General features: G+C 36.3%; 3 protein-coding genes across 4 annotated transcripts; 1 reads left to right on the top strand and 2 right to left on the bottom strand.

The window, feature by feature from the left end:
• Positions 1-39,073: 39,073 nt before the first annotated feature.
• Positions 39,074-43,594, top strand: LOC114270350 (succinate dehydrogenase subunit 5, mitochondrial-like). Its single transcript, XM_028211819.2, has 4 exons — positions 39,074-39,230; positions 39,317-39,611; positions 39,710-39,895; positions 40,712-43,594. Exons 2-4 carry the CDS (start codon positions 39,414-39,416, stop codon positions 40,766-40,768), a joined length of 441 nt encoding a protein of 146 aa, XP_028067620.2. The 5' UTR covers positions 39,074-39,230; positions 39,317-39,413; the 3' UTR covers positions 40,769-43,594.
• On the bottom strand, positions 42,556-47,029 carry LOC114270334 (uncharacterized). 2 transcript variants are annotated; one of them, XM_028211800.2, is made up of 4 exons: positions 46,841-47,029; positions 45,002-45,588; positions 43,301-44,900; positions 42,556-43,193 (listed from the first exon to the last, which is right to left on the bottom strand). In XM_028211800.2, exons 2-3 carry the CDS (start codon positions 45,547-45,549, stop codon positions 44,786-44,788), a joined length of 663 nt encoding a protein of 220 aa, XP_028067601.1. In that variant the 5' UTR covers positions 45,550-45,588; positions 46,841-47,029; the 3' UTR covers positions 42,556-43,193; positions 43,301-44,785. The 2 variants fall into 2 exon arrangements, with proteins under 2 accessions (XP_028067601.1, XP_028067600.2); XM_028211799.2 differs by lacking the exons at positions 45,002-45,588; positions 46,841-47,029 and having other exon boundaries at positions 43,301-43,468.
• Positions 47,030-48,277: 1,248 nt separating this feature from the next.
• On the bottom strand, positions 48,278-56,487 carry LOC114270331 (uncharacterized). The gene is made up of 7 exons (XM_028211798.2): positions 55,881-56,487; positions 55,657-55,745; positions 55,402-55,540; positions 49,773-49,868; positions 49,455-49,577; positions 49,060-49,322; positions 48,278-48,770 (listed from the first exon to the last, which is right to left on the bottom strand). Exons 1-7 carry the CDS (start codon positions 56,044-56,046, stop codon positions 48,660-48,662), a joined length of 987 nt encoding a protein of 328 aa, XP_028067599.2. The 5' UTR covers positions 56,047-56,487; the 3' UTR covers positions 48,278-48,659.
• Between the last annotated feature and the right edge of the window lie 15,602 nt (positions 56,488-72,089).

Genomic DNA, 72,089 nt, shown 5'->3' with positions numbered 1-72,089 from the left:
ATTTCATAAGATGTTTGATTCACTTTCTTTCAAGGTATTTTATTTAAAATATAATTTGCAAAAAGTAATGCTTCCCCCCACAAGTTCTGAGGTAATCCAGAACTTATTAACATGGCATTCATCATTTCTTTTAAAGTCCTATTTTTCCTTTCAGCCATTCCATTTTGCTGAGGTAAGTAAGGAGCAGTAGTTTGATGAATTATTCCATATTCTTTACAAAAACTCACCAAAAGGTGATTCATATTCACCACCTCTATCACTTCTTAGTTTTTTGATTTTCTTACCAAGTTGATTTTCAACTTCATTCTTATATTGAATGAAAGTTTCCAAAACTTCAGTCCTTGGTTCGAATTAAATAAATATAACTATATCTAGTATAGTCATCTATAAAAGTGATAAAATATTTTTTCCCACCTCTAGTTGAGTTGATTTAAAATCACAAATGTCACTATGAATTCATTCAAGTGGTTCCATACTTCTTTCAATTGAATGAAAATGAGTTTTGAATAATTTTGCCTCAATGCAAATTTCACATTTATGATTTGAATCAATGTCAAATTTAGGTAAATATTTCATATTAATTAATCTATGCAAAGATCCGTAATTAACATGTCCAAGTCTACCATGCCATAAATTTGAAAACTCAAGCAAGTAAGAAGAATATGTATTTTTATTAATAACTGCGGGTACAACGGTCATTATATTCATCTTGAAAAGGCCATCAGACATGTAACATTTTCCTCCATACATCCCATTCTTAGTAAGTACAAATTTATCACTCTTAAACACTAGCCTAAACCCATTCTTACTCAAGAAAGATTCAGAAACAAGATTCTTGCGAATGTCCGATACATGTAGCACATTGTTGAGAGTGAGTTCCTTTCTAGATGTCATCTTAAGTACAATCTTTCCTTGTCCTTCCACTTTGGAATTTGAGGAGTTGGCCATAAAAAGTTGTTCACCGTTGTCCACTGTAGAATAAGATGTGAATATCTTTTTGTCGGCACAAATGTGGCGAGTAGCACCAGTGTCCACCCATCATTCTTTAGGATTTCCGACAAGATTTGCCTTGAAAACAACTACAGAAAAATTGATGTCACCTACACCATTGGAAATATTATCCACTTCAGTCATATGGGCTTGAGCAGGCTTCTTGCTTGTTTTTCTTTTGCTTTTGCCTTTGCTGCGACAATCTTTGGCCCGATGTCCCTCTTTGTCACAGATGCAACATTTGCTATTAAACTTGTGTTTTTAGTTCCCCCTCCTTTAGAGCCTCGTGATGAACTTTCTCCAGAAAACTTCCGTTTCTTTGCTTTTGGAGCATGTTCTACCACATTTGCCTTAGACTCCATAGGATGCTTACCAGCCCGCTTTTAAAATTGCAATTGTCCTTCTCAATCCTCAAACACACAATTAATTCTTTTAAAGACATTTCTTTACGTTTGTGTTTGAGGTAGTTCTTGAAATCCTTCCAACCTTGTGATAATTTCTCAATTAAGTCTGCAACTTTGAAGGACTCACTGAGAGACATGCATTTTGCGTGAATGTCGTGCAGAATGAGTTGGAGATCTTGAACTTGGCTGATCACAGTCTTAGAATCAACCATTACAAAGTCTAGGAATTTGCCAACCATAAATTTCTTTGAGTCGGCATCTTCTGTTTTGAACTTTTTCTCCAAAGACTCCAAAGTTCCTTTGCTGTCGTGATAGGACTGTAGATGTTGTACAATGTGTTGTCAAGTCTATTCAAGATGTAGTTCTGGCAAAGGAAATCAGCATGTTTCCAGACATCGACCGTAGTAACCACTTGCCAGTCGGTTTCATTCTTTTTCAAAATAGGAGCATTCACACGAAGAAAGTGTGCCAGGTTGAGAGTTGTAAGATAGAATAACATTTTCTGTTGCCATATTTTAAAATCAGTTCCAGAGAACTTCTCTGACTTCTCACCGTGATTTATCAGTACAGTTACAACAGGAGAGAGAGTTGGCGCAATTGCAGCCACCACACTAGTACTTGTTTGAGCATTAGTTTCAGTAGCCATGAATTCTAAATTATAATTACAATTTATACTACACAGAAAATTAATCCAAATTCAAATAATTAAATTCTGTAAAAATAAAAGAAATAAGAATGTAACTTTTATTTTTCAATTAATTTGGAAATAAAATAAAATTTTATTTAACCAAATTAATTCCACACAGAAAAATAAATTTCTGTAACACTTCAATAATTTAAAAAAAACGAATTTATTTTTAATTAATGAACACTCAGAAATTATTTAAGAAAACTAAAATTAATTTCTGACAAACTTTACAAATAAATATTCTGAATTGTTAATGACACCAGTATATTACTACTAGTTGTCAAAGAAAATAGATAGTATATTACTACTATCTGTCAAACAGTATATTACTACTATTTGTTTTCCAACAAGAATATTATTTTGTAAAATCACAGAAAATAATTTCTATAAAAAGAAGAAAGAGAAAGGGAAACAAACGAAAAATTTTGTAAACAGAATAATTCGAATCTGTCTTAAGATTGTTGGAATAATCTTCTGTGTAAATAAAAAAAATTGAAACTAAACCAAACAAAATAAAATAAATAATTTACAGAATTTATTTTATCCGAACCGAATGAATAATTAAAGACCAAGTCGAGTCTGTGACACTCTGTGCTTAAGACAAATTTGCCCCACTTCGGTGCTTACGGACTAATGACGTCTATTTCCTATGATACAATGATCTTCACAAATTTGTAACTAGAACCTTGTGTTCTATACTCTCTTTAATTTTCTCTAAAACTATAATGAAGAATAAATAATGCAAAGAAGAAAATTAGATAGCAAAAATATAAATTTTAGACTGATTTTCGGATATGGAAAAATGCTGGAACAGATTTTGTTTTATAGACCTGAACATGTGCATAATTTGAAGTGAACAGATAGGTTTTTGAACCGAACAGGTACTATTTGAATTCCAACAGATCTGTTGGATAGTTTGATCTGTTTGAACTGTACAGATTCAAATCTGTTAACTGCAGCAGTTTCTGGCAATTATAAACTGAAAAATAGTTTGAAACTGTTTAGGAAATTTGGACAGAAGTTGGTAAACAATGAACAAAAAATAAATTCAATTTTTTAATTAAATTAAATTTTTCCACAATAATTTTTGAAAAAATTTAAAATAATTTTGTCCAAAAAATTAATACAAGAACCGACTCGACCCACATCCGGCACGGCTCGGCCGGCCGGACGGAGGCGGTGGCACGCGTGTGTGGTGGTTTGGGCTAAGGTTCATTTTCCATAATTTCTCTTTTCTACAAACTTGGGGTGCCCCTTAGGGCCCAACTTAAGTATTATACTCTAGAGCTTATATACATACACAAACTCTCTTAAAGTTTCAATGTGGGACAACCTATTTCAAGGAAACCCACATTTCATTCTTTAAATGTCTAATTCCACGAACCCGAAAACGGCGTCAATTTTCCATTCACTCGTAAATGGTTTTGACGAACCATCTTCACCATGTGACTTGCCATGCGACAAAGAATATGTCACCTCTTCAGACCCACCCTAAATGACGTTTGGTGCCCACTCAATTTTGGGCTCAAAGTTAGCCCAAAATAAGCCTTCTAAAAACCAATTCGACAATGCTACGTTGAGCCACAAAATTTGAGCTACGAAACATTTTCCAAACCAATTTTTCAACAATCCAATCATTTGAATTGTTTATTCTGTAAAATTTTATGTATATTATTCATGAAAAAAAAAATATTGATATGACAATTACATTCTATTCATTTTATTATGTTTGTTTTTAAATGTCGTCTATTCTTTTAAAGATAAATGTAATAAAATAAAATTGTTATAATGATCAGATTGTCTTAATTTTTTTTATAAATGACATTATACAGAGAACTCGTACAAAATAAATAGTTCAAATCATAAAACAAATAAAAAATCATAATAAACTCCACAAATCCATCCCTCCCAATCTATCTTATATAGAACCAATAGGATGGATAGATAATTTGAAATTGATGACATGAGTTCATCATCCATACGTAAACATATATATAGATACATTGATAAAATTAGATACTAATTTTGTGAAGATTTAGCATGAGTGGTATCAATAATAAATCTTCAATCATTAACAAGCATACCATGTGATAATATAATAATGCATGTTTTTTATATGCACTTTGGTAAATTAATAAGGGGGAAAAGATGGGAAAAATGTACCTGTTGTGCATAGCAGGGTGCTGTGAGAGATTGCATGTGTCCATCTCGGATTTATTTTAATAATTTCAACGGTTAATTTTGCAAAATATCATAAGAATAGACCATATTTGTTTATTTATTTTTAAATAAAACAAATAGCAAGCCTAATTTTGATAATGAAACATTTAAATTGATCATATAATTATCAATATCCGATGAACACAATTTTTTACGTAAGTGGCATGCTCCATTAGTTGTATAAGATAAATAACTTAAATGATCAAAAATATGTCCAAAATAAGTGCACCCAATCAGAAGAGTTGGGCATCCATGATGTCTACATTGAGGGTGATTCACTTACTACTATCAATGGCATTGGGGATGGGGCTCACTTGTATTCTCCCTTTGGTCATATCTTGCAAAAAGCTTCAGAGTTGTTGTCGTCTATCTCATGTTGGCCGTCTTGGGAATAAGGTCACTCACGGCTTGGCTCGAATGGTTAGTTGTGGTGATGGGCTACTAATAAAAAATGGAGGAAGTACCTCATGCTTTATATTGGAACAATTCGTTTTGAATTCTTCAGTTGGTAGACTTTGGGTCTTCAAAACTTGGCGATGATCTTGTCTATATAGAACAGAAATTTGGTGTTTCAAGTTATGTTATTTAGTCGCTTTGCTAAAGACAATATTTGCATCCACCAAAAAAGTGTGCAGTGAGTTACAGCAAATTCGCCTCTAGGATACAATCAAACCTGATCTAAGGATTAAGTCTACCGGCGTCTGTACCGACGATAATAAATTAGAATACTCTTGATATAATCAAGAACACCAAGACACTGATAATCAAGTATGTAAAATTTGATTACCAATAAGAAAAGCAGAAACTTGTTTAAGAAACTCTTAATCGAAAACTCTAAGTCAAGAGGGAGAAAGAGAGAGAGAATTGCAGGAATGCCTTCTGGATTTTTGGATGGATTGAAATGGCTAATTTCACAGCCTATTTATAAGCCTTGATGCATCTGATCGAATGGTCATATCCCTTGATCCCATTCGATTAGATCTGACTGTTGGATCGACGATCTATGGTGCAGATCATTCTCACACCGAATAGATGTCTTGACTAATCATACCTGATCACAATCGGGTGCTATCTCATCCGTACGATCGCGCGCATCTCCAATCAACGGCTATAATCAAACCTCTTCAAATCGATACGTAACCATTCAATCGGTTGGTTGACTCATCGCCAACGGACGCCACATTACTATCACGCGGAGTTGACTGTATTCCACACCACCCATGCGACGTTGGATCCACATCATTGTCCCAACTTGTTCGATGCAAATAGAAAGGCACCCTCATAATGTTCGTGCTAAGTGCAGAGTGCAAAGTGCAAAATGCGCCATCAAATGCCACATAACTGTCACGACCCAAACCTGCCCCTATAGGTTTAGCGTCGTAACCGGCCAGTAATCCTTGGATTACCAAAGGCCTCTTAACAGGATAACATTTAATTGGGGGCTGCGGAAGCAATTATACCAAATATGAATAGTCCATAGAGTCGTGCAAATATACATGGGACAGAAATTTGAAACCTTGTGTACTATATTTATATATATGACATCGTGATGCATTAGTCTTCATCACATTTGATACAGCTGTAGCCCAAAAAAGAAGATAGCTTTTATACACAAAACAAAAGACTTACTCGTATTACAAACAAAAACATAAGGACTTTACTTATGCCACTTAGACTTGACTTGATCACACAAGGGAACCTCCTCGGAGGCACAACGATTGGCTGTCAAAACAGAAGTGCCAGATCCTCAACTTTAGGTCTGGTCACGTACCTGGTCACTTACATACATAATATAAATAGTGAGCGGAAGCCTAGTGAATAATAACAGAGTAAAGATTTTAATGAATGATGCATAGAACATATTTCAAATCTCGTAGCAAATCAGAATCATAATCAGGTTTATAGCAGAAACAGAGTCATAGTCTTATTCATATTCAATCATGTGTGGTACATCCATTAGCATAAACATGTCTTTTTGGTCAAGCATATCAAGTTCCAAAAAGGAACCTCCGGTAACGGGCAACATATCTCATACATGAGCCACGGTATTGTTTTCCTTGGACGAGGGCCTGTGCTACGGTATTATCTCCCCCGGGCGAGGGCCTCATGACCATAAGCTACAGTATTATGTCCCCTAGGCGAGGACCTCTGCTAAGGATACCACAATTACTTTTTCAAGAACCTTGGACAATCATTCATTCATATAAAACATAGCATTTCAAAAAAACTGATCATTTCTTATCATCAGAAAATAATTAAAGTCAAACACAGCTTTATAGAGTTATTACTCACAGATAACCGATGGCTCCAAGTAGACGAGTAGAGTAGGTAATTCACTTAACTTGAGGCACGTGATCTACATAACATGAAAAATACATACATTGAAACACACGCTCGAATTGCACATAACTTATTTCATTTGTCTTAAGTGTGTTTCTAGCCTTTATCCTCATTATAGTGTTTTAATCTTCGCCTAGGAATGCCTAGGATGGAATGAGGATGCAAAAATGTACTTGAAAATATTTTTTAAAACTTGCTGAAAATAGGGTCCACGCTCGAGCGTGGTTTTCCTCGCTAGAGCAAACATGCAAAATGTGAGGGTATGCTCGAGCGTAACTTCCTTCGCTCGAGCGGTCTGCAAACTTTGAAAAAAGTACTGGTTGGTTGATTTTCACGCTCGACAAATGCTCGATCCTCGCTCGAGCGCGAGACTCAGACCTTCGCTTGAGCGTGACTTTTGTCGTTCGAGCGATCTGCAACAACATATGAACTTCTGGGAGCATACATTTCATGCTCGAGCGGAGGTGCAATAACAAAGGTGGTTGCTCGAGCATACAATATTTCGCTCGAGCGGAGTGTGCAAATTCTGGAATTTCTAGATTTGTTTCCAAGGTCCAAAACTCAATCTTAAAGCATCAAAACTCGATTTTTCTGGGCCAAAACTTGAGAAAGCACTTAGAAACTCATAAAATATCATGAATTAAGGATCATTTCAAGAAATCCTGGCCCAATAGCTTGTCAATTGTGCAAAAAATTCAACTTAAAATTTATGAATATTCTATGAACATGACATGCATGAATTTCTTTGAACTTAAGCTTCTCAAAACATGATCAAATGCTACAAAACAACATAAAACTTGATGATTTCCCAAAATTAAGGTGAATCCAAAACATGCATGAGGGAATTCTTGGCAATTAAACTCAAAATATGAGAAAATATGTATGCATGCATGGTATGAGTTACAATTCTCTAATTCCAACTTAATTCTCTTGTCAATCCATTTCTCTCACTTGAATTCTTGTAAAATCTAACTCAATTACACAACTAAGAGTTTGATTCCTTACCTAGAGTCCTCAATTCCTTAAATGCTAGTGTTCTCTTTCTTAATCTCTCAAATTCCTTTCAATTCCTCTAATAGTTGCTAGCTTGGCCTCAAATTGACTCTAATCTCTCCCCCTTCTCTCGCTTTCACGGTTGGCATCAACAAACAAAAAAAATGGTGAAGAAAAGAGAGTTGAGATGTATATAGAAGCCTTATATAGGCTTGGGCAAAAGTGTAATTATTTGTTGATCAAGTTAATCAAGCAGACATTAAATTATTTTAATTTAATCGTTCCGAACCGAATTTCAATTAAACCTACCAAAAAATTCTAAAAATCCTAATTAACACATAAATCAAGTCAATTTCTAAATCGGATGCCGATGAGGCCTTTAATTCGTAATCCGAAACGGAAACATGAACAGATCTTTCTACGTTAAACAGATATAAACACATATAATGCAATGTATGATGCAAAATTTCACTTTAATTTTTTTTAAGGTATAATTAAACATGGATTAACGTTAACTATGGGTCGGGGTTGTTACAATAACCCACTGCCCATGTAACAATCTTGACCTGTGATTAGCCTATGAATCATGATTAAGGAATGCCTAATGAATAATTAAAATTAAATTTTGAATTAATTGCATGTGTATTGTATTATTTGTGTTTATATCTGTCTACTGTAGGAATATCTGTCTGTATTTTTGAATCGGTATATGAATTGAAGGCCTTATCGACATTTGATCACGAAATTGACTTAGTTTATGTGTTATTTGAAAATTTTAGAATATTATGGTAGGTTCAATTGAAATTTGATTCGGAACCAAATAATTAGAATAAAATAATACCAATGGATTAGCCTTAACTCAACTTATAGAACTAATGCTAATCAAGCCTATATAAGGCTTATATTACACTCTTTAATCATCTCATCTTTACCATTTTGAGCATCAAAAACATCAGAGAGAGAGAGAGAGAGAGAGAAGGGAAGAATTTAGCTTAACTAAGGAAACTTGCTAGAGAATTGAGGGAACTTAAGAGGATAGTTAAGGAATTGTTCAACTTTGAGAAGATTAAGCTTTTATACTTGAGAATTCAAAGCTTGAGGTAGGAATTCACTCATTTAGTTGTGTAGTTGTAGCACTTAATGCGCGAATTCAAGAGAGTTGGATAATTAATCCAAGAATTAAGCTAAGGAATAAGAGTTAGAAAGATTACCATACATGCATGCAAATTCTCTTGCATTTGGAGTTTGATTTTGAAGAATTCTCACATGCATGCATTGATCATAGCTTGGTTTTGGAAATTCATCAAGTTTCATACCATTTTTATCTTGTTTGATAATGTTTTGGAAGGTTGAAGCTAATGTCACCTCATGTATATTACGTTTTCTACATTTCAAGTTTAGTTTTGTACAATTGGCAAAACTTTTGGGTTTGATTTTGCAAAATGGTTTATAATTCATCATATACTATGAGTGTTTCAGTGTTTTACTAAGTTTTAGCCCAAAAGGATGTGTTTTGAATGTTTTAAATTGAGTTTTCGTCTTGAATCATCAATCTGGAAATTCTAGAATTTACACCATTCGCTCGAGCGATGGAGCCTATACTCGAGCAGAGAATGTGAGTTCCCAGTATTTTTGTAGAGTTTGGGAGTTAGTTTGAGCGGCAGAACCTACGCTCAAGCGACCACCCTTATTTTTGACCCTCCGCTCGAGCGACCGAAGTTATGCTCGAGTATAGAATGAGAGCTCCCAGAAATTTTACAGACTTTTGCAAACCGCTCGAGAGTAGGAAGTTGCGCTCGAGCGACTATCGAGCGGCTGTCAAGCGTAAAAATCATGTAACCAGTACTTTTGCAGACTTTGCATACTGCTCGAGCGACCGATGTTGTGCTTGAGCGGACTGCCCTATTTTTGTTAATTTGATTAAGTGTTTCAACTTACATTTTGACATCCCCATTGCATCTTAGGCATTTCTAAGCCTTAATTAAGACATACTAATGGGGATATCGATTAGAAAAACACCAAGTAGAAAAGAAATTAATTAAGTATCTTTTAAGCGTGTGTTTCAATGTGTATTCACTTTGTGTTTTTGTAGGTCACGCGCTATAGATTGTTTGATCTGATTGTTCTGACTCTTCTGCTATTGGAGCTATTTGTGAGTAACAACTCTGTAAAACAATGTTAAGATATGATCTGTTTTATGAAATGCTATTTTATGAATAGTGAATGAGTGTCTAATTTTCTGAAATGTATTTATGGTATCCTTAGTTCACATGGCCCTCGCCCGGGGGAAACAATACCGTGGCATATGTTTATATGGCTCCCACCCGGGAGAAACAATACCGTGGCATATGATCATATGGCCCTTACCCGGGGGAAACAATACCGTGGTTTATACATGGCCCTTGCTTGGGGGAAACAATACCATGGCTACTTGTGCACAAGATATAGACCTTTGGAGTCGTCGGTACCGACTATGTATATGGGTTTTAGTTCCAAGATGATATGATAGCTAATGGATGTACTACATATAACTGCTTATGATTTTTGGCCACGTATATAAATCTGAATCTATTTATGATATGAACTTTGATTTCTGAAACTGTATGGACATTAGTCGTAAACCCCTTTACTCTGTTGTTATTTACTGGGCTCCAGCTCACCGTATTATTATAGGTGACCAGGCGCGTGATCAGGCTCAGAGTTAATTGCCTGGAGTTCCGTTCTGTCAGCCAGCCACAGTGCCTCCCGAGGACGTTCCCGTTTTGTAGTGATCAAGTTTTAGTAAACCATATTAAAGATCCTTTTTGTGTTTCTTTTGTTAAGTTTTGGACAAGTTTTTTGTTTGCCTGTATGTATGAATGGTGATGTGGGTATGATGTCTTAATTATGTAAATTAAGTTTTAAATTTTCAGTCTCATGTATGTCTACACAGCTCTATGGACATCATATTTTGTTATTTGCTTCAACTAGCCCCTTAATTTGTTTAATTTGATCAGAGGCCTTTGGTAATCCCAGGATTACTGGCCGATTATGACACTAAACTTATAGGGGCGGGTTTAGGCTGTGACAGCCCACACCACACACGTGTACGTGTGCGTGTGCAGATGGTGTGAACCACCATCCTTGCGGTGTGAGTGCATGCACACTAGCATCCATTCCACAATTTCATATTCAAAGGAATATTTCATGTAGCACTTTATTAAGATAATGTTTGATAAAGATGAAAACTAAAGACTGAAAATTAAGTGTTGAAAACTGAATGCTAAATTTTTTAAGTTGAAAATCTGTTTGATAAAAATTTAAATGTTGAATTAAAAATAAGTTGTTTATTATATGTAACATAAAATTTGAAATTTATTTTTTAAATTGTATATTTTAATTTTTATATTGTGATGATTGTAATTGTAACAACCTCGACCCATGATTAACGTTAATCCATGTTTAATTATGCCTAATGAGTAATTACAGTGAAATTTTGCACCATATGTTACCTTATTTGTGTTTATTTCTATTTAACGTAGAAAGATTTGTTCATGTTTCTGTTTCGGTTTGTAAAATGAAAGCCTTATCGGCATCTGATTTAGAAATTGACTTGATTTATGTGTTATTTGGGATTTATAAAATTTTGTGGTAGGTTTAATTAAAATTCGATTTGGAATGATTAATTAGAATAAAATAATTCCAAATGATTAGTTTAAGCAAGAATTCATTAAGCTTCACTAATTAGCCTATATAAGGCCACTACCAAGCCCAAGACTCCATTTTTCCTCATTCATTTTGAGCTCAAACATGTGGAAGGAGAGAGAGAGAGAGAGAGAGAGAGAGAGAGAGAGAGAGAGAGAGAGAGAGAGAGAGAGAGAGATTGAAGCCAACATTAAAGGAGGAAGAGAATTAAGAAGGAAATAGGGGAGATTGAAGAGAATTGAGGGAGTTTAGCTCCAACACTTGCTAACTCAAGGCTTAAAGTAGGAAATTCAACTCCTTAATTATGAATTTGAATTACTTGGTGTAAGAATTCAATAAAATTTGAAGATTAAACATGAGAATCAAGCTAAAATTTGAGAATTGTAACTCCTACCATGCATGCATGCATAATTCCTTCTATTTTGAGTCTAATGGTTAAGAATTTTCACATGCATGTACTAAGTCTACCATAGTCTTGTAATTTCATCAAGTTTTCCATCAAATTACCTTAGTTGATCATGTTTTGGAAGCTATGAGTTCAAATGAATACATGCATGTCATATTTATAGCATGTTCTTACATTTCAAGTTAAATTTTTGCACAATTGACTTACTTTTGGGTCTTGATTTCACGAAATGAACTTCAAACCATGATGTTTTACAAGTTCTTAGATATTTTCCAAAATTTTGGTCCAAGAAAATGAGTTTTGAGGTATGGAATTCGAGTTTGGAGCTTGGGAGTACAATCTGAAAATTCCAGATTCTGTACTTCCGCGCGAGCGTGAGATTTTGCGCTCGAGTGGCCACCTTTGTTTTTGCATCTCCGCTCGAGCTACCAGAAGCTCACTCAAGCGTGAAATACATGCTCCCAAAGTTTCATATTTTTGCAGACCGCTCGAGTGTCAAGAGTTGAACTTGAGCAAGGACATCGAACGTGAAAATCGCATAACCAGTACTTTTCAAAATTTGCAGAATGCTTGAGCATGGGAAGTTTCGCTCGAGCGTCCCCTCACACATTGCATATCCGCTCGAGCGGGGGAAGCTACGCTCAAGCAGGGACCTTGTTTTAAGAAATTTCACCAAGTGTTTTCCAATGCATTTTAGCATCATCATTGTATCCTAAGCATTCCTAAGCCAAGATTAAGACATAGTAATTGGGATAAAATGTAGAAACACACTAAAAACGGAACGTAATGAGTTAAATATATTCCAACGTGTGTTTCAAATGTGTATTTGTTATGTGTTGATGTAGGTCACGTGCCGTAAACCGTTTGATTAGTCTGCTCTGTCTGTCTGCACCTAAAGCCATCTGTGAGTAATAACTTAGTCAAGTTGTGTTCAACTTTATTTATTTTCTGTATGATGAATTAAGATCTGTTTTCTGAAATGATATGTTCTGTACAATGAATGATTGTCCAATTTCTAATAATGAATTCGTGACATCATTAGCATCATGTGATATCTGTTAGCTGTTACTCGGTATCGGAGGTTCCATCATGGAACTTATTATGTCTGTCATCTATTACCCGCACCGGAGACTCCATCATGGGGCTCAGTATGTTAATTCTCTGTTACCCGGATCCGGAGGTTTCTGTATGGAACTTGTTACTCATAACCACCATATGTTCTGCATCTGTTCTGTATCTGTTCTGTTAGCGCTAATGGATATACAACGTATGATTAAGCATGAACTCTGATTTCTGTATATGATTGGAACAAGAATATGAATTTGTTTATGAATCTGAATTATGATTTCTGAATCTGGTATGGACATCATTCATTAAAACCCCTTACTCTATTATTATTCATTGGGCTTCCGCTCACTATTTACATTATGTATGTAGGTGATCTGGCACGTGACTAGGCTCAAAGTTGAGGACTTGGCGTCTTAGTTTTTGTCAGCCAACCTTTGTGCCTCCCGAGGAGGTTCCAGATTAAGTAGAGTTTAGTGATTGTTTTTGTAAATGTACTAGATTTTGTTTATTTTGAATTACGAGCAAGATTTTTGATAATATGTTTATGGAGTGATGTGTAAATGCTGTAACTTTTGACGCCACTCACTAGTTTATAAAAGTTTTAAATTATCTGTCCTATGTATGTTTTCACAGCTCAATGGGCTACATATATTTTGTATATTTGCTTCCGCATCCCCTACTATATGTTATTCTGTTCGGAGGCCTTTGGTAATCCAAGGATTACTGGCCGGTTATGATGCTAAACCTATAGGCACGGGTTTGGGTCGTGACAGTAATGATGATGGCGGTGGCACTAGTGGTAGCGGTGGCATGGTAGTGGTAGTGGTGGTCGTAGCGATGATAGTAGTAGTAAAATGATGGTGATGTTTCATGGCAATAATGACAATGATGATGAAGTTGATGGTAGTAGTGGTGGTGGTGGTGGCGGCTACGATGCCGTGATGGTAGTGGCAGTGGTGGTAATGGTAGCGGTGGCATGGTGATGGTGGTAGTGATAGCAATAGTGATGCTGGTGGTAGTGGTAGTAGTGGTGTTGATATGATGGTGGTGGTGGTAATGGTAGCGATGACAGTGGCATAATGGTAGTAGTAGTGGTAGTGGTAGTGGTGGCGGTGGCATGATGGTTGTGGTGGTGGTGTAGTGGTAGTGATAGCGGTGGTGGTATTAAGTTTATAATAGTGTATATCGATATTTATGTTTAATATTTATAAATTCAGTCAGAATTAAGTAAGTTTTATATGACTTAAAATTTTCTTAAATTTTAGCTTATATTTTAAAATGCACTTAAATTTTTAAATGATATCAATTATGATTATCAAACTGGCTTAATTGATTATCACTTAATCAATTCAACTTTAAGTACTAAATCATATTATCAAACATTCCTTAGGTGATGTTTGTTTTGGGGGATTGAGTGGTGGGATTGGACTATTAGTCCATTGTTTGGTTCAAAATTTTTGCACCAGACTATTAGTTCCAAATCCATTGGATTATTGTATCCCATGGAGGACGAGAGCGAGGGCGGGGGCGGTTGGGGGGGGGTGGACACAAATGGAGAGATAAGGGGGGATATGGGATTTGATGGTGAAATGATCATTTTGATCCTCTACTATTTAATTATGTATTATATTTAGTAAAATTCAATAAAATTTAAATGTCTCAATTTAAAAATAAAATAATCCTATTTAATTTTTATTGATGTTTTATTTATTTAATTTTTTTAAATAATTTTTTTATTGATGTTTTATTTTAAAATTTTGTATATATTTTATTTAATTTCATTATTTAAATTTTAATAGATGTTTTATTTAATTTCATTATTTAATTATTATTTTTTTAAAATAAATTTATTTAAAATTTTAATTAAAAAAATAACATACATTTTTATTGATATTTTATTTATTTAATTTGTTTAATTGTGTAAAAAATTAAATAAAATAAATTTTTATTTAATCTAGTCAAAAATAATTAAAATATTAAAGATATGTTTAATATTAGTATTACTTAGTAAATAATTGAAAATGGTAAAATAGTAATTTGAACATTTATTCTTCTCCATGATATCCCAAACAAACATAGGATTAATATCCTATCCAACCAAATAGTTCTTTCCTGACATTTAATCCCATGACTAAACAAACATGTGATACAAATCCAGTCCAGCCAAATAGTCCGGGAACAATGTATTCCAAGACTAACAGTCCAGTGGATTCCAATTCCCCTTTATCCAATCCGTCCAAACAAACACACTCTAAGGTCATGTTTGTTTGGGCGGACTGGATTAGGTTAAATTAGCATTCCCATGACTAATAGTTCTAGGACTATGAATCCCTTTAGATTGTGTATCATATCCTATGTTTGGATTGAGTTAGAATTATAAGGAGAGACTAATAATCTAGACTTTGACTTAGTCCTCCAATTTGTATCACACTCCCCTCTGTGAAATTAAATAGTCTATCATGTGTGGGATACCACATCCGGATGGATTATTAGTCCGTACTTCAATTGTTTAATCAAATATCGGATTAATAATTTTATTAGACCATTAATGTAATTCCAAACTCATGTCCACCCAAACAAACATGGCCTAAGTATTCTATGTTTTTCTCTCTTTCCAACATGGGACAAAATCCCCCAAACTTATTTAAAACTTTTTAAAGAAAAACAACAAAAGCTTTAAAAACACTCAAAAACTAAATTATAAATTTTGAAAATCCACCAACACTTTATTGTCTTTAGTCTTGACTGGGATTTCGTAACTTGGTTTTCAGTTTAACTAATCTAAAAATAAAAAAAATAAAAAAACTCCACTGTTCCTCTTGGAGAAAAGAAGTTCAAAAAGAATTTTAAATTGTACAAAAGTTGTGTCTAGCCTAATAATTTTGAGATTATGATTCAAGTTTTAAAACAATTATTTTGTGCATTATATCAAAAAATAGGTATGTATCTAATTTTTTATTTTCAAACACACATTAATATGTAATAATTGAAAGTTGTTACAAAAGTTGTGCGTAGATTAATGAAAATTAATAAAAGGAATAAATATATTTGATTGACAAAATAAATAGATTAATCACATGAAATTGATGGAGGCATGTCCCTATTTTAAACTGTTCAAAGTTTGTTAAAAAATTGAACATCAATCCACTTTATTTTATATATGCCAACATCAAAGTTTGTGTTTTTTAGGGGGTGGTGGGAACTGGAACACTCCAATGAGATTCTGTGTAAGAGAGCTCAATTATTGGACAAGTTGTGCAGTCTTATTTTTAACACTATATTATAGATAAGCAAACTTAGAGATAAATAAATTGTCTTTAAGTTTTGGTTACAAACACCCGCATAACTCGTCACTCACCTAAAGTATTAATTTCGGTCTTTTTTTCAAAAAAAAAAATACAAAACCTCAAGTATTAGTTAGATAGCCAAAGGATCATTTTGATTTTTGATGAACTCTGTTAAGAGAACCAATCTTTTGGTCAGTCTTGGTTTTCTTATTAACATTGAACTTTCTTCTTTTATTCTATTAGATTTAATGTATAACATGTATAGATAAAAAGGAAAAAATAAATTATGTATTGATAGATGTATTGATATGTTAAGTGTGTTTATTACAAATGGTGAGGGGCTCCTTATATAAGAGAAAATACAATCCTTACAGATAATGGACAATGATAGCTCATGATGGAAAGTGAAGCACTAGCACCTAAAGGCATCGAAAGGGAGGCTCACTATCTACTAATATATTATATACTCTAACATATTCAATTCATGAATGAAGTAACGAACATTTTATCAATTTCAACAAAAAAATATATGGAGATAACCAAAGAAAACATAGATATATACACAATGTCTATACATTTCTTGTTTTTTTTTTTTTTTAAGATTTTTTTTTTTTTTTTTAAAGATTGATAACAGCTAAAACGAAATACATCAAATAAAAAAATTTGAAGTCTCAGACAAAGCAAGATGCACTAACGAGGGAGGGACCTCCTCCATTCAAATCATGGGTTCTTCAAAATCAACCACTATTCGAGCGAGACAATGTGCCACCAAGTTGGCTTGACACTTCACATGTTGGAACACCTTTTCTTTAAAGGAGGGCGGGACCTCCTCCATAATGGAATTGGGGATCCTGTTACGCAGTTTGTGAAGCAGTAATTGTTGTGTGGTAAAATGGCTTATATCGGGACATATTTTGATAAATTGAACTGTTCAAATTTTAGAATACATCAAGTAGAATATGTCTGTAAAAAATCAAATTAATTAGATATTTTTTATCTATTCATCTACTTACATTTGTATTTATTTTAATATTTTAAATCACAATTATTATTTATTTTTATAGATACAAATGTGCGTAGATGAATGAATAAACGATATTTAATTAACTTAATTTTTTACAAACATATTCTACTTAATATATTCTAAAATATAAACGATTCGAATTATTAAAATAAGTTCAAAAAACAGTTGATGCTGCGGAGACTACGCAGTAACATCCCCAATTCCAAGTAATAAATAATATGGTCAAACCCAAGATAATAGTTTGCAGGGGAACACACAGGTCAAACAACACCTTCGAACACCGCCCATCAAAAACCAAAATCTTTGTGAACCATCTTGGAATGCGCTATGAACAATATAAGTTAGTAATTTAATAACGGCATACAAATAAAATGGCATAAATTGACACTTTTTTGAATCATAATTAAAAAGATAAAAAAAAATTATAATCAAATATAAAAAAAAGTTATAATTAAAATTTTAAAATAATTTCATAATTAAAGAAAAAAATTAATCATAATTAAAATAAATAAAGAGTAATTAAGTGTGTAAATGATATGGGACAAGTATAATAGAATTCTCCATAATTTATATATAGAATAATGTGATGGTGTTAGAACTTAAGAAAACGTTATGATGCACATTCTTCAAAAAGTGTATGCCATATATACCTCATAACTAAAAAAAATGATATAATTTTAATTTTCTGAGTCATAACTAAAATATATATATATATATATATATATATATATGATAACTAAATACGACGGCCTATTTTGAGAAGTAGGTTAAAAGTTAGCTTTTCGATTTTTTTTGAAAAAAATATATAAAAAAGTAGAGAGATGATGTGACTCAAAAAGTCGAAAAATTAAAAAGTTGGCTTTTAGCCAAATTCCCAAAATAGGCCGACATAAGGCATAATTAAAAAATTTATGAGTCAAAACTAAAATAATACCATAATTGTTGGCTTATTTTTCCTACGAAGGAAAATATCATAAATGCGAGCGTGCTAGCAAAAATTGAAAAATCCTTACAGATTAAATTTAAGCCAATTATCAAGCGATTGCGTTGACGGTTCTTTTGCCTCAATAAAGAGGACTTTAAAATTGCCAAGTGTAAAGAACAGAAAAATTAAAAGAAGAATGAGGGACGGAGAAAGATGATTGCGTGAACAATCAAAGTAATAATTACTTACCTCTACTCCTATACTTCGAAAGGAAATGCATAAAATGCTGAAAATGAATGCTTCGAAATATAAATCTATGTTAAGCTACTCCTAAGATAAGGAAAATGACAAGAAATATTGAAATCAATTGTCTTTGATTTAAGTTTTGGATCATTTACAATGTAGCCATGAATGGCTATTTATAAGCAAATATTTGTAGGAAAAAACTTCCAGAAATAACTACCCAATAACCATCTAAACTACCCACTCTTCCATCTTCATTTCCACAATGCCACATATCCCTCAATGTCTTCATAACTTCTTTTAACCTTCAATTCATGCTCCATGTTCTCCACTTTATTCTCCATCATCTTTTCACATTTCATAACTTCTCATAACCTCCAAATGAGTAGGAGGAAGGCACACGTCCTGCAATTATATAAATAATAAATAATAATAAAAATTGCAGATTTATGGTGCCAACATTACCCTCCACGGCCCTTAAAAAATGATGTTTACTTGAATTTTTGAAGGGCCAAACCAAGTACATGACTAATCTAAGCAATAAAGTGTTTCGAATAATATCAACAAAGTGCTTTGAATGATATGATAGCACCAATAAAGTGCTTTGAATGAGTATGAAATTATGGCTAAATGTTGTGAATTATATATATACACATTGAAGAGATATTATTGTAAAAAAGTTTCGAAGGATAACCACATATTTTCAAGGCAAAAACAATGATTCACCTTAGCAAACTATTACACATGCTAAATAACTAGCTTCAAAGGTGGTATAGAGGACCAAAATCATCATTCAAAGGTCAAAAGTGCCGACAAAGGACGAATGGCATCCTTGGAAATACTCGGCAAAGCTTCGAAGGTTCACAACCATCACTATTTTTTCTTCAAAGTTGTTGTTGATGCAAAATGGAGTGTTTCGACGCTTACAAAATTATGGCAAAAGGGCTTTCGAAGCAACTTTTGGCCAACATTGTGGTTATTCAAATTTTGTATGTTTTGGTTCACACATAATTAATGAAAAATATTAATTTTATGCTTTAAACCAATTATTAATTCTCCAAAGACACCAAAACTATTGTTCTTCGAACCAAATTTTGTAAACTACTAGTTACATTTTCATGTAACAAATGGCTATAAAAATGATTATCAGTAAAGCCACTAATTATCATGTCAAAAATAGGCATTATTCGATAATTAATTAATTGTCATTTTACATATATTTGAAGGGAGGTACACATTTCGAAAGTTTTCTTGTCCCACGTTACATTTCAAATGTGTTTATTGATGACAAAACCACTATTCAAAAGTCACATATGTTACTAAAGGATCAAAGTCGTCCTTCAAAAGTGCTCACGACATCTCTTCGAACCAAATCCAAAGAGTTGGATTACTATAAAATTAGTTTGGTATTGTAACTAGCCATTAATGGCTATAAAATGATATTTCAATTAATAACATACTTCGAAGTGTCTTGAGACATGCTTCGAAGGTAACCACAAAACCAAATGGTGATCGTTTTATGGATCAACTAATAACAATATTTTTGGCTCAATATATTGCAATAACGAAATATTATTTGTTAGTCATTCCATCAAAGTCAACGTTTGATGTGATCTACAAATCCAAAATGGATTTTGAACAACAAAAATCATGGTATAGTGTGACCATGAAGATTCATACTTTTTGACACTTTGAAAAATGTCAAAAATTTTGAATTCATGGACAGTGGCTTGTTCATTATTCTTGACTATGTTTGTTTTAAAAACATGACTTTTGCCGAATTGATTTTCATAATTATTTGGCAAAGTGGGTTATTTTTCCATGTTAGCCATTAATGGCTTATGAAAATCACCCATAGATATGTTATTTTCATGACTTGACTCTCCAAAAATTGGTTTTGAGAGCCCCCAAGCCATGCATGGTGTAGACGCACCCCGAGGGCTTTATGCTACAGTTCGGACTCAAATGTCACGGTTCTTAATCTAATCTCACAATGTGCGATATGAGATTGATAAATCACCAAAGAGTCCAAATCCGGCAAATCGTTTTGGAAAAATGATTTTTGTAAAGAAGTGCCAAACATGGACTGCTTTGCCAGATACAGAGTCGCCACCTAAATATTTTGTTTTGGGGGAATTTAGGAAATCCTGACTCGTTGCCTAAGGCCACGTGTCCATCATCACCAAAGTTGCCTCGACTCGGGAACTTGGGTACGATTGGGGAAAGTCATGCAATGAGCACCCTTGCTCGCCCGATCAATGATCGGCTACTACTAAACATGATATCTTGTTTTTGAAAACATATGCGTTCTTATTCCGGTTTTTAGCCAGAATTACTATGTGATGCGCACAACACACAAGTATAGACTAGATCGCCTAAGTTGGAACAAAACATCTCATGTTTGTTTAAAAATGGTTTGAAGGTGCTACTTGCAAGTAGACTAAGACGTGGAGTTGCCACCCTCAAGTGGGCATAAGAAAACATGATTTTGCCACAATTAAGTGGGCTTAAAACTCGCATTTCAATGAATTGTTCCAATTCAAGTAATCTAACCTTCACCCACAGGCATTCAGGCAGTTATATGATATAAGCAGTTAGCCTCATAGCAAGCATGCTTTCATGTTAACACTCACACTCATGCAAGATGCTAAAGTATAAAAGCTTACCTAGTACTCCGAGCCAAAACAATAGCTAGGTAGTAATCAATGCATGATCCTAACTATGTTAAGATGGCTAATGCAACACATACAAAGTGCAACTAGAAATAGGCTCGGCTATTCTAAGATGTCATGTGAAATGCAACAACTCGATACACGTATTCAAGTTGGAATTGAAATACTATGCAATTAGTATGATGCGCCGAGTCCGGTGCATGCAATACGAATGAATGTATGCAAACATGCTAGCATAAGTATGCTAATTGAAACATGACCTAAAACTAACCATTGAAAGCAGGTAAGTAAAAGGGAGAAAAACGTGGGGTTGGAAGACATTCATACACGTACGCACACTTATTACAAAATTCGCCCTCTCGACGGAGGGTCCAAATAAATAATACCAACCAAATGGTTAATCAACTATCCTAGCTAATTAATTATTACAAACCCTTAATCAATTAACAAATTAATTACAAAAGGAGGCTGCCGCAGCTCCACCTCGGAATGATTGAATGATGCATGCTCGATTGCCTCGCTCGGAAACCCGTTGCCATGCCACATGTTGCCTCTGTTTGCACTGTTTTGCTCCTTTGAAAACTGCACAAGTCCCAAGGATGTTTCTAAACCACTTCTTGAGCACCGTGGGATGTCACTGGCCAAGATATAGGACCACTGGCCATTGGAAAATGGTTATCGACCATTTGTAAGGCTCTCAGCCAGATTTTTGTAGCCGGCCGGCACTTAAGATGGCCGACCGGCCAAATATTCCTACAGAATTTTGTTTTTGCTGCAGCAGAGGACGGACAGTGCATGGCAAGGCATTTACAAGATAATGTGTGCACAACTACCCTCCCTATCATGCTATAAACTCAAGGGAGTATGGCTCTCGACCCTCGTGCCACCGATCACGTATTTCAATGCATGATGGCCAAAGGTGCCAAGTGTGCAAATCAATGTGGAATGAATGCAACAAAACATATGAATGCCTAGAACTTTATCACGCTTGATCAAGAGTGTCAGCAACCGAGGGTTGAGGCACGTTTCGTCACTTCAAGTACGAAACGTCCCTCGGCCCTCATGTTTGGTTTGACACCCCAAACCAAACACAATGCAATGCATGCAACCAAGTACAATGCAACATGGGAATGTAAGGCAATGTAACATGAACATGCCAAGTGCAAAGTGATGCAACCTAACATGAAAATAGCATGGCAATGCAACAAGTATGCAATACCACAATGCAACCTAGATATGGAAGTACACAAAGTGATAGGCATGCAACAATGACGCTAACCATAAGGATGCAACAACATGCAATGTGATAAGCATACAACAATACACAAATGCATGATCCATGGACTTACACTAAAGATGGATAGACCTCATCCGTACCAAAAATAGTAGCCAAAACACCCAAATCAAGGCACCAAAAAGAGAGACATGCATGCACGTACATGGATCCGTAAGCTAAGCAACGATGCACAATCCTCAACCATGAGCAAAATAGGATAAACATGAAAACATGACAATGCAATGAGCTCTGAAATCATGTGCAGAATGATGCCAAATCATATACACAAGTGAAGCATGGCATGCTAAGGGGCTCAATGCCCAAAGCTAGTCAAGGGGCTCTCACCACGGCCATATCAACCAAGCCCCAAAGGGCCAAAGTGACCTAAGACAGTCCTAGGGCAGGCCAAAACAAGGCTAGAACATGCATGGAATGAGGCCAAAACATGCTAAAAAAGGTGAGCACAAACAAGGAGCATGCAAGGCTACAAAGGGAGCATTACACTACACCTATCACAACCAAACATGGCATGAATTATGCAATGAAAAACAGAGTTATAATATGTCAAAATAAGCCCCAAAATCCAATGAGATGGCATCCCAAAGACCTAATCATGGAGACATACACAATGACCCAATCTTAAGGTACAAAACAACAATTCTTCAAAGCAATTAAAAGATGGAAAACACAAGTGTGTAGATACACTACATGGATTGAAATGTGATTTCAAATAATGCCAAATCATGAGAATAGTCAAAACAATGCATGCTAGCAATTTGGTGCACAAAGCTTAACAAGCTAGGATGAACTAAGGCTATATAAAACAATGCATATATGATCAAATCAACACCAAATAGAGCTTAAACATGGTGAAACATGACTAAAATTTCCTTAGAGTTGAGCCGAAATATGCAAGCATGATGGTTCGAATACAAGATACATGTTAAGGCAATAGAAGAGATTACAAGGCAAGTACATGGTGCATGCAAGAGACCAACAAACCAACTTAAAACAGAGGTCCATCATGCCAAGATAACACCAAATACCTGCTGAAATGGGGCCAAAACATGCTAAGCAAACATGCTACTATGGTGAGCCAACAATGCAAGCAAATAAGACACAAAGGGAGAGGGGTGTCCCTCCCCTGTTCAAGACTTCAAAACCACTTCTCCACCACTGAAAATCCTCTGGATTTCAGTGGTGAGAAGTTTAAAGCAAAAAGGCTTCAAATCTCAAAAAGAAGGTCACAAAATAAGGCCAAACAAGGCCTAAGAGGGGGTAGACAACCCCCAACCCAAAAGTAACCTTAAACAAACATATTTAGCATACAAAAATAGAACTTTTTTTAGTTGGACACTAAGCTTGAAACAGTATGCAAGTATTGCTAAAAGCTTAAGCAAAAATGGGGAATAAAATAGTAGTTTCTCACCCTTGAAGAACACTTCAAGAACACTAACTCCAGCACCTCTTTCTGACAAAACCAACTTAAAAACTCTGAAATCAACTCCTTAGCACCTCAGTAACTAAGGGATAGTGTACCATTAGGTGCTTGAGTGCAAAAATATGAATAAAAACACCCTTTAGAACACTATTACACACATAACTATAGAGAGAGAGGAGATATAGAGAGAGAGTGATATATATCTTCTATATCAGTTGGCTGAACCCCTGGAAAGGGAGAGGAGGCTCTTCTTTTATAGAAATCCAATTTTGCAAGGCTTCTTGGAGAAGCTAAGCAAGGCTCAAATCCCTTCATGCACGTGTATGAAGGAGGGAATTGTAGATGCCAACTACACCGACTGGCACAAAATATCTGCATAAAGCAGATGAACAGGGTTTGGCCACCAAAAATGGTCGATCGACCGACATAAGTGCCGGCCGACCAAATAAAGTGCCAATCGGTCAATACCTTTGGCCGATGGAAAGAAAACAAGGCCGATGGCCTCAAGCCTTGGCCGGTGGGTTGAGGGTATGGCAAAAAAGCCACCCTCTTCCCTTAGAAGCAAAAGCACAAGTGTTTGGTTCACAACCAAGCACAAAACAAACAAGTTGAGAGATCTTGAGGCAAGGCGCACGGCTGAGACCTCCGGGAACTCAAAACGAACACGAACATGGATGATCATCGAGTGTTCAAACGATAACGTTCAAGTCTTGAGGACGGTCAAAAATGGGGTGTCTACACATGGAACATCATTCTTTGTCAAATTTGGCTCAAGAACATGCTTAATTTCATAATTTGGCTATTTAAAAACGGACTCTTGAACCCCCCGATCCATTGATAAAATCAACTCTTTGCTTTTGCTATTTTTAACCGTGAAAAAATTTTGAAAAAATTCACTAATTCCGGCCATTAAAGCCTCAGTTAAAGACTTGGTAGTAAGAGTTGATAACTTATCATTCTATTGGCGAATTTCCATATCAAGTTGATGAATTTCTCCAATTAAATAGTGTCTTTTTTCTTCCACCAAATAATATTGTAAAAGATGAAAGTTTATTTCATCAAGAAAATGGATCTTTTCTTGAAGGTCCAAAATTTTTTGTTTACGCCAATAAATTTCATCTAGGCTATTTGAAATGGACAAATCCAATTCATTTTTCATTTCTTACACTTGACGTCCCACTGGGCATGCCAAAAATTGTTAGCTTATTTTTCCTACGAAGAAAAATATCATAAATGCGAGCGTGCCAGCAAAGATTGAAAAACCCTTACAGATTAAATTCAAGCCAATTATCAAGCGATTGCGTTGACGGTTTTTTTGCCTCCACAAAGAGGACTTCAAAATTGCCAAGTGTAGAGAACAGAAAAATTAAAAAAAAGAATGACGGATGGAGAAAGATGATTGAGTGAACAATCAAAGTAATAATTACTTACCTCTACTCCTATGCTTCGAAAAGGAAATGCATAAAATGCTTTGAAGAAAATGCTAAAAATAAATGCTTCGAAATATAAATCTATGTTAAACTACTCCTAAGATAAGAAAAATGACAAGAAATATTGAAATCAATTGTCTTTGATTTAAGTTCTGGATCCTTTACAATGTAGCCATTCATGGCAATTTATAGGCAAATATTTGTAGGAAAAAACTTCTAGAAATAACTACCCAATAACCACTTAAAACTACTCACTCTTCCATCTTCATTCTCACAATGCCACATATCCCTCCATGTCTTCACAACTTTCTTTAACCTCCGATTCATGCTCAATGTTCTCCACTTTATTCTCCATCATCTTTTCACATTTCATGACTTCTCATAACCTCCAAATGAGTAGGAGGATGTCATATGTCCTGCTATTATATAAATAATAAATAATAATAATAATTGCAAATTTATGGTGCCAACAATAACTAAATAAGAAATTTTATTATAACTAAAGAAGAAAATTAGGTAATTTATTTCTAATATACATTTTAAAAAGTAAATATGATTTAAACATGCCTGTAGCGACCTTAATTTTCTTTAGTCATTATTTATTTTTATTATGGTTATTATTATCTTATTTTATTTTTGACTTTATTTATTGTGTGCTTGTATGAGAATTTAATGTGATATTTAATGAATTTAATGTGGTAATTAATTAATTTAATGTGTTATTTAATTACATAAAATTAATCTAAATATTTAAATATTTATATTTGTTATATAAAAAAAAGAGGTGTTATATATATATTTAATTTTATATTTATATTTATATATATTATAATTATGTTGTATTATATAATATATTATAATGGTTTATTAAGTGAGAATAAGATTAGGTTTTAATATAATATTATATAAAGTGAATTAGGTTGGGATATGGATTAGGGAATCAAAGAAAAGAAAGGAGAAACAAAGGTGAAGGCAGCCGTGGGAGAGAGAGAAAGAGGGAGAGAGATTGAGAGAGAACAGTGAGAGACGCCGAGAAAGAAAGGGGAAAAGGAAGAAAAGATTAGGTTTTGTTTTGGTGACTCCATTAATCTTTTAAATATTTTTTGAATTTTAAAAAAAAAATATTGTGAGTATAAAACTCACTTCCCTTGATTTATGTTTAATTCATTATTTTTATTTTTTTTTATTTATTTGATGTTAGTTTAATTTTGCATTTATATAAAGATGATAGATTGATTTTAATTATTTTGATTAATTGTGTATGCTAGATTTAAGGTTTTTATATAGATTTATTTCATGGTTGTATTATATGAAATTAAAATTAATTAGGAACCCATAGATAAATTCTTTATACTCCACCATGACTCCATGGATTATTATTTTATTTAAGTGTTGGAGGGAAAGAGTGTATAAAAAAAAGTGAGGATTATGAAATTGATTTGAATGCCTTAGGCTTAACATTGTTATGTTTATTCTCATGAGTGAGATGTTGTGTATATATATATATATTGTTGCCTCATTTTCATGAGTAGACAAGTGCTTTGATTTACGCGCGTACGTATATGTTAACCATCCGGAGAGTGTGAGTCAAACTCGGGACAATATCTCCGTGCAAGTTTGGTTTCGGAGCGGTGTTAGGTATACGGGAGGCACATGGGATATATGTGTGGGCCGAAGTGGTGGAGTTATAGTACAAAGAATTTAATTATAAGTTTATTGTTATAGTGTGTATTGTATTGATTGGTACAGGTTGAAAAATAGTAAACGACATTGATAAATTATGGAATTTAAGTAGAGGCATATATACGTGATTCTAGACAACTTTTGTGTTTTAACTGTTTATTAAAATGATCAATTAAAACTTATAATCGGATGATCTTAGATATTATAGTTTTGATTCATTTTAGCAATGCAGATTTTAGAGGCTGTTTTAACCCACTTTATTGGTTTTGCGTAAATTGAAGCAAAAAATTATTTTGAACACTTTTTGTGTTTTGAACTTTTCCGAAAAAAATCATCTTACAGCAGTTTCTTTTCATTTTCAATTCCAGATTTTTCGATCGAATTTCGTTTAGAATTTTATATTAAGTTTTTCTCTCAACCTGTTTAGTTTCTACTAAATTCGTCCGCATAGCCTTTTAGGAAATTTGATTCTGTACAATTTTTGTTCTTTGAATTTTGGTCAATTCAAATTATTTAAGCATAAAATGATACATTTTTTTTATACTTATTCAGCAAGTTACTTATGATTAAATTATACTAACTTTAATTTTTGCAGGATGGTGGGTCTTACTAACTTTTTTATGCAGGACTGACCCACCATATTTTTATTTCTATTTTGTTTATTTTATAATTAATTTATATTTCGTTGTGTACGGACAAGAAACTAAAAGTCACCATATCTCTGGAAACTACCCATTCGTCTCGGTGCGGTTGGAACTACATGTCTTGTCCCGTAATAAGAATTTAATGTATTTCTGTTTGTGTCTGGTGGACACGTGGGTGTTAAATCTTATACTCATACCAGTATACCTGTATACTAACCCGTTTTGTCTCTTGGCAACTCGGGTGCGTTCTGTTTGAGCGCAGCCGAGCTTCTTTTGCAGGATTAGTTGAGGCTATGGTGGTGACAATAAATAACTATGATCGTAGAACATGTCGTTTGGATTTCTTTTGTTTTCTTGAACTTAGGATTGATATTAGTTTATGTATTTATTATTTTATTTTTGTATGACTTTAGTATTGAAATAATTTAACATGATTTGTAACCGTATGTTATTTAAGTTGTTGTAACTAGTTGTTGCTACCTTAATGTTGAGGTATTGGTTAGTTATGAGATTATGGTGGATGGATGGCTTGGTTGGCGTTTAGTTTATTTTGTTTCACCCCTAGAGTTTGGATGATGGAATATTGATTGGGTTTAGTCCTAATGCAATATTTAAGTGTCCAAATTTTGGGGCGTGACAATGTCATTATTCATATATGATAAATTTAATTTTTAAATAAATAATCTATTAAAGTCATTAAAAATAAATCATTCAAATTAATAGATTTATAATGGACTGAATAAGAAGTTACGATTCAAATAATTAATGAGAGAAAAAACATCCTATGTAAAATTTATCATATTTTTTAAAAAAAATATTGAGTTGTATCACAGAGCATATGAAGCAACATAAAATAAATAAATAAATAAATAAAATTGATGAAATAATTAAATAATATATAATAGTTCTTTTGCAAATAAGTTGAGTGAGAAAAAATAAAAAATTGAGGTTTTCGCTAATGTAGCATAGCATAGCATAATAACATGGTTAGGGTATTTCAGAAGGAATTTGAAAAAGGAAAAGAAAATTATGTGTGAAATTAAGTAAAATATAAATATATTTTATTTACATTTCACCTATTTTTTTCATTTCTCGTTTTAAATCTCTTATCAAATCTCTCAACCAAACACAGCATAAGTGAACAGTAAGGTGGGCTCTATTTTTTGTGAGAGAAGTCACAGGTCTTGTTCATAATTTCAAACTCAACTCATCTACAAAAACACACCCACCATGTGGCGTCTGGTCCATACGGGTTGGCCCGAACTACCCATTTGCACAAACAAATACAAAAACCTCGTGAAAAACTCTACCCGAAAAGAAGCTCCAAATTCTCGTGAGAAATCGAGAGAGAAATTGGCGATGATGAGGTCATTGTACCGCTCGATCTGCTTCAGATCTCTCTGTTCCTCTTCTGCCGCCGTCAACCACCGTCAACACCTCCCACAGGGCCTTCGCTATTTTCATCTCTCTCCCCCTCTTCCTCTCTCATTTCCATTTTCCCTCAAAACCATCATTTCCGGTACTTTCTGGCTTTCTTCCTCATCTTTCTGGTTTTACCTATATATCTGAACATATGCTTTGTTGATTGGGACTAATCTGAATGCTTGTACATAAGGCTGCAAATGAACCGAGCTGTTCATGAACAAGCTCAGCTCGGCTCGGCTCGACTCGTTTAGTAAACGAGCCGAGCTCGAGCTCGAATATTAGGCTCGTTTAGTAAATGAGCCAAGCTCGAGCTCGCATAAGCTCGACTCGTTAAGCTCGGCTCGTTTATCTTTATTTAAATTATACAATAAATATATTATTTAAATAGTTATATTTAAATAATATTTTAAAAAAAATTATCGAGCCGAGCCAAGCCGACCTTGTCACGACCCAAACCCGGCCCTATGGGTTTAGCACCGTAACCGGCCAGTAATCCGAGATTACCGAAGGCCTGCTTAATAGTAGTACAGTAAAACAGAGTTCAGGGCCCGGCGGAAGCCAATACAGTAAATAAACAATGCCCAATGAGCTGTGACAGTCTGCATGCAAAAAGACTTCTCATACATTTATACATAAACAGTACAGAACAGTATACACAATATGTACAATCATTCAGACTAGGGACTCGATCCCTGCATAACAGTACAGTAAACATTCAGTCTATACAGAACAGTAAGACAGTACAGAAGGGGGATTTGTAAAACACCCCTAAGCCTTAACACGATAGGCTCGGAACCTCGCAGTGAGGCACATAGGCTGGCCTGACAAAACTGGAGTAACTCTGACGCTCCTAGCCGCGGTCTGGTGCCTGAACACCTACATATATATATGAGCAGTGAGCTAAAGCCCAGTGAATAACATAATGCGTAAAGAGGTTAAGAATAAATGTCCTTACAGTAATGAAAACAGTTCATTAAATCAGTATTTCAGTCGTTCAGTCAGTACAGTCATATGTGGTACATCCGTTAGCGTAACAGTACAGTAAACAGTAGGTCTTAAAAGACCGAACAGTAGTGATGGCCATCAGTCAGTAAACAGTAGTGGTTCCAACAAGGGAACTGACAGAGATCTCTGTAACAGTAACAGTAAACAGTAGGTGCTAAGGATGCCACAATACAGTTCAGAATATAGGACATGCATTCATTCAATTAACAGTATTCAATTTAGAAACAGTACAGTTCAGTTGTTCAGAAAATAATCATTTTTGAACATATTTTTACACAATCATTACTCACAGAGTTCTGGGCTACGGTATGCTAGAGCGTGCCTCCCCAGTCGCCAACCCTACACAGTTCACAGGTTGAACACACACTAAGCTACACAGTTGAGAAATATAGTAACTTAACCCCTAATGCCTCGGTGTGTTCTACATCTATGTCCTCAGTAAGATGCCTTAAACTAGGCCTAATAATGCCTAGAATGGGATGGGATGCAAAGATGTGATCAGAAAACAGTTTCAGAATTTTCAGAAAACAGAGTCCCGCTCGAGCGCAGGTTTCCCCGCTTGAGCGGACATGCAACAAAGGTACACGCTCGAGCGTTAACTTTCCCGCTCGAGCGTACTGTAAAAGTACTGGATGGATGAAATCTCCGCTCGACGCCCGCTCGAGCTTGAGACACAAGACTCCGCTCGAGTGCCCAATCCTCCGCTCGAGCGGACTGTAAAACAGTGTAGAGAAATACTGGATGCTTGGATTCTCCGCTCGAGCGCCCAATTCCCCGCTCGAGCGGAAGTGCAAAAATCTGGAAAACCCAGATTGCACCTCCAAGCTCAAACCAAGCTTTCACAATTCAAAACTCGACCTCTTGGGCTGAATTTCCAGAAAACATTTGTAAACACATAGAATAACATGGTTCAAAGCTCAATTGTGAGAAATCGAAGCCCAAGGGTGTTTAATTCAAACCCAATTTCAAACCATTTTCATGAACATGGAGAACATGCAAACATGCATGAATTCAAATCAATTCAAAGCTTCAATTTGATGCTCTAAGGAGCCAATTGATCCAAAAACAAGTTGAAAACATGGACCATTACAAAATTATGGACATGCATGTGACAATTTGCCATGAACTCAACTCAAAATCCCACAATACTAACATGCATGCATGAATTATGCTCTATTACATCATGCTAGCACTAAATCATGGCTCAATTCTCAATTTTGACATGAATCATGCAAGAACAAGCTCAAACACATCAATAAAGGTTGAATTCTCTTACCTAGAGCTTCAATTACAAGTGTAAAACCACAAATCAACAATCAACTTTCAATTCTCCAAGTTGTCTAAGCCAAATCTTCAAGAACTCAAGATGAACAACTCAATCTCTCACTCTCGCCTCCCTATGGCCGGTTTGTGTGCAAGAAATGGAGCTTAAGAGATGTTTAGAGTCAAGTATGCAAGGCTCTAGCATAACTAGGTAGTGGGCCACTCGGTGGCAAAACGGTAATTACGGCAAACTTTGCAATTAACTCATTTTAATCTAGTTTAATCATACCTAATCAGTTTTCAGATAAATATACCATAAAATCACATTAATTATGAGGATCATAAAACATCAATCAATTCCCGATTCGGCCGCCGATAAGGCCTTCAATTAGCAGTTTAAACACTAAAACACGAATAGATCAAATAATCAATCAAACAGATAGATGCACAATTAAACAGATAGACTCAATCAATTCAGTTCCAGTTTTCAGTCAGTCAGTTCAGTACTTTAATCAGTTCAATTATCAGTCATAATCAGTTCAGTTTGACGGTAATCAATGTTTATCGGTAAGCAGCGATGAGGGTTATTACAGTCTCCCCTCCTTATAAAGAGTTTAGTCCTCTAAACTCGAGTTACCTTCATTCTGGAAGAAAACAGGGTTCAATGGAAACAGTTCAGGATATGTTTTAGCCATGTCCTCTTCCCTTTCCCAAGTGGCATACACGCCACCATGGTTTTGCCAGTCGACTTTCACTAGCGGGATCTCTTTGTTTCTCAGTTTCTTGATCCGTCTGTTTACAATCTGTATAGGCCGTTTCTCGTAAGTGTAGTCATCACTTAGCACTACATGAGTAGGCTCTATTACATGGAAAGGACCCCGGAGATAGTCTCTCAATATAGAAATGTGGAAGACGTTATGCATATGCTCCATTTCAGGAGGAAGCGCAACTTGATACGCCACCAGATTGATTTTCTCAATAATCTCATATGGTCCGACGTATCTCGGTGCTAATTTGCCTTTGACTTCAAAACGAGTCTGGCCTTTCATCGGCGTCACTTTCACAAATTCGTGATCACCCACTTCATACTCTCTATCTCGTCTTCTACTATCAGCATAACTCTTCTGTCTGCTCTGTGCAGTTTTCAATCTCTGTTGTATCAGTTTCACTTTCTCAGTTGTTTCATATACAATCTCGGGCCCAAGCAAAGGCCCGTCTCCAACTTCTGCCCAACAAATCGAAGATTTACATTTTCTGCCATACAATGCCTCGAAAGGCGCCATGCCAATACTCGAGTGATAGCTATTGTTATAAGCAAATTCAACTAATGGCAGATGACTTTCCCAATCTCCCTGAAAATCAAGGACACACATTCTCCGTAAATCCTCCAGAGTTTGGATGGTCCTTTCTGACTGGCCATCTGTCTGAGGATGATAGGCACTACTCAGTCTCAGTTCAGTACCCAGTGCAGTCTGTAGGCTTTGCCAAAATCTCGATGTAAACTTCGAATCCCTGTTAGAAACAATGGACACAGGCACTCCATGCAGTCTAACAATTTCATCAATATAGAGTATAGCCAATTTGTCCGCATTATAAATTGTCTTAACAGGTAAGAAGTGAGCAGATTTAGTTAGTCTATCAACAATAACCCAAATTGAATCCATACCTTTTCTGGAGCGAGGTAACCCAACGATAAAATCCATCGTAATATGCTCCCATTTCCACTCTGGTATAGGTAGGGGTTGCAATAATCCGGCAGGTCGTTGATGTTCAGCTTTGACTTGTTGGCAATGAAGACATTTGGACACAAAGTCGGCAATTTCTTTCTTCATTCCCGGCCACCAAAAATTCTGTTTCAGATCTTGGTACATTTTCGTATTCCCCGGGTGGATAGAAAATTTTGAGTTGTGGCCCTCCTACAGAACTCTTCTTTTCAGTTCAATATCGTTCGGTACACACAGTCTTTCTTGAAATTTCAGTACATTATTCTCAAATTTGAATCCCGGTCTCAGTTTAGATTCTCTTTCTTTGATGATCTTCTTCAAGAAGTCATCTAGTTGCTGTTTCTCTTTAATTTCTTCAATCAGTGCCGATTGAGCAGAAATAGCAGCTAAGGTTCCACCTTGTTCTCGCAAAACAATTTCAATTTCAGATTTTTCAAGGTCACAAAGCAGCTCTTTCTGTCCAGTGAGTACACAGGCTAAGTTTCCAATTGATTTCCGGCTCAATGCATCAGCAACGGTATTGGCTTTTCCCGGGTGGTACAATATCTGTAGGTCATAGTCTTTAATCAGTTCTAGCCATCTCCGCTGTCTCATGTTCAGTTCTTTCTGTGTGAAGAAATACTTTAAACTCTTATGGTCGGTATATACTTCACATGTCACCCCATACAGATAGTGACGCCAGATTTTCAGTGCAAATACTACTGCAGCAAGTTCCAGATCATGGGTCGGGTAGTTCTTTTCATGCGGTCTCAGTTGTCGGGAAGCATAGGCGATTACTCTCCCATTCTGCATTAAAACACATCCCAAACCCTTATGAGAAGCATCACTAAACACAGTATAACCATCCGTACCTGAAGGTAAGGTCAGAACAGGTGCAGTCACTAATCGAGTTTTCAACTCCTGGAAAGCAGATTCTCTTTGGTCAGTCCAGTCAAATGATATCCCCTTCTAAGTCAGTTGAGTTAATGGTAAGGCAATTTTGGAGAAATCTTTGACAAATTTTCTATAATATCCAGCCAAACCCAAAAAGCTTCGGACTTCAGTCACGTTGGTTGGTCTAGGCCAGTTCACTACAGCTTCAATTTTCTGCGGATCAACAGAAATTCCATCTTTGCTAACAACATGCCCTAAAAACATAACATGGTCAAGCCAAAATTCACATTTAGACAGTTTAGCATACAGTTTCTATTCTCTTAGGGTTTATAGGGCAAGTCTCAGATGATGTTCATGTTCTTCTATACTCTTGGAGTAAATCAATATGTCATCAATAAATACAACAATAAAATTGTCAATGTATGGTTTAAAAATTCTATTCATAAGGTCCATAAATGCAGCTGGTGCGTTCGTGACTCCGAAAGGCATAACTAAAAATTCGTAATGTCCATACCTTATTCTAAAAGCAGTTTTATCAATGTCATCTGATTTAACTTTCAACTGATGGTATCCGGATCTGAGATCAATCTTCGAAAATACTTTAGCACCCTGTAACTGATCAAACAGGTCATCAATACGCGGTAACGGGTATTTATTCTTTACAGTTACCTTATTCAGTTCACGATAGTCAATACACAGTCTCAGTGAGCCGTCTTTCTTCTTTACAAACAAAACAGGTGCGCCCCACGGTGAGGTACTAGGTCTGATGAACTTTTTGTCTAACAGTTCTTGCAGCTGCACTTTCAGTTCTTTCAGTTCAGTTGGAGCCATTCGGTAAGGAGCTTTAGAAACTGGCTGTGTTCCGGGAACCACATCAACAGTAAACTCAATCTCCCGGTCGATCAAATCCCCTGGAAAATTGTCTGGAAAAACATCTGGGAATTCTCTGACTATAGGAATACAGTCCACATTAGCATTATCATCATTAGACACAGTCAATACAGAACACAGATATCCCTTACAGCCCTTTCTAATCAATTTTACAGCTTTCACAGATGAAATCAGATATGGGGGAGGTACTACTCCTACCCCATTAAATACAAATTCAGGTAGACCAGGTGGGTGGAAAACTACTTGTTTCGTTACACAGTCTATGGTGGCATGATATTTCGTTAACCAGTCCATCCCCAATATTACATCAAAATGATCAATGTTCAATGGCAGTAAATCGATAAACAGATGTGCATCTCCAACAATGATTTCACAAGCAGGATACGTGTATGCACAGGTTATAGATCCCCCAACGGGTGATGATACAGCTAACAGATAGTTCATAGGTTCTAAGGGTCTATTCAATTTACGCGAAAAAGCATGCGACACATAAGAATGCGTAGACCCTGAATCAATCAGTACATAAGCATTCTGAGTACAAATAGAGAGAATACCTGACACAACGGTCTCGGTATTCTGGACATCTCCCGGTACTAGGGCGAACACTCGGCCCTGCCTCATAGGCTCTTTCCCGGTAGCTTCAGAACATTTATTCGGTCAAGAATTGCAACATTAAGGTCGCCTTCAAATTTTCTGGCCTTCTTATAATCAGTATCCACCATATGCGGTGCATATCTAGCAAGCTCGGTGAACTTCGTTTCATATTCAGCCACAGACATTGCCCCTTGTCTCAGCTGTTCAAATTCAGTTACTTTTCTGTCCCTTACACACTGAGGGAAGTACTTTTCAAATAAGGCTCCTTTGAATTGAGCCCAAGTCAGAACGGTATTTTCATCACGGATGAGCATCCACCACCTTCTAGCTTCTTCTTGCAATGTAAAGGTGGCTAACAGTACTTTGTGTGCTTCAGAGCACGGGAAAACTTCAAACAATTTTTCAGTCTCCAGAACCCAAGCTTCAGCTTTTAACGGTTCAAGGCCTCCCTGAAAGGATGACGGTTTCATTTTGCTGAACTTGTGGGTGAGAGCTATTATATCCCCATCATTAGCATTCATATCTTGTACATTCGCATTCACATTTTGTTCCAGCTGTACCGGATAAGGAGGTGGAGGTTGTTGATTCAGTTGTTGGTCCATTCTTGTAGTTATCAGTTCCATCATTTGTTCCAGTCTGGCCATTCTGGCCTCAGAGGATGAGGTTCCAGTTTCATTTGCAGTGTTTGCATTATCCATTTCACTATAAGCAGTTATAACAGTTTTAAACATAAGCAGTCATTTGTTTAACAGTTTAACATGATTCAGTCATAACATAACCACACACTTATCATGCTCATGTGATGCCCTATTACTTTCTAGGACACCCTATAGCTCATTTGGACACGTGTGTGCGGTATAACTCGTGGTAAGTATTGCTCTGATACCACTCTGTCACGACCCAAACCCGACCCTATGGGTTTAGCACCGTAACTGGCCAAAAATTCGAGATTACCGAAGGCCTGCTTAATAGTAGTACAGTAAAACAGAGTTCAGGGCCCGGCGGAAACCAATACAGTAAATAAACAATGCCCAATGAGCTGTGACAGTCTGCATGCAAAAAGACTTCTCATACATTTATACATAAACAGTACAGAACAGTATACACAATATGTACAATCATTCAGACTAGGGACTCGATCCCTGCATAACAGTACAGTAAACATTCAGTCTATACAGAACAGTAAGACAGTACAGAAGGGGGATTTGTAAAACACCCCTAAGCCTTAACACGATAGGCTCGGAACCTCGCAGTGAGGCACATAGGCTGGCCTGACAAAACTGGAGTAACTCTGACGCTCCTAGCCGCGGTCTGGTGCCTGAACACCTACATATATATATGAGCAGTGAGCTAAAGCCCAGTGAATAACATAATGCGTAAAGAGGTTAAGAATAAATGTCCTTACAGTAATGAAAACAGTTCATTAAATCAGTATTTCAGTCGTTCAGTCAGTACAGTCATATGTGGTACATCCGTTAGCGTAACAGTACAGTAAACAGTAGGTCTTAAAAGACCGAACAGTAGTGATGGCCATCAGTCAGTAAACAGTAGTGGTTCCAACAAGGGAACCGACAGAGATCTCTGTAACAGTAACAGTAAACAGTAGGTGCTAAGGATGCCACAATACAGTTCAGAATATAGGACATACATTCATTCAATTAACAGTATTCAATTTAGAAACAGTACAGTTCAGTTGTTCAGAAAATAATCATTTTTGAACATATCTTTACATAATCATTACTCACAGAGTTCTGGGCTACGGTATGCTAGAGCGTGCCTCCCCAGTCGCCAACCCTACACAGTTCACAGGTTGAACACACACTAAGCTACACAGTTGGGAAATATAGTAACTTAACCCCTAATGCCTCGATGTGTTCTACATCTATGTCCTCAGTAAGATGCCTTTAACTAGGCCTAAGAATGCCTAGAATGGGATGAGATGCAAAGATGTGATCAGAAAACAGTTTCAGAATTTTCAGAAAACAGAGTCCCGCTCGAGCGCAGGTTTCCCCGCTCGAGCGGACATGCAACAAAGGTACACGCTCGAGCGTCAACTTTCCCGCTCGAGCGTACTGTAAAAGTACTGGATGGGTGAAATCTCCGCTCGACGCCCGCTCGAGCTTGAGACACAAGACTCCGCTCGAGCGCCTAATCCTCCGCTCGAGCGGACTGTAAAACAGTGTAGAGAAATACTGGATGCTCGGATTCTCCGCTCGAGCGCCCAATTCCCCGCTCGAGCGGAAGTGCAAAAATCTGGAAAACCCAGATTGCACCTCCAAGCTCAAACCAAGCTTTCACAATTCAAAACTCGACCTCTTGGGCTGAATTTCCAAAAAACATTTGTAAACACATAGAATAACATAGTTCAAAGCTCAATTTTGAGAAATCAAAGCCCAAGGGTGTTTAATTCAAACCCAATTTGAAACCATTTTCATGAACATGGAGAACATGCAAACATGCATGAATTCAAATCAATTCAAAGCTTCAACTTGATGCTCTAAGGAGCCAATTGATCCAAAAACAAGTTGAAAACATGGACCATTACAAAATTATGGATATGCATGTGACAATTTGCCATGAACTCAACTCAAAATCCCACAATACTAACATGCATGCATGAATTATGCTCTATTACATCATGCTAGCACTAAATCATGGCTCAATTCTCAATTTTGACATGAATCATGCAAGAACAAGCTCAAACACATCAATAAAGGTTGAATTCTCTTACTTAGAGCTTCAATTACAAGTGTAAAACCACAAATCAACAATCAACTTTCAATTCTCCAAGTTGTCTAAGCCAAATCTTCAAGAACTCAAGATGAACAACTCAATCTCTTACTCTCGCCTCCCTATGGCCGGTTTGTGTGCAAGAAATGGAGCTTAAGAGATGTTTAGAGTCAAGTATGCAAGGCTCTAGCATAACTAGGTAGTGGGCCACTCGGTGGCAAAACGGTAATTACGGCAAACTTTGTAATTAACTCATTTTAATCTAGTTTAATCATACCTAATCAGTTTTCAGATAAATATACCATAAAATTACATTAATTATGAGGATCATAAAACATCAATCAATTCCCGATTCGGCCGCCGATAAGGCCTTCAATTAACAGTTTAAACACTAAAACACGAACAGATCAAATAATCAATCAAACAGATAGATGCACAATTAAACAGATAGACTCAGTCAATTCAGTTCCAGTTTTCAGTCAATCAGTACAGTACTTTAATCAGTTCAATTATCAGTCATAATCAGTTCAGTTTGACGGTAATCAATGTTTATCGGTAAGCAGCGATGAGGGTTATTACAGACCTCGAGTTTCATTCGAGCCCAGCTCCTTATCGAGCCGAGCTCGAGTTCAATAAACGAGCTTGATAAGTAAACGAGCCGAGCCGAGCTCGAGCTCAGCATAGCTCGGCTCGGCTCGGTTGGTTTGCAGCCCTAGTTATACATATTATTCTTCTCTTTAGGACAAGAATTTATGTATTTATGAAATTTAGTGTGCAATTCTTTTGAGCGCTTCACCTGTTTGATTTTATTTCTTGTGACCTATTAGTGCACTGTAATCTAATGTCCACTGTTCCTTTTTTTTTTTTTTCCCTATTTAAGGTGGAATTACCTCCTTTCTCATCCATCACCCAAACATTCCATTAGTTTGGGGATTTTTTTTACAAAATGTTTTTCATTTAATTCATTTATTTCTAGTCTTTTATATTTGTATTTTTTCATCCTATTTTACTTTTTTTATATGCTTTCGAATTTAGGAAGATGCCTCAGTGAAAGGAAAAAATTTAAGAAAAAGAATATAAATAAATAAAAAAATTAGAATCACACTAACTAAATTTATCATTTTTTGAAAATTATTCTGGATTTCAAAACGCGCGGTCCATAGCGTAACCACCCGGGTATTAACGTGTTATGATAGCACTAGTTCCGTGGTTGAAGCTGAGAGGATGATAAGTAGTGAGAGAGAGTTCCTTGATAAACAAAATAACATCTGATTATTGGTTCATGTGCATTCCTATGCTGCCTCACTGTTAGTTTCTGTACATCTTTGCTCATAGGTTATTTTCATATTCAGCTTCCTTTTTCTGAATTATGGTCTCATATTGTGACATACAGATTACCGGCCTCCTTTCACAATGGCCATTGGAATGAAGATGTGACCCACTTTCCTGATATAAAAGACCCTGAAATTCTATTTGTTTTTAAGGACTTAATGGCTGCAAGTTGGGATGAGCTTCCAGATACACTCATCAGTGATGCAAATAAGGTTTTGTCTAAAAATACAGATGACAAGGCAGCCCAAGAAGCTATGGCAAATGTTTTTCGTGCAGCTAAGGCTATCAAGGAGTTTAGTGGGATGCTCGTGTCTTTGAGGATGGCAATTGATGACAGCACTGGATTGGGTGGAGAGGTGACATAAATTATATGGGAAGAATGACATTTTTTTTTTTTTTTCTGTCTCTCAAGTTCTTGGGGTCTAATGATTTAAAAGTTTGCTACTTATTGTAGGATGTAAAACCCTTGCCGGAGGAATTTGTAAACGCATTGCGTACAGTCTATCAAAGATACACTGCATATTTGGATGCTTTTGGGCCAGACAAGACCTATTTGCGTAAGAAAATTGAAACTGAGCTTGGAACGAAAATGATACACTTAAAGATGAGGTGCAGTGGTATTGGTTCTGAGTGGGGAAAGGTACTGCAATTTTTGCACATTGCTTTCTTGTCACTATGTTTATTTAGAGCACTCTAGTCCAGCCATACCACAATATGTAAGTTTTATGAAAGCCTATTTTGTTGGTGTGTGAGATTTAATGTGCTACATATTGTGGGCACCTAACCAATTACTATAGTTCTTTTGAAACAGACATGAAAGCACACTAAAGTAATCATCAAATTGTGTTTACAATCAGCTTGTCTTTTAACTTGCGTGATCTGTAAATAATTGCATGTATGCAATAGTGTATAGTGTTAGTTTGGGTTTATGTTGAGTTTGGGCAAGTTTAGATGAAGATTTATCTTTTCAGGAAACTCAGATCATTTGTTCTGTGGGAAAACCCCTTCCTTAAATAGGTTTGCGTTGTCTTAAAAAACTTTACATGATGAAATAAGTCAGTAGCCTTGAGCTGCTCCCTTTTTTTGGCTGTACATGAAATTGGTCTAGATGAAATGGTAGCTTTGCCCAACGGTAATGCTTACCGTTATTGTCCTTGATGCTATGGATTCTAGTCACAGAATAGTTTCTCCAAAAATGGGGTAAGATTGTGTACATCTTGCCCTTCCGAGATCCTGCTTTAGCAGGAACCTCGTGTACTGGGCTGCCCTTTTTATGAAATTGGTCTAGATCCTTAAATGCAGGTATGGTGTGACTATGTCTCGACCACTAATTAGGCCAAATGAATATCAACTATCATGAATTTTACGACTCATGCCTGTAACCATTCTTTTGTGCAATATTGTCAAAAATATGAAGTATGTTTAATTATTAAATCAGTTTCTGTTCCGATTGCAGGTTACAGTTCTGGGGACTTCTGGACTTTCAGGTTCCTATGTTGAGCACAGAGCTTAGTTTCTGGAGATGGTTAAACGCATCATGTCTTCGTGTTGTCTTTTCTCTTGGGGAACTTTTTTCATGTTTGTTCCTCTTTCAGACATTTTACTAGTGCTGTCATTACTCTTTAAATAAATCTAGTTTGGTCTCATGTGCTCTGCTTCTTCTTTTCTTTTCTTTTCTTTATTTTTTTTAATGAAGTTTGGTGAAACTAATAATTACAACTTAATGTTGCACATAACATCAGAAAGCTAATGTAAGGAAATTGGTTTCCTTTGGGTTAGAAATATTAGTTTGCCATTAGTTTGTCCTGTCATTTTGAGCCATTGTTGAGTATAATTTGTATTTAATAGTGTTTGATTACCTTATGTAGGAAGATTATAGCATCATCTAAAGTAGATTTAGTATTAAATAAATACCGTGGCTAGGATATTATATGATGCTGATGAAGGATGGTGCTATTAAGCAAAATTGTACGCAAAGAAGAAAATTTTACACTACAAAAGTTCGCTTGATTTTTTTTAATAAAAAATAAATAAAAATAAAAATAATAATAATAATAAATAAAAACAGAAAAGAAAATAAAGAGGTAATGCAAATAGTGATATATATATATATATATACATATAGTATACTTTATCAGGTGCAAAGTTTTAAGGGAAAATTGCATTTCAATGGGAAAAATGTGCCACTTTTGAGCCACAAAATTTGAGTTACGAGACATTTTTCAGTGGCAGAAAAATATATTTTTATGATGGTGTAACACTTTTGTGTGCGTGGCGTAAATTTATTTTTGTGCTTAGTCCAACTCTTTATATGTGTTAGAGTTGCGTAAAAAAAAAAAAGAAACTCATTTGTAATACAATTATTTTGTGATTGTCTCATGTATTTACAATTTCAACAATGATTCATACCACTAAAAAAAAGACTACTAATAGTATTAATGCATTAGGAATGCCAAAAAAAAAAAAGGCATAGGCAGTGGGCGGGACTCACTGCCACATCATTAGTGGTGTTATTATTAGTGGTGCTATTAGAGCACCACTTTTAGTGCTCTCAACCATTTTTCTTGCAATTTAACCAAGTTTTAAACATCTCATTCAGGCTTGCCTCAATACTAAGGTAAAATGCATCATAACTTTGATTTTAGGCTATACTCTCCAAAGGTTTCACATCATAGTTCAAGACATACGTCTTTTATGCATAAGGATATGAATACGCATATGAACATGTTGCATTAGGCTATTGTTAAACATGGTTTAAACATAAAAAGGCAAAAAATAAACATAATTCTTTTTACAATTATATTTTATAGTAGTAAACGATCAATCAAGAAAAAAACACAAAATTAATACTCAAGTGAGAAACTCAATTATCAAGACTAAGAATATTAATTTCACTTTCAATGAAGGCAATTTTTTTTTTCTACAGTGCAATATTCAATGCTTTGAGGAGAAAAGTATTTAAATTTTTTAATTTAATTTTTTAACATTTTTTAAAATATTTAATTTTTTTATTAAATATTAAATTTTAAAATTAAAATGCTCACGCCTTGATATCTCAAGGCATACGCCTTAAAAAGCTTCAAATTACACATTCACTTTAAAAAAATTTGATCAGATGCTATTTGCAAGTTTCAGTTGGATGTATATTTGTCGAAATTATATAAACATAGCTTTGTTGACATAATAATGGATGATGATGACATTTTCCACAAGATGATTTTAGACTTTTTAGTACTATTATGCACTCACCAAAGCACTCATCTCTTCAACAAATAAGAGATAAGTGGATGAAACTGCTCATTAGCAATGGAAAGGTATATTCCTTTTTCAGTTGCAACTCAAATCTTCTTTTATGCATTATTACATTAATGTCAACACTAAATGCACTTTTTATTCTCACATTATTTTGCAGTCAAGAACTACAGGAAAACATCATTTCATCAAGGTAGCTTCACCAGTCTAGCACCTTTACGCCATGACCATGACTCCGATGGAGATTTGGGCAGAGGTGGAAGCAGTAGAGCCTTCCGGCAGAGGCCAAAAGGCCACCCCTTACAGTGACAAAACTCTTGAATAATTGAGCGCCGACGCAACAATTCTTGATAATCAATGCCATGCCAGAACTCCTGAACGACAAAGGTCCTGAAATCGCGACAATCAAGCCTGCTTAAGCTTGAACACCGAGAAAATTGTGTCTTGACAGAAAAAAATTCTTCCACACTTCTAACAGTCGAGCAGCGAGAGAGACAACTGCCAACAGAGAAGAAGTCCTCTTTTTCTTCATGATCACTGTCCTCATTTTTTTGCATTGCATTTGGAGCTGTGAACAATTCTCCGGTACTTGGAGAGATGATCCAGTTAAAGCTATCCATCGAAAAGCTGGCTTTACGTCTTGTTTTTGCTTCCATTGCTCTGCTTCGAATCTCTGAAACAACTACCTGAAAGAAAGATCATACCCAGTAAGATTTTAACCCAAAAAAAGACAAGTATGTTGCCAGAAAAATGATCTTGAACTTGAATGAGCTTTTGGTATTTTAGAAACTACTTCTTGATCATCATCCACATCGCTTCCTGAATCCTCTTCATCCGCGTTTCTTGAAGAAATCCGTCCACGGCACGTTTGGCACTTGGCAAAAGCATCCTTGAGGGTTGAGGTGAGGAATTTGCATCTGCTGGTGGGATTTGGTGGCTCCTCATGATAAAGTAAGCTCATTGTTGGAGAGAGTTGGGTGGAAATTATTGATGGGTTTGTGGGTTAGAATGATATTATTATGTATAGAAGTGAATATTTATAATTCATGTTTGGTTTGATGTGAAAATTGAACTCTTTCGTGCGATAGTGGCCTCTCAGCTTATCCAAATATTCTGTACTTCTATCCTTTGGGGTAAAGACTACGTTAAAACAGGATAAGAAAGTTTTAACAAATTACTTCTAAATTTCACTTCAGCATCTGATCGTTATCAGAATAGAGAAAACAGACTTTTGTAAAGTCGAGCCGATCTAAGTTTTGTAGAGTTTGAACTCAGCTCATTTGTTTATCGAGCTTGAAAATCACATTCAAACACAACTTGACAATTAATTAAACTTTTGGCTTAGCTCATTAATATTAAGCATGTTCAAGCTTGGCTTGAATTTTGACAATGAGAAATTTTTTAGATATTATTTATATATTTATTTTATTATTTAAATAAATAATAAATGAACTGAATTTATTTAAGTTGTGCTCATTTATTAAACAAATTTAAATAATTCGAACTTGTTTATTTATTTAATGAAATGAGCTTATAAACAACTTGATTCATTTGCACCTCATCAAAGTGACAAGTTGATGTATGCATTTGTTGCTATTTTACTATGCCTGTTTGAGGTGCCACATTTGGAGATTTTGAGTTTCACTTAAAGCTTAAGATAAGAGTAAACTAGACGTGGCACCAAACCATCACTTCTACACCACAAATTTCATAAAAATAATAATAATACTCCCTCAATAGAAGTTTAATCTAAAAGATCAGAAAGTAACAAAATGGTTGTTTGGTATACATTCTAGGAAAACTGCAACAATATCACTACACTCTTAAGTACTAAAACCATTGCATACATGAAGTGTGGCCTACGGTTGCCACTTTTAAAAACCTATCATTCACAAAACCATATCAAATTATACAAATTGATTCAGTCCAGACTGGTTAACGGTTCAATCGTTTTTTTCATTTCTGGACATTTTTATCTAATGTTGATTCATATCTTTATTGTTTTCTGATGTTCTCTTAGCCGGTCCAAATGTAGACAATTATTTCTAATCCACAATTTAGAAGGATCCACAACACCCAATCTCAAATGGGTAGGTCTCACCTTGTGAAAAAGAGGCAGCCCCAAACTAAAACCAAATTCATTAGAAAAAAAGGAAGAAAAAAAAAATAAAAAGGAAGAAGAAGAAGAAAGAATAATCATTACACTGATCTGTGTCTATATACGTGAACAAATAACAAACAATATTCTTAAAGAAACAACCAACAGAAATTGCCTACATCAAAACCCGTATAGACAGCCAAATACTAAAAATTTTGGCAAAATATCAGCACCAATGCATTTCCAGTTTTTGGATGTTTTTCCCAAACTGAAAGACAGCCTCAAAACACCTACTCTGCCATTTGAAAAGAGACAACAAAAAATAGACTGTTAGATCATTGATAAGAAACGATCATCAGCCAAAATAAATTAAGCAAAACCCATATCCTATATTACAGATGATTGTTGGTTTGAAGCTTAATATCTGCATTAATCAACAAACGGACTTGTAGAGAGCAAGAACCACAAGAAAGAATAATTGATGAAGGCAAAGTAGCATCTGATATATGTAAAGAGATCTTACTCCCATCCCTCAACAATTGATACCCCATCTCCTCCAACTCAGAAGAATCAATGGAGAAGTAGTCACCACATCGACACTGGTAAAAGAGCTCCAAAAATTCACCAGTATTTTCAACCATCAAATCCTCTAAACCAACATCTTCTGCAGCTACAAAATCATGCCATGATGCTTGTAACTCACTATCATAAGCCACGCGCGACTTTGAGTTGCTGAGGATTTCCCAAGCCCTCTGCACCTCTAGAAATCTATTTCCCGACTCATGGTTGGGAAAGGAAGTCTCGGATGTCTTTTGCAATTTATCTGGATGGGAATCGAGGATGGCGGACCGATAGCTTGTACGGATTTCTTCATAGTTTGCATCTTCCCTCACACCTAGAATGTCATAATGGGTTTTACCAATCAATTTTTTGCCTAAAAGCATGGTTGAAAATTGCAAGTAGCTTGTAACAAACCACTTCCACTGCAAATGCACAAAGCATTTCACATTTAGTTTTTTTTTTTTTTTTTTGAAATATACATAAAGGAACTGCACTAAAAATTAAAATAACTAAATCTTAAATAAAGTACTGATGAGAACAATATTATAATTCTAACAACAATATTAACATCCCAAGGCAAGCAATTGAAGACAAATTGAGAGACAAGCAGTTCAAGACTTTCCAAGAACAATAAACAGTTCAACAGTACCAAAGGAAGCAATAACTTCAAAACACACACACACACACACTAAAGCTGTAATGTGCTGATTGGTGTTGGGAAATTGTAACAGAAATGGAAAAGGAAAAGAAAATGAGGAAACCAGTTTCCTTGGGTATTTTCCCTACTACTTAAAATACTAAAAATTCTCTAAAATTATCGGAAATCATGAAAAATAAGAGAAATGACATCTAAAGTAAAAATTCTCCATTTTGTTATCTGCTTCTTCTTTTCCATGGTACCTAAACAGGAAAAAATGCTTTCATTTGTCTCTTTTCCCTCACGAAATCCACGACCCAAATGAAGCAAAAGCAATTGTAGAATTCACTGCATTTTGGGAACAATCATCACAATTTTGCTAGGCGAGCCATGAGTTTCCAAATTGAAGCTACCTGCCTAGCTATCGCACACCGCTAAGCTAACTATTACAATTTACAAGCATAACACATGATTTGAGCTCAAAAGGATTCCAAACCAAAAACCATATTGAACAACCTATCCACTTCCATAGAAGATTCTTAAAACAATTCCTTTTCCATCTCTGCCCCGTCCACCCATCCATTTCAGTTTTCTTTTCTTTTAGTCTGTTTGTGTTTGGTTCATGGATTTTGGGAGATTTCATTCACATTCAACCTACCTTATCTCTTTTCCTTTTCAAATCTCTCTTCAAATCCATGAACCAAACACAACCCTAAGAAAAAATTAAAATAAAAAACAGAGAAAGCACAAAACACAAATAAACAAAGAAGTAAGCATAAATAAACAACTTAATGACTAGCCTAAAAATGGTTTTTGATTGTTGAGGGAACAACAAAAAAATCAATTTATATTGATCCACAAATCGCAAGACATTCTTTTTCCCAGAATGAATCAATTTATAAAGAACAGAAAAATCATTCAATAATTTTTTACAATCAAACCCAAAAGCAAAATTAACATTAAAACAAGAAACAGAGAGGTCACAATCAAGCTCGTCAAATTTTAATTCTAGAATTCAAGAAGAAGCTAGGCAATACCCGACAGCTGCGATCAGCTGCTGGGAGTACCGGCGGCTGAGATCTTCGTCACGATCGATGAAAGACGAAGAAGAAGACGGACGACGGAAGAGAGAGGCTGAAAAATTGACCTAGTTTTTTAAATTGGGTATTTTTATAGTATTGATAAGTTTTGGGGTAAATTGCAGAAATTTGGATTTAGGTAAAAATATTACAAAACAATAACGAAAAATTATTGTAATTATAATTGAGGTGGGATTTTGAAGAGGGTGTCGCTTCCCTCTTGTTCTAGGTCAGATTGAAGGATATTATTGGACTTGTAGAGGTTTACTGTAGATCCTATTTCTATAATCTGAACCGTTAATGTGTAAAACTCATCGAGTATTATATGTCTATAAAAAATCATGTTGATCGGATATTGATAGTTATGTAATCAAATCAATTTTGTACAAAACAAAATAGATGTTGAACGAATTAACGGTTGACAAAAAAATGATTTGATGAGATAACTATCGATATCTGATTAATATGATTGTTTACAGTCATACAATACTCGACAAGTTTTACACATTAAACGGTTCAGATTATCAAAACAGGACAAGTAGTGGGCTCCCACGGGCCCAACAACAGCCTCCAGACCGATCTAAGATTGAAGGAAAGCTGCTCAGTGAAATCTTTATTTATTATCAAATGATGGTGTAGATGTCCTATCTTAACCGATATTAAGACTTGGATGCTTCCTTCCAAACACCTGATGATGAAGTTAAAATATGCTATCTGATAAATTTCTGAACAAAAGACCTAAGTTCAAGTTTTAATTTCAACCTCATAATTGTTTTGACTAAATTATTTTAGACTTATTCAAAATTTCCAGACGTCCCATAGGTGGCATGCTCTATTATTTATATTTATCAAAAGTAGGATTCCAAATTTCATCTGTAAAATTTAGTTTTGAATCATCAAGTTTTTAATTATAATAAATAAGTTATTAAATTTTAAGTGTATTTTAATATAATCTTCCTCTTATCATTTGCAGTTAAAATTTAGACTCATGTAAACAATGTAAGCACATTTTTAAAATATTAGAGAAAAAACTTTTATTAAAAAAAATACTTTTCTCCTTTTAATTTTTACTCAAAATTCATTATAATTATTTATGTTTCAACTTTCATATCAAACCATAAAGATGAGAAATTGACAACCACAATAAAATATAAGGATTAAAGTATTAGGACTTAACTACTGCAATTAGAAGATAAAGAATCAAAATAAAATTTGAAACAAAATTTCAAAGAATCAAACATAGTCAAGATAAAGGAAAATGTTAAAATCAATATTGTTTGAATTATTGAATACTCGTTGCATTAGTTTTGCCAAAAACCAAATGCTCTAACAATCATGCATGGCCGAGATAGTTAAAAATATTTGAAGAGAGAGAGAGAGAATGAGCGATGCTTATAAGTTGACAATACCAATAATATATTGAAACAATTTATCATATTACATCCTTGGGGCACAAGCATTTGCACAATTGCACATCTGACTATTATAAAGCCCCTTTTTTCTCAGTTTAGCACCGGACTTCAACTTCAAAGCATCGGCACCAAACCCACCACAATGAATCAATCATCAACAAAATCCGACCAACATCAAAAAGAGTGAAACAACAAAAAAGACAAATGTTGAAAGCCCCAACTGATATATGAGCATATGGCGAGTCTAGAGATTACAATTGCAGAGGGGCTTCATGTAGGTAGTATTTGTAAAGTTTCCACAACACAGTTAACAGTTTCTAACTCTACCGTCTTCAAGTTCGCTGTCAATTGTTGACAGAAACCAATTATGCAGTAACAACACCAGAGACCCATGGAACAATCACGGGCACATTTGGGTGGGAGTTCCTATAAGATTCCGAATACTTGTCTTTGAAATTCACCCTGGGTTTTTCCGCCTGTGTTATAAAGATCAGAGCAAGAACAGCCAAAAATTCAGATGAAATTAATGTTAAATTGCAAAATAGGTCGGCCTTGTTTGGTGAAACTTGTGGGGCTGCTTATAGCATTCCTTTATTATGAAAATTTGTGCCCGAGTGTTTAGTGCAGCTTTTATTTACAACTTGTGAGGCAAAATAGCCTAAATAAAGCAGGAGCAACAGTGCTTTTAGCTTTTACTTCTAATTATTAGGTTTTATTTAAAAAAGAGAACTTAATAACTTCATAAGAAGGTACGCCAATGCTTACATATTTGAGCCAGCACTCCATATGTTTGTGCTCATAAATGTCGGGGGAATAGCACCCTGTCTCTGATGGGCAATATACCCATATATTGCATTTCTTTTCGCCTGGTCTGGCACGTTTTGAATGATCCAAGCAAGCCTGACAACAGTCATATGCACTTTCTTTACGGTGGGTAAGGCCCCATCTGACCGCAGCACCATCATAATCCGTATGAAGTTCAGGGTGGCATTCAGGAGGAAGTTGCCTTCCAGCTAAAATTTCATCATCTGGAGAGAACATACATGCCACAGTAAATATCAATTCAAGAAAACAATACAATCTAATTTTTGCCTTTTCAAAATAGGGCATATATTGGAGATCAATTCTTCAAACTAGCAAAATAAATATTGATTTATTACCGAAATCTGTTGCACCCTCCGGTTTGTCATCATGTTCCTCATTATTGATTTCAACTGGTATCCAAAGACCAATTTCGTTTGACAGCTGACTCCAACCGGATTCTAAAGCTCTTGCAAGCGTCCCTACAAGCATATCCCCTTGCAATTCTAAGTAACAATGATACCTCTAGACAAAAATTGTCACAAAAGCGCCTTAAATTCTTACTGATGGATTTTAAATATTTCCTATAGGCCAAATAGTCTTCAAACCCATAAAAACAAAAATAAATAAATAAATAACTCTTCCAAACATGGATATGATAAGAGAGGAGATTCTACCAGCTTCCTTTGGCGGAACAGTTGAGCTCAAGGTCTTTCCAAGAGTTAGTTGTTTTGCTTCTTTTAGTTTTTCCTTGCGCCAGCTTTCAACAGCTTCTGTCATAGAAAACAATATCAATAGGATATCAGGAAAGATAAGGGGAGCTAATATTATAGACAACAAAAAGATTGTGAGATAAATGATTACACAATTCACTACAACTGTTTTTTCACATTATTATCATTAAGGGTGCACAAAATACCCAGAAAACCCGAGAACCAAAGGGTCTGGTCGGGTTGGTTTGGTTTTTCCAATACATTCCTTGGAAGATCCCATGGTAGACACAGAGATAATACCCCCCTTCAGATTGGCAGAAAATACTACACTGGTGCACCGGTGCACCATCCATAACGAGGAATTACCAGGGAAAAAACTAGCAATAAGATTGTGCTCTAGCTCCAACACACAACCCATTTGGTTCCAAATTTATTTAAGAACAACTACAAATTTGTTGTTGACTTCATAGTAAATATGAATTTAAGGTAATACCTTTTGAATCAACCATGTATATAAAAGCACTACATTATCAAGTCTAGAGTAACTAGATTCATGACCCAAATCCAACCCCTGCCATTACTTCAACAAGAAATAATTTCCCACTACCCTATACTATTTGGTTGAGTTTTCAGAGTAAGTTTTCTAGAAAATTTTGAAAAAATATTTTGGTGAAAAAAGGAAAAAAAAAAAAAAACACTCATCATTAATTTCATATAGTTTTCTTTTTAGTTGGGAGAAATAATTTTTAAAAATTCAAAAAAATATCTTGTAGTGCTTAGTTTTGTCAAACTAGTTTCTAATTTTTCAACCAAAAAAAATAAAAAAATATAAAAAATCAGAAAACAACTTCTGAGAACTCAATCAAACCCAAAGTATATTGAAATATACCTAAGGATAACCAATGCTACTTTCTGTGTGATGTGGCATTGGTAATTCTAGTAATAAGATTTTCAGTGTGTAGTAAATGTAAAGCAACACTACAGAGACAGAGTGTGATCAGATCTAAAGACTCGTTTGTCCATGAAACAATTAAAAATGCCAATGTATCTTCAAGGAGACATCAAATCAAAACCAAATACATACTGAACAAACCAATTGATAATCAAATATCAGATAAGAATGTGTCCATTAGTCAAGAAATAAAACATAATAATTAAGGACGCTTACGAATCATTGACAATTTGCAAGGATGCAGCAACCAACCAAAGATCGTCAAATGTTCAATACAAATGTATCACAAAAATAGTGGACATAAAACATTAAATTAAGGGCAATATAATATCCATGAGCTTTAACATCAATCACTTCATCCCATAGCATAAAAAAAATGTTTTTCGCAATATCCAGGGAAAAAGGTCCTGATAGATTTGGTTACAAGAGAAGAGGCAATGACAATTGAAGAAGGATCATCTCTCGTCATTGCCTAAACAGATTCCATTCTTTTGATCATGCAAATTCAAAATAAGGGACATTTTCATAATCCAAATTCGCTAAGATGAAGACCAAAAATGAAATTCTTGTGAAGATGGACAAATTCAACTTTGGAAGGGTTCTATTAGCAGGATTTTTAAAATGATCACCTGAATGCAGGATATCAACAAAATTAAGGTGTTCTTTACAAGCAATTCCCTGTGGTTTATTCGGAGTTGAATTTAAAAAATAATAATAATCCAAACATGCCTTATCCGCCTAAATCATGAGATTTGCCAAACCACATGATACTGATTAGATTGATGTTGTTTATGCAAACCTCAAACATATTAGTTAGAATGTCACATTGCAACAAGTCAAGTTCAACTTCAACAAAATTTGACAGGTTCAGATAGTCCATCTGAGATCCAACCACCTACTTTTAGATGGTCCATCTGAGATCCAACCCCCAATGCATCTGGATCTCCGACATGGCTTCCCAAGTCATCGCCATAGTACCTCTCCATGAGGTAGTCATCCTTTGTGAGGCAGCCATCAAGAGGCAACTCTTAGGCCGCTTCGCTTGGCATGCTCGGCTTAGTGGCTCACCGTCTCAAGTGCATATCTTCTGATACTTGTCATGCCAATTTAGTTGAGGAACAGGGCTCAGGAACCTCCTCTTGGGGTGGTGCCTCAATCATGGGGAGTCCGGCCGACTCATGACCCTTCATCAAGGTTCCACATAGAACTCACCTTGACCGAGAGAGAGAGAGAGAGAGAGGCGTCTACAAGAAGACAGAGAATGTTGACCAAGGCAGGAGCCTAAACATATTTACCCAATGCATCTCCTTGATATGAACCCTGAGGTTTGAACATTGGTGCAGTTGGATCAAGAGGGATAACTCCTATTTATAGGTTGTAGACAACCCTAAAAACGCATGGAAACCTTCTCAAACTAATCCCACCCAACATAAATACCTAGTAAGACTCAAATCAAATCACAAAAGTTATTAAAAGTCCTAATAGAAAGAAAATAGAGCAACATTAAATCAAAGGCTCCTAACAAAAATAACCATTTAATAGTAATAATCAATTTATTATCTTCTTGTGGGTCCTACATTAACAAGGCAGCAGCATCTCCTTTGATGGATACATTGAAGGTGTTTAGATTTCAAGGCAGCTCTTAACACACTCTTAAGAAGAGTGAAATAATTAATAATCCAAACCACCACCACCACATAGAGTATGATTCATTAACAATGGTTTTTTAATTATTATTATTAGTTGTTTGTGAGGAAGGAAAAATAATAAAAGAAATAGCTTGGATCCCACGCTGGCTAAGCTAGCAATAATTCTAATGAGAGCCACCACGTGGCATGTCAACACCATCAAAATAACAATTCAGTAACCTATATGGACACAACCTCATTAAAGAGATGAGGGATAAGGAAGTTTCCTCAAACATAAGAAACTTATTCCAACAAGACTTACCAATAAGATGTGGCCACTAGAGGTTTGCCTGGTCTTTAACTTTAGTGCCTCCAAGGATTAGTTCTTGATTGTTCAAATATGAGGTAACCCAGACCCAATTGGGCTGGGCAAGGCGTGAGATACCCTAGATTATCAAAAAAAGATGTGCACCATATCTTATCATTAAGGGAAATCTCTAAACGATGGAACTTGGGCAACACGCATACTTACATAGCAAGGATCCTCACATTACAAATAGACCTACAACCTCATTGGCCAAGGTATGTGATACAAAAAAACACAAGAACACTGTCATTTATATTTGAAGACCTTTGCTGACTTAAGCATCAGAATGTCCTCCAGTCTTTGTTTCGCGGCAATTAAAAGATTGATGCTTACTCATATCATGTCCAGAACAAAATCAACTTGTTGGTACCTTTTTCCTTCTATAGTTTACTTTTTCTTTATGCTTACTCACCTTTTTCTTTATTTTCTTGTTGGTAACTTTCTTTTGGTTGGTGGCAGGGAGTGTCGAAGTGGGGTTCTTAACCAAATAAAATGCTATACATTACTCTAAATAATACATATATTCAAATTCCTAAGAGGCCATAGCTTTCCTATCCTATCTATATGGAGTGTTTGGAGATTGTCTATGCTTGCACCCAACTTTTGATTTATTTGTATAAAGTGAGTGCCCTTTGACTCACACCCATGTATCCACACTTGACACCATGACCCATCAAGAAGAAAAAATGATAGGGACCCCAAATGTTTTACCAACATTTCTATCAAATGTCTCATATGGGTGTAGGACCCACAGTCCCATGTGGTCTCACACCCATGTTAGACATTTAGTAGAAATGTTGGTAAAACATTTGGGGCCCTTAGCATTACTCCATCAATAATAGACCATAGAAATCGTTGATTTAGATGAGTTTCTCTCTTATTATACTTATTTTTGTTTCATAAGTTCTCTGTTATTATTATAATCTTTATGGGTCTAATCATTTATCTTAGGTTCTTTACTTTTATTCTTCTTTCTTAAATTCTCTCTCCCCTATATATACCTTACCTCTATAATTTTTGTTGGGTGCACGTATCAAATAAATTAGATAATTGGTTGCACTCACAAAAATCTTTTTTCCCTACTTGGAAATTGGAGCCTTTGTTCAAAAATAGCAATTAGACGCATCCTAACCAAACAAAAATCACGCTTTTTTTTTCTTCTCAATCCAAGCACAACACACCATAAGTATCAACATGTTCTTTTGTTATCAAAAAAGAAAATAAATGGAAACCTGTTTCATATTTGTTCTTAAAAATTTTAAAACAACCAACACAACCAAATGCCTGAATAAACTATGCTAATTTGTTAGCCATTAACTAAAACAAGTTCTGAAAATATTTTGTAGATGAAAAGATCACTTTACAATGCATAACCATTTGTATCAGACAACATAGGCTAACAATTTTTTCGATCTGCAAGCATAGGGCAAGAATCACATATTCTTTCGAGAAAGAGTCAGATAAGAATCACATTAAGAAAGGATTGTGTTATGTTTGATACATATTGGGCATGCCCCTGAAATGTGTCTTATTTTTAAAAATTAGAACCAAACATGCTTCAAATACTTGTAGGATGTGTGTGCCCATCACTTAAATACACAAAACACAACACAAATTTGAAGAAAATATCTCAAGTCAATGATTAAAATCAAAATAATGTGAATTCATACCTATTAATTCCTAAGTCCGAAGCCTAAAACTTCCAATTTGTTTAGGGCATTTCAAGATAGCCATTAACACTTTTCATTAACACTTCTTTTCTAATATATAGGATGGGGGAAAAATCTCTCTAATTGTTTTGATATAATAAAATATATATATATATATATATATATATAACAAATAAATGTAATTATTATTATGTATCTAAAACATATATTTTATCTATCGTCTTGTCTCTATTTTTTGAAAATTACTGTATATACCCATGTTTTGTGTCCGCATCTATGCTTCCTAGGTCATAGAAAATGGATTTCCAAAGTTTTAGGAGTTTCCCATCATATATATAGGCTTCCAAAGAAGCAGGTTTTCTGTCAAAATTAAATTCAACCTTAAACAAAATAGAAAAAGATCCAACTATGTGATAGTGAATTGGAAACAATCAGTTTATAATCTTTCACTCATTCATCAAGTTGCACTGCCAATGTTTAATACATCCACTATATAACTCACTGCTATATGCTTAACATTACCACAACTTTTAACAATTTACAGCTCAACAAAATCTAAGGCACTTGACTATTTGCCCACTTAATCAAACTAAGTAAAAACTATGAAAACTTACAACAGAATTAGACTTCCACCTTGTACAAAATATTGTCGTTGTTGGCATCAACTCTAATGCCAGTCAATGTTAAATAAGCAAGCAGGTTCAAAGTAACATGGCTTAAAGTCCCCATAAACTTCCATAAATAAGTTTTATTTTCAAGAAACAGCCAAAGTGTAAAAGAGACAATGTTTAAAATCTTGTTCTATATTGCAACTTTCCAAGCAGAATTAAAGTAGAAAAAGATGATATAGTATAGTATAGACAATTGTAACAGGCTAAAGAATAGAGGACCAAATATGAATTAACACTAACATCACAATGCAGGCAAAGAATGAACAGAATTGGTAAAGTTACTTGTTTAAGTAAAATGTACTGACCTCGCTGCTCGCTCACATTGGCACCGGCTCTCAAGCCCCTCAACCTTCCAACGATCTCATCCGTTATCTTCTGTTTCAAGTGCTGCGGCAATTTGACGGGGCTTTGTTCACTTAAAAATTCCTTCTTGATTTCTTTTACCTTTTATCACAACAAAATGTTCCTCATTACACTATATTTTATCAATCCAATTAAACTTATCACAAAAATTCCAAAACATGGTACACAGATTCGGTGAAACCTAAAATGGGCCTTACCAATTTAATTAGCTCTACAGGTTCGGATGCTTTTCGTATTCGAATTGAATCTTCCATTTTCCTAATCTGATCTGGGGTGTACTTTACAACTGTATACAAGAAACTCCTATTAGAAAAAAATAATAATTATAAATGGGGAATTGGGTATATGAAAAAGCCCCAATTAGGAAATGGGTTGGAGAAATCAAAATAAAAACTAGGTGTGGAGCTGGAAGAACACTTACCGTTTTGTGAATCGTTATAAGAATAGATGTAAAGCGAAGTGTACAAAGAGTGAAGAACATAGAGAGCAACGCCAATGTTGATTGAGCATACGATGAGAGTGGTTCGCTTGTACGAACACCATTTCCCTCTCCCATTATACCCCCACTCACCCCCACCCCTCGCCATCTTTCTTTTCTTCCTTCGTTAACTTCGTCTCCATCCCATCATCTCTCTCTCTCTCTCTCTCTCTCTCTCTCTCTCTCTATATATATATATATATATATTTCTATATCTGTATCTATCTCTCTCTCTCTTTGATATTCAAAGAATGTTTCTTGATTGCCTCTAATGGATCAATCGATTGATCGTATCATCAATCAACCGCTTTCTTCTTTTGGGTTCGACAAATGATGTGCTTTTTGTCTCAAGATATAGAAGAAGATCTCAGATGATGAGAAATATAGTAAAGTAAAATCAAAAAATTAAGAAAAAGATATATTATGTATATGAGTGTTGTGATTTGGTGCTAATTTTGGCCCCAGATTGATTCGTGCAAATTAAGTTTTAATCCACATTAGACTGTGTTAACGTGTAAAATTAGGTTCGAATCATGATTATTATTAAATTAAATATTAATAAGTAGGATTATTAGTGGTTGTAATGGCGGTGTGCCTAAAGTGCGCGTGGTGGGTTACAGGATAGGTTGCTCTGTTTTTTGTGAGCCACGTACTAACGTGCGCTGGAAGAAGGGTAAGGTTGCGCCTATGTTTGGGTAGTGGTTTTTGGGGTGTTTTTTTGATAAAATAGTCACAAAAAATAAAATAAATTTTTTAGTCTAATAAGATAAAATATCACATTCAACCAAAAATCATTACATTCTTTTTTTCACAAAAAATTCAAAAGCCAAAAGTCCTTCCCAAACCAGACTTTTTAACCCCATGTTAAAATAGTTAAAAAAGTCAAAAAGTCAACCCATTTCCCAAACGAAACTGTAATCAGCAATGTTACTCTCAAGGAGTCGTGCTATAGGTCTCGAATATTAAGATACGAATTTGTCTCGAATTTGTTTAACCATTTGTTTGGCCGGTCGTCTGGTAAAGAGGTTGACAGCTGCGTTCGACAAGGTGACAACCGCAGTAGACAAGTGCTTCACCCGGTCGTCCGGGTGATCATCCGGCCATTCGATCGATGACCACAAATTCGCGTCATTCATGCCTGAAGCTCTCGAGGCCTAAAATAATAACCTACTCGCATGGGTCAAATATGAAAACTGTTTTACCAGACGATCGGTGAGACAATTGTCCAAACATTCGGAGGATATTATGATAGTCACAGTCAATAAGTTTTGATCAAAATGACAGTCGCAAACGATGCCATGACAATCACAATTGACAAGTGATCGGATGCACAATTTTTGTGTTCAGATCTGTATTCAATCGTTTATGCGCCTAGACTTTTTATAAGGCAATTAATGCAAGTTATTTAGGCACTATTTGGCAAGTTGCTTTTTTTTTGGCTAAAATAGGCAATAAAGATAAAATAAATTCAAATATTTAATAGGACAAAATATTACATCTAATTTATAATCATTTCACTTTTTCTTTCGTAACCATCAAATCAACTACAAAAAAAAAAAAAAAAAAAACTATTTTCCCAAACACAACTATTTTAACCAGATTAAAATAATCAAAAAGTTAAATAATCAATTAAAATAGTTTACTTCCATGAGAAATAAAGAGAGATTATTGTAGCAAGTTGCAACAATATATTATAATATAAATAAATAAATTTTCTTAATTGAGGTGACAACAATTATATTATTATAAAGCATTTCGTCTTAAATTTTAAAATTTTTATAATTAAATGATACCATTGTAAGTGAAAAAAATTATAAAATTTATTAATTTACATAAAATTTTTATTTTATAATTATATGTTACATTTACTGTATTTTTTTTATTCTTTATACAATATATATTTGTAAATCACTCACTTGCGACACACATATAGTGATTCAATGTTAAAATGAGTTTTGTGTGAGGTTTATTGTATGGATAATTATGGGTTGTGTACAGGCACGAAAAATACTTTACACGTGTATTCTTTGTGATCAAATCTGAACTCTTCCAAATGGCGTCGTATTTCCTGTAAAACAACACCGATGAACTAACTGGTGGGTGTGTGTTGGAAAACTCCTCCGATGCTTAAGTCAGTCTCAAGATCTACATGGAAAAAAAACTCTATAAATTCTGTAAACTAAATATGTATTTACCTCTATTTAGGTCAACTCTGAGTATTTATATCTTTTGCATGATAGAATTTTAGTTGAACTCTAATTCCTTTCTCATAGAGTCCTATTAGGATTCCATCTTTTAAAGGATAAAGCCTATCCTTTAACACCCTTATTATCAAAATTCAAGTAAAACGGCTCAACTCCCGAGCTGACAACCGAGTTTACTCAAGATTCTAATACAATTGTATGTCAATTACACAACCGCTTTAGTTGAGTCTCACTAACCTCTAATGAGACTGCCAAGCTGAAACTTAACACAAAAACACAAAAACCATGCTAAATTGTCCAATTCATGCTTCGGTTAGGTTCTTTACTTCGGTCAATGACCTAATAAGTCGTTCAGCTCGCTCAACATGCATGCTTTGTTTGCCTGATCAACATCTCTAGCTCGATTCAAACTTCCAAGTCAACAAACTTAGTTCGGCCCAAAACTTATGATCATATATAGACTAGCCTAAGATTAAGGACCATGATAATTAGCTCGGCCTAAGACTATGGACCATATTGATTTAGCTTGCCCCACTGGTTCAGTGAAACTCTTAGGTTGTCACAATAATTAATAAATAAATTGTTGGAAAATAATGGATTTTTGACAACTTTAATTCGAAATTAAAGTAGGACCTAACCGCCAGCTGAGGTGGGTCCGAGTGGTTTTGAGAAGATTGCAATATAAAAATAATGAGCCGAAATCGTTGAGTTGTAAATGAGAATTGTCTCATAAAGTGGGCATCAATAATGTTGAGTTTAGATTTAGACTTAGTCTTGGCCTAGACTTGTACTTGTGCATGTGTTGGGTTTGGTCTTAGACTTGGACTTGGACTTAGACTTAGACTTAGTCTTGAGCTTTGGGCTGAGCTGTTCTGGGCTTAGTTTGTGCATGTGTTTGAGATTGAGCTTGGATCGGGTTGTGACCCAACACCCGTATCCATTTTGTAACCCATCTAGTTTAATTCTCAAAACTTATACATTATATACACATTATGATTTATATAATGGTTTTGGAGTTTTGAACCTTTATAACTCTAGTCCTAATGGTTAGAGTTAATGACATTTGATGACCCCATTGATGTTAGTCTTCATGGTTAAGCCTCTCCTCTACTAGTATAAATAAAGGCATTTCTCCTCCAACTTAGTAGGTTATTTTTTAGAGAGATTTTGTGATGAAAAATGAAATGATATTTTGAAATAAAAAGTTGGAGATGATGTTTTACACCAAAGCAATTTTTTTCTATCTTCTTTTGTTAGCTTCTTCTTTGGTTCTTGTTAAAGAGAGTGCAACCATTGTCAAGTTCGCCGAAGCTATTTAGAAGGTGCTTCTGCATTAGCTGGTTTCAACCATTGTATCCTGGGAGACAGATGTCGGCATACCTCCAGCACCCACCGGGAGACGGTGAATCTGTTTTAAGGAAACTGTGATATTACACAGGTTTCGATTTGCATCCTTTATCTTTTGTTTTTCAAAGTTTTAAATTTAAATAATTTCTCGTATATTATTTTTGTGGGACATATTTTGAGAGTAACAGCATGTGGCTAAGGTAATGTCGAAGTATCAACCGAGATGCCACGTGGCCTGGTCATGATGCCAAGGTGATCTCGTCTAGGCCGAGGTTGTCTGCTGGGATATTAGAATCCGAGATGAGTAGATAAGAGACAAGAGTCCTAGAATAGAGGAGGACCTCAGTCTGGATAAAGATAAAGCTCTTAAGGAGTTTATCTCTATCATTAAGCATTAAGCTAAAACCCATTAAAGCTAGGCTTCTACAGGGATCTTGTGAGTGCTGGCTATAAAAGTAAGGCACCCTCGTAGGTCTAAGGTATGTTTTTTATGTTCTGTCTAGTGAGTTAAGCATTATTGGTTATCTTTGAGAGATATTGATTACTGACTTGATTATCAGAGTGTCCCCGGGTGGACGAATCACTACCGGATTCTTATCTTTCTATGACAGGTTGTTCGGGCTTAATCTATTCTGCCAGTACTCTCTAGCTAAGTTCCCCCTTTGGTTGTGTAGTCGAAAATTGACACCCATAATTTGGCATCATCTGTGGGAATCATAAAGAGAATAGATGGCTAGCGACAGGCAGAAAAAAAAGTCAGGGACGACATCCCTAGTGGGAGTGGTAAAAACATCGATCTTAACATGGAGAAGGAGAACTGTAATGAAGAACCTCAGGATCAGAATCCCGAGGAAAAAGACGACAACCAAGAGAGAGATGTACCGAAGAAAGCAGGCTGACACGAGTATTACAACAAAAGCGACCTCTAGATGTGGAAAGATAGATGCCTGAGGAGGGAAGGCGAGATGAAGGGAATGGCAAACAAGTTAGCAGACCTACAATCGGTTGTCAACTTCATGATGCAGAATAACGTTATGCAACCACCGTTTCCATTGGAGGACACGCTGATTCCAGCAGCCAAGAACGACGCCCTGAAAGAGGGGCAGAAAGCAATCCTTGCGGTCCCTCAGCATGACAGGGCAAAGAAGCATTCGCATCAGCCTTCGCAGAAGGTCAGGCGAGGAGAATCAATGAGAGGAGAGTCTCAGAAAACACCTCGTGCCAAGGGAACTTATGTCAAGGAACATCGACATGTTCAAGGGAAGGAACTTTGTTTTGACACGGTGAATGAAGAGAAGTCCAAGAGGACGCATAACGACATCAGGAGCAGTGCACCAAAGAGGCTGATGTCCATTGACAGCCGAGCTCCTGGTTGGACTAAGGAGGATCTGAGGGACTACCTCTAGAGGAAGAAGCAAAATGCCGAAGTCACATCCCCCGTCAAACCAAGGACGCCGTTCTCAGTAGAACTGGATAGGTTTGAGGCCCCAAAAAGGTTTCATATACCGAGGTTCCAGATATATGACGGTAAGTCTGATCCAAACTTTCACGTAGGCTTGTACCTAAATTCAATAGCACTGTACACCGGGAATGAGCCGCTATTATGCAAGGTGTTTCCCTCATCCTTTGAGAAAATCACGTCGGATTGGTTTTACAAGTTACCGAAAGGAATTGTGAAGAGTTGGGAAGGCCTGGCCGAGATGTTTGTAGCTAGGTTTGTTACAAACAAATTGCAGCTGTTAAGGGTAAACTCCCTAATGGCTTTAAAAATTGGCGAGGGCAAAAGCCTCAGGGCTTATGCCAAAAGGTATTATAAGGTGTTTAACCAAATACCAGGGTGCAATTAGGAGTTAGCGGTCGTATCTTTTAAGAATGGCCTAGAGGATAACTGCATGCTTTGAAAGTCACTGGCAAAGACTCTGTCAAAGAGTATAGAGGTGCTCATGGCCAGGATCGAAAAATATGTGAGAGTAGAAGAGGATACGCTAGGAACGAAGGCGTCAAAGAAGGAGAAAATGAACAGCTTGCCAAAGCGAGGCTAAGGTAATACAAATTTTAATAGACAAGAAATAGGACTGAGGGTTGCACAGGCAGTCACCACTATGTTCCGAATCCCGATTTATAAAGTCTTGGAAAGGATCAGGAACCAGCCGTATTATAGAGCACCAGAGAAGATTCCTGGCAAATTTATGAGAAGAAAACTTGGGAAGCACTGTGCCTACCACAATGAGGACGGACACCTGACTCAGGGGTGTAAAGCCCTGAAGACACATCTAGAAGATCTGGTTAAACAAGGTCACTTAAGGAACCTAGTAGATGAAACCAGAACGAGGGAAGAGCAAGCAAGGCTACCCTAAGCACCTGCAGCACCACCCCCACCAGCACCACAACCACAAGTAGACAGACCTCGAGTGATCAATGTGATTCACTTTAGGGTTAATGAGAACAAGGTACGTGGAGAGACTCAAAGGGTGAAGCACTTACAGCATATGAATTAGGTCTAGCAAAAGAGGCCTAGGACAGATGAGTACTAGGGACTAATAGTGTCCTTCACGGATGCCGACCTGGACATGGTGCAGCATCCACACAACAATGCTCTGGTAGTAACCCTCAAGATTAGAGAATGCTAGGTAAGGCGCATTCTGATTGACCAAGGAAGCTCTTGTGACATCATGTATGTCAGATGTTACAACGAGCTCGGCCTTCACTGAGATGATTTGGAGTAGTCCAACAGCCCAATGGTCGAGTTCAATGGAACGCCAACATGGCCCCTAGGAGCAATACATTTAGAGGTGCAGGCAGGCACCAAGAAGGTAAGCACTAAGTTCACAGCAATTAACGCCCCCTCCCTTTACAATGTTGTCTTGGAAAGGCCATGGTTGTACGCAATGAGGGTTGTTCCCTCAACACTGCATTAACTATTGCGGTTCCCAACGGAGCATGGAATTGAGGAGATTAGGTGCAGGCAAAGAATTACTCCATGGCAGCAATGAAATCTACCTACAACATGCGAGAAGCAGAAACAGTAGAGATTGAGGACGAGGACATGGAGGTCCTAGATGACGTCGACAAAGAGCCGGCCGACAAAAGTGAGGAAGACTTAAAGAAGATCCTGGTTCAACAAGAGGATGAAGAGTGATTCTTCCTTCTCGGCTCAAGCTTGGCCGAGGAGGAGGAGAAGGAGTTAGAGTCATTCTTACGAGCAAACATAGAGGTGTTTGCCTGGACGCCATACGAGATGCCTGACATTGATCCCGAGGTCACTTGACATAGACAAAATGTAGACAAGTCGGCTAAACCTGTCATTCAGCGAGCAAGGAGGCCGACGTTGGTTCATGTGGAGGTAGTAGAGGAGGAAGTGAACAAATTGTTGGAAGCCAAAGCCATTCCAGAGGTAAACTACGCAACTTGGTTGTCAAACACAGTTGTTGTGAAAAAGAAGAATAGGAAGTGGAGGGTCTGCGTGGACTTCACCAGCCTAAATAAAGCTTGTCCCAAAGACAGTTTCCCACTCCCCAAGATCGATCAATTAGTGGATGCCACTTCAGGCCATGGAAGGATGAGCTTCTTGGATGTTTACAAGGGGTACCATCAGATAGCAATGTACCCCCCTGATGAGGAGTGGACTGCATTTATCACCCTAAAAGGGCTGTATTACTACAGAGTGATGCCTTTCAGTTAAAAAATGCAGGAGCAACCTACCAAAGGTTAGTGACCAAGATGTTCAGACATCTGATTAGCAAAACAGTGGAAGTATACATTGATGACATGGTTGACCAAAGAACCTAAGAATCATTTGGCAGACTTGAAGGCAGTTTTCGATATTCTTAGAACATATCGACTCTGACTCAATGCTTTAAAATGCGCATTTGGAGTTGGGTCTGGTAAGTTTCTGGGATACCTGGTTACTAGAAGGGGCATTGAGGCAAGCCCAGATCAAATCAAGGTCGTCCTTGACTTGAAGAGCCTAACATTGGCAAAACAAGTACAGGTGCTGACATGAATGGTTGTAGCCCTGAATAGGTTTATAAGCAGAAGTTCAAATAAATGTAAATCATTTTTTAGTTTATTAAAAAAGGCCATAGATTTTTTGTGGACAGAGGAGTGCGAGGTCGCCTTGGCTGACTTGAAAAAATACCTGACCACAACTCCAGTTCTTTCAAATCCGATACTTGGAAAGGAACTGTTCTTATACTTGGTAGTTTCAGAGCATGCAGTGAGTGCAGTGGTAATCAAATAAGAGAATGGAGAACAAAGGGCAGTATACTACGTGAATAAAACCTTAACAAGTGCAGAAACCAAGTACTTGCCCCTAGAGAAATTGACATTGGCCTTGGTAATGGCTCCCAAAAAGTTGAATCATTACTTCCAAGCCCACAAGATTGTGGTGTTAACTGAGCATCCTTTGAAGTCCCTGTTATAGCAAGGAGATCTGACAGACAAGGTAGCCAGGTGGGCAGTGATATTGGGCCAGTATGACTTAGAGTTTAGACCTAGAACAGCAATCAAAGGCCAGGTTCTGGCCAATTTTGTGGCCGAGTTCACACCTGGTGCCATCCTACGTCAGGCTCCAGCGAGCCGCGGCTTAGGGTGTCCAGGGGAACAAGAGGAGACCTAGCTGGGAATAAAAAACCCCACAACAAAATAGAAGAAAGAAGAAAAACTCAGGCCCTGCGATATCGACATCGACGACTTCTTTCACCTGTTTGTTGATGGGAGTTCAAACCATCAAGAAGCGGGGGCAAGAGTAGTGTTGGTATCACCAGATGGGCAAATGCTGGAACAATATATCTGTTTGGGGTTTAAAGCCTCAAACAATGAAGCAAAATATGAGGCATTAATCGCAGGGTTGAAGCTAGCAGCAACAATGGAAGCCGATGAAGTGGTAATCTTCTGTGACTCCCAACTTATTGTGAACCAGAAAACGGGCGAGTATGCAACCTGAGATAAAAGAATGATACCCTATGTCAAAGAAGTTGTTAGACTATTAGCCTTATTTCAGGATTGTCGACTACAGCAGGTTAGCCGAGATGACAATAGCCATGCCGATACCTTAGCTAACCTGGCTAGTGCAATGAAATCAGGAAAGGTAAGGACAATAATGGTTGATCATTTGTTAGGCCCAAGTGTGGAACCACTAATCACAGAGTATGAAGCAATGTGTGTGGAAATGGGTCCAAGTTGGATGGATGCAATAGTGATGTTTCTTAGGGACGAAAAACTGCCAGATGATCGTAAAGAGATGCATAAGACCAGACTGAAGTCGGTAAGGTTTAGCCTAACAGCAAAAGGATATCTCTACAAAAGGTCTTTTACTGGTCCCCTTTTGAGGTGTATGCATCCCTCCCAGGTTGAAAAATTCTTGTATGAAATATATAAAGGGGTATGTGGCAGCCATACTGGGGGCAGATCACTTGCTCATAAGGCCATTACTCAGGGGTACTAGTGGCCTTACATGCAGAAGGATGCTGAAGCCTACGTCAAAAAGTACGAGAAGTGTCAGAGGTTTGCACCCTTAATACATCTTTGAACCTAGTATCCAGCCTTTGGCCATTTGCCCAGTGAAGCATGGATCTTGTTAGACAACTGCCCCAGCAACTAGGCAAAGGAAGTTTCTACTGGTAGCAACTGATTACTTCACAAAGTGGGTAGAAGCTGAGCCTCTTGCAAAGATTCGAGATATTGATGTGAAGAACTTCATATGGAAGAACATCGTCACCAGGTTTGGAATTCCAAAAGCAATAATAGCAGACAATGGCACTCAGTTTGACAGTAAGTTAATTAAAAGCTTTTGTGCAAAGTACAAAATCAAGAACTGCTACTCTACTCTAAGTTTTTCCCAGAGTAATAGTTAGGCAAAAGCATCCAATAAAACTATTTTGGATGAGATCAAAAAGAGACTGGAAGCAGCAAAGGGAAAATGGGGTGGAGAAGTTGCCCAATGTACTTTGGGCATATCGGACTACGTCAAAAAGATCAACTAGGGAGTCTCCATTTGCCATGGCTTATGGTACTGAAGCAGTTATCCCACTAGAAGTCGACATTCCAGGGATCAGAACCTAAGGTGTGGAAAATGGTACTAATGAGGCATTTCTAGCCCGAGATCTAGACCTACTAGAGGAGAAAAGAGAGAGAGCAGCAATTCGGCTGGGAGCATACCAGCAACAACTTACTAGGGCTTACAACAAGAAAGTCAACCGAAGAGAGTTCAAAGTTGGAGACCTTGTGTTGAGGAAAGTAGTCAGCAACTGAAGGATCCTAGGGAGGGCAAGCTTGGCCTAAATTGGGAGGGGCCTTATAGAATCATCTCGATTGCCGGCAATGAGGCATATCGGCTTGAAGACAGTGATGGCAAAGAGCTGCCAAGACCCTGAAACACTTGCAACCTGAAATTTTTCTATCATTAGATTTTTATTTTTCGAAGTTTATGTCATTAGCCGAAGTAATAATAAAATTTTAGTTTGATTTTTATGAATCTGAAATTTGTGTAATAGGACTAACCAGTCGTATGGTGATGTTTCTGAATGAAGCATGGCGAATAACTTAGACTTATTATATGGCAGAGTTGAGTTATACTTGCATATAATAGAGTTGAACTAAGTTGGCGATGTTTTTGATTGAAACATGACGAATAATTTAGACTTATTATATGACAGAGTTGAATTATATTTGCATATAATAGAGTTGAACTAAGTTGGTGATATTTCTGAATGAAACATGACGAATATCTTAGACTTATTATATGGCAGAGTTGAATTATACTTGCATATAATAGAGTTGAACTAAACATAACGAATAAACTTATCATATGATAGAGTTGAATTGTACTTGCATATGATAAAGTTGAACTAAGATTTGCCATGTCGGCAGAGTTAAACTCCGAATGGAACAAAGTGTGCTTTAATCGGATTAAAAAAGAAAACCAGGTTGAACACCTTGGCTAGTCTTTGTTCGAATCTGACTTCGGTGAAAGGCTATAAGTGCTTAATGTGAACTTAAGTGAAACTTAGGTTCACATTAGGAGGGCAGAGAACTTGGGAAGACTTGTTGAAATTTTTTACAAGCTAGAATTGGCTTAAACACTTGTTAAAATTTCAAGAAAATTTACAAGTTGAAGTTAGCCGAGGTAATTTTGAAAGAAGTATTCTAGAGACATATTGGCCGAGATGACCGACCAGGTTGTCAAAACTTAGAAAGGATGAAGTCCTAATAAAAGACAGCATATGGAGGTAAACAAGCAATGCGTGACTGAATAAACACTTGTACAAATATTTTTTAACTGTTATCCAAGGTATTCCAATTGTTGGCCAAGGCAAACAGTCAAGGTTTATATCCAAGGTGTTATACCCTGGAGTTATTATATAGCTAAGGTATACTTTGAAAAAATGCAAAAATATTCTAAGTATGAAAGCAATAAACATGCATAGAAGAAAATAAGGTATAAAGACTTGCATTCAGAAGATGGAACTTGTTCACAGGCAAAAAGGCACTTCAGCCTGGCAAAAAGACAACTTGTTCGGATACAAAAGAAGGCACATCGGCCAAATTGAAGCTTAGAATTGTTCAGACAGAAAGTACAAACTGAAAGAAGAAAAGTTCAGATAAAAAAAAAAAGTTCTAAGTGTTGGAGGCATGGGCATCAGTTTCAGTTTGCACAACCTCGGCTGTTGACGTTGTGTCGACCTCGATTAGCGAAATGGTTTCCTTTTCCGTCACTATCTCGGCATCGATTTCTAACAAGGTTTGGTCCAAACTCCTCTCGACTACCTGAACCTCGGCCTCAGAAGTGGTTTGTTTTGGAGAGGCTGCCTTGGAAACCAAGTCTTCTTCATCATGAGTCAAGTCCAGGACTTGATCATTCAAAGTTGGGGACTTGGCCCCCTTAGCAGTATCCTCTTCCTTTTCGGCGTCGTCAGATCCGGATTCCTCTTCCTCGGCTTCCTCGTCTGACTCTTTGGAAGTCGGGGGGAATGGCGTTTGAAGTTTGCTTATATCCCGGAGGTCGTAGTCCATAGGGACAGATAATTTGTTAAGGGCTGCAGTCCAGCCGAGATAGAAGCCTCGATTACAGGCTTAGTTGACTTGATCTTTGTACGCGTAGCGGACTGCAGCTTGCCCTTCTGAGAAAGCCTTCTTATCGGTCACCTTGATCTAGGTTTCTTTTGTATCCAGCACTTCTTGAAGCTCCACCTTGACCTTGGCAGTTTTCTCCTCGGCATCCTTAATCTCAAATCTCAACACTTCAGCTACAACCTCGGCCGCCTCAGTTTTTTCCTCGGCCCGATTTTGGGCCTGTCTGGCTACTTTGGCCTGATCAAGCAGAACTTTGATTTTGGCCTCAGCATTGTTTAAAGAAGAGAGAAAACCAGCAGCTTTCTTGGTTTTGTGCACTAACTCCTCTTTGAAAGCCTCGGCTTTCGTGGCGAAAGAGTGGGCATATTGGATAACTTACAAGAAGGCAAAGAAAATTCATTAAGTATGAAAACCAGAGTTAGAACAAGATAAAAGAGTACCAAGTGTTAGGTGCTTACCAAAACGGAATGTTGCATTATCAGAGCAAAATTCTCGTATTCAATGATCTCGGCCATACGAGTGAGATCGGTTAGAAGGAGCACGGCTGTTGAGAGAGTGGCACCAACCTCAATACTGTCAATGGCACTGTCACTAGCCTTCATTGGCCGATCCTTAATCATTATGGCTGGGGCCTAAGGCTCATTGGCTTTAAATGTACCCGAGGTTACGGCCGCTTCGGACCACAGCTTCTTTGACTGAGTGGTATCAGTTAGATCTGCCTCAGCAAGCCTCTTCTCGGCAGCAGGGACTATTTTCTCGATCCCGGCGAGCTTCGAGATTGGTACTATATCTTCCGATTCGACTTGGGTGGCAGAGGCTTTTGTCTTAGCTCTCTTTACCCATTTTTTGTTTTGGTTTTTGTTGAGACTAAGATAGTGAAGAAGAGGCAACAGTGACCACTCCTAGCAGGTCGGCTAAGAGGTCCTCAACAACTACTTTTCGGCCCATGTCTTCAGCAGTAGTAGCAAGGGTGACTTTGGTTCCAAAGTGAATGACTGGCAAGGCAGTTGGTGGGTTCGCTGGATCGTAAGCCGATGCCTCATAATCCTGACGTTTACGGCTACGAGTTCTCCCTTCTAGAACGTTTATTGGGGCACGACGTCGACATCGGTGCTGGGATGTCGGGATAAGTTGAGGGGCAGAAGTAGATGGTAACTCAACTAGATCTGAGGAGAAGGCCTGGTCTGGCCTGGGTGATGAGGAGGTTGAACGAGTTGTAGCAGACGGAGGAGTCTTGCTTCGGCGTGGAACGTCAGGCAGGGCCGACTTATAGGTCAGGATATAATCAAGTAGAAGTGGGGCCTTGCATTTTTCAACTGGCAAATCTAGTAACTTTTTCAGATCCTTGTTGGGGAAGAAAGTTTGTCGGAAATCCTTTGCCAGCTGAGGAAGAGCTGCAAAAAAGAACAAGAAGAAAAAATGTTCAAAAGGGGATATATGAGTTAGTAAGTCCTAAACAGAAAAAGGATTAAAAGAATGACTCAGTTCTTACCATCACCCTTTTTAAACATCGATCGGCGCAGAGGGAAGAGATGGAGATCATCATCAGGAGCAAACTCCAAGTTGCCCGAGACGATGAGGTAATCATCTCCAGCACTCTTGTTGGAGTTTGGGAGATCAGCTATGATTTTGTATGCTGTGGATCTGGGTTTTAGGTAGTAAATGTAGCCTTTTTTCAGACTTTAGGCCACACATGGTATAACAATACTGAATGTCGGCTAAAGTGATCCTGGCCTTTTCTCGGCGTGTCAGTTCGATTATACCGTTTATAACCCTATATAAGTTGATGGCAAATTGCATGGGGTTAAGTTTGTAATGGTGAAGGACCTCACAGAAAAGAGTGTCTAAAGGGAACCGAAGTCTACACTCTATAAAGGCAACTACGAGGAAGGGCATAGAGTCTCCGTCGGGCATGATAGAATCCTCCTCCCCAGCTAACCTAAGCTGGACGTTGGCAGGGATAGAAAATTCTCTCCTAAAGTGCTCAAGTTTTTCTGGGGTATCCACTCTCCACCTGAACATACCCATTATCTCGGCTAGAGTGGTTGGATAACAGAGTGATGGATATAGGTTCAAATACCTCGGCTAAAACCTAAAACTGGGACTGGGGCGAGGGTTTTTTGAGGTTTAAAGAGGAATTTGTTTCAATTTTCCTAAAAGAATGTGATTTCTATCAAATCGCAAACCTAAGTCTATATGGAAACAAGAATCAAATGTAAGAATCTGGAAACAAGCCAAAGAAAAACAGAAAAGAACATGATTCAGAATCAAGAAAGCAACATTTTTTTTCAAGAAACATTGAGTAGATGTGTGTGCAGATGTGCAAAAGCCAAGAACAAAGGCAAAATTATTGAAGCTTCAAATTTACAAACACTATGTGCGGAATTCATGAACAATGTGAATAGACACAAGGATAAACTGTACAGTTAGGATCCAAGAACAAAAATTGATTTACAATGGCAACAAACAGCATGTGAACATGTAACAGATTTTGAACAAATCAAAGGAGCAATGAAAGTCCAAACATAAAGAGGGAAGAAATTGTGAACTTACCGAGTAGAGCTGACAGAAAGTACGTCGGAATAAGGATCGTCGGAGTCCAATGATGGTATTGTCAAGAGCCTGACAGTAAAAAGCTCACCAGAAACAGTAGCTGGATGATCTCAGAAAGCTCGCAAACACGGTAATGGAGGTTTGGGGAAAAATTCGAAGACAGAGAAAACTTTGAGAGAGTGTGCGAAAATACGAAGTGAAAAGAGCGAAAGAGTTTTTGTTAAAACACGAAAAGGTGGCAAAACGTAATTAAAAGGCCTTGGACAACGTGCTTGTCAGGTGGTGTTCGCAGAAGCGATACGACCTGATAGCCCGTGTTAGGTATGAACCAATAAGAACGGGACGCGTCGAAGGAACGGTTGAGGAAACTGTGCGTAACAGCTCATGCGCAGATTAAACTCTTGGAATTCTTAATTTAATGAAACAAAAATCTCGGCTAGAGGAACGATCTCAGTTAAGATATTTAAAGAACTTGGTTCTTGGTTCTTAATCCCTGATAAAAATGAACAGTTGAGTCCTGGATACTTGAAACCGACGAGTCATGATCTCGGTTAAAAGAAAGAGTGAATTTTAGCCGACATCATCTAGGAGTGGGCGATGTAGGTTCCATCACCTCAGGATGCCAAGGTAATAGAACCTAGGGGGCAGTTGTGGGGACATATTTTGAGAGTAACAACACGTGGCTAAGGTGATGCCAAAGTATCAGTCGAGATGCCACGTGGCCTAGTTATGATGCTGAGGTGATTTCGGCTAGGCCAAGGTTGTCTGCGGGGATATCAGAATTCAGGATGAGCAGATAAAGGACAAGAGTCCTAGAATAGGGGAGGACCTCAATCTGGATAAAGATAAAGCTCTTAGGGAGTTTATCTCTATCTAGTTGGGTGTCCAAGATGAGTATTGAGCCAAAGTCCATTAAAGCTAGGCTTCTATAGGGATCAGGTGAGTGTTGGCTATAAAGTAAGGCACCCTCGTGGATCTAAGGTATGCTTTTTATGTTCTGTCTAATGAGTTAAGCACTATTGATTATCTTTAAGAAATATTGATTACTGACTTGATCATCGGAGTGCTCCCGAATGGACGAATCACTGCCAGATTCTTATCTTTCTGTGACAGGTTGTTCAGGCTTAATCTATTCTGCCGGTGCTCTCTAGCTGAGTTCCCCCTTTGGTTGTGTGATCGAAAATCGACACCTACAATTTTATATGTCCATTTGAATCCATCTTGTAATATGTTCCATGGTGTAATCTAATTCATTCTTGTGTTTTTTTTTTTTTTAGTTCTATAGTTTAGTGTATATTTCATTCTTTATTAATAAATAATAATAATAATAATAATAATAATAATAATAATAATAATAATAATTGTTTTGTCATTTCTATTTAATTCATTTTATATATTTTTCTTATATTTTTATGGAAAAATACCAACAATCTTAAAACAGATTTTTTATAAATAGTTTTTGAAAAAACAATTTAACTTTTATTTTAATTTCTTCTAGTAACTCCTTGAATTAAAATTAATTTAATTGCCTAGAGTTATTGGATTGTTTTTGAGTTGTTTATTTCTAATAATTTATTCATGCAATTTATTTTATGCTAATTAGTTGTTATTGCATGAGTTATTTGATTGTTAGTGTTTAAGTTGGCTGGAGTTTATAAAAATAAGAATTTTATTATGTAATATTCTTACTATTTGATTTGATTTGTTTGTTATTTGCTTTCTTTTGTAGCTAACTTTCTTTACAGGTTTACCTAGGTGAGAAAGAATGATATATAATACGAACAAATAAAATAAATTAGAATTAGCAAATTGAACTACTAATTGTGATTTGAACAGGATTACCTTTGCGTGGAATAAGAAAAAATATTGGACTTTCGGAATTTTAGTGAATTTAATTATTCACCTTATAGTTCAGTTTGATTTCGGATTTATTCAGTATGTTATTTTGAAAGTTTGATAACAATTTTGATTTAAT

Source organism: Camellia sinensis, chromosome 3 (assembly GCF_055761805.1).
Source record: "Camellia sinensis isolate YWXY chromosome 3, ASM5576180v1, whole genome shotgun sequence".
NCBI lineage: Eukaryota > Viridiplantae > Streptophyta > Magnoliopsida > Ericales > Theaceae > Camellia > Camellia sinensis.
The sequence above is the reverse complement of the archived record's forward strand: the minus strand, read 5'-3'. Positions and strand labels throughout refer to the sequence as shown.

What these genes read in the sequence shown, in the direction of transcription:
- LOC114270350 (XM_028211819.2), top strand. Translation starts at nt 39,414, where the DNA reads ATGGCTGCAAGTTGGGATGAGCTTCCAGATACACTCATCAGTGATGCA. An exon ending in GCACTGGATTGGGTGGAGAG is followed by an intron (nt 39,612 to 39,709) that starts GTGACATAAATT and finishes TACTTATTGTAG; the next exon opens with GATGTAAAACCCTTGCCGGA. An exon ending in TTGGTTCTGAGTGGGGAAAG is followed by an intron (nt 39,896 to 40,711) that starts GTACTGCAATTT and finishes TTCCGATTGCAG; the next exon opens with GTTACAGTTCTGGGGACTTC.
- LOC114270334 (XM_028211799.2), bottom strand. Translation starts at nt 43,468, where the DNA reads ATGAGCTTACTTTATCATGAGGAGCCACCAAATCCCACCAGCAGATGC. An exon ending in ATGTGGATGATGATCAAGAA is followed by an intron (nt 43,194 to 43,300) that starts GTAGTTTCTAAA and finishes TCTTTCTTTCAG; the next exon opens with GTAGTTGTTTCAGAGATTCG.
- LOC114270331 (XM_028211798.2), bottom strand. Translation starts at nt 56,046, where the DNA reads ATGGCGAGGGGTGGGGGTGAGTGGGGGTATAATGGGAGAGGGAAATGG. An exon ending in TGTTCCGCCAAAGGAAGCTG is followed by an intron (nt 49,578 to 49,772) that starts GTAGAATCTCCT and finishes ATATGCTTGTAG; the next exon opens with GGACGCTTGCAAGAGCTTTA. An exon ending in GGAGGGTGCAACAGATTTCG is followed by an intron (nt 49,323 to 49,454) that starts GTAATAAATCAA and finishes TGTTCTCTCCAG; the next exon opens with ATGATGAAATTTTAGCTGGA.